Source organism: Mya arenaria, chromosome 17, assembly GCF_026914265.1.
Source record: "Mya arenaria isolate MELC-2E11 chromosome 17, ASM2691426v1".
Lineage (NCBI taxonomy): Eukaryota > Metazoa > Mollusca > Bivalvia > Myida > Myidae > Mya > Mya arenaria.
This window is the reverse complement of record NC_069138.1, coordinates 2,788,486-2,860,574: the sequence shown is the minus strand read 5'-3', so window position 1 is coordinate 2,860,574 and position 72,089 is coordinate 2,788,486. Positions and strand designations below refer to the sequence as shown.

At 34.9% G+C, this 72,089-nt stretch overlaps 3 protein-coding genes across 5 annotated transcripts in view; 1 reads left to right on the top strand and 2 right to left on the bottom strand.

The window, feature by feature from the left end:
- Positions 1-31,794: 31,794 nt before the first annotated feature.
- LOC128224162 (uncharacterized) lies at positions 31,795-63,851 on the bottom strand. 3 transcript variants are annotated; one of them, XM_052933886.1, is made up of 12 exons: positions 63,696-63,851; positions 61,095-61,137; positions 55,773-55,869; positions 55,304-55,346; positions 44,778-44,935; positions 41,764-42,404; positions 40,754-40,807; positions 39,941-40,426; positions 39,557-39,613; positions 37,458-37,931; positions 36,799-36,829; positions 31,795-33,306 (listed from the first exon to the last, which is right to left on the bottom strand). In XM_052933886.1, the coding sequence occupies exons 6-12, from the start codon at positions 42,371-42,373 to the stop codon at positions 32,478-32,480; spliced, it is 2,541 nt and encodes an 846-aa protein (XP_052789846.1). In that variant the 5' UTR covers positions 42,374-42,404; positions 44,778-44,935; positions 55,304-55,346; positions 55,773-55,869; positions 61,095-61,137; positions 63,696-63,851; the 3' UTR covers positions 31,795-32,477. The 3 variants fall into 3 exon arrangements, with proteins under 3 accessions (XP_052789846.1, XP_052789847.1, XP_052789848.1); XM_052933887.1 differs by having other exon boundaries at positions 33,120-33,306; positions 36,806-36,829; positions 63,696-63,849; XM_052933888.1 differs by lacking the exon at positions 31,795-33,306 and adding an exon at positions 36,393-36,684 and having other exon boundaries at positions 36,806-36,829; positions 63,696-63,850.
- A 682-nt stretch (positions 63,852-64,533) lies between these two features.
- On the top strand, positions 64,534-65,136 carry LOC128224334 (sex-determining region Y protein-like). Its single transcript, XM_052934150.1, has one exon. It carries the CDS (start codon positions 64,534-64,536, stop codon positions 65,134-65,136), a length of 603 nt encoding a protein of 200 aa, XP_052790110.1.
- A 5,923-nt stretch (positions 65,137-71,059) lies between these two features.
- LOC128224166 (uncharacterized) overlaps positions 71,060-72,089 on the bottom strand; it is a 1,455-nt gene continuing 425 nt past the window's right edge. The window contains exon 2 of the mRNA XM_052933903.1: positions 71,060-72,000. Coding sequence (XP_052789863.1) covers positions 71,420-72,000 — 581 coding nt within the window. The 3' untranslated portion in view covers positions 71,060-71,419. The remainder of the gene's footprint in view (positions 72,001-72,089) is intronic.

Here is a 72,089-nt window from a genome sequence, read left to right as displayed (position 1 = left end):
TCAATTCATAAAACATAAATGTAAGTAGTTCCATTATTTAATTATTTTGGCATCAATTTATTCAAAAACGTGATCACAAAATCTTATTGCACAAACTGCATTGTTTTCTTTACCGATGTTTTTCAAAACCTTAAACAACTGAACTGCCTTCTTCTCAAATGATTTACTTATTTTATATATGAGTAAGATCAATATTGAATTATTGGGAAAACACCCGTCCCGTCCACATATGTCGAATAAATCCACACTATATTTTTAAGAATCTTGCTAGGAGTGAACATATCTACAACCCGTGTAGCCCTTTATTGAGAACAAAGCTTAACACCATCATCTATAGGATGGGTAAGAACGAATTATTGTCATGTTTTCATAGAAGACATTAAGTATTTCCCACAATTCTGAAGAGAGCAACTCGGAGAGGCAAAACTTTATATGTGTTGTTTCGATTTCAAGTGTTACAGATTAAAGAAACTTGTAATGTACATCACTTGACAAATTGAGATATGTGAACGTGCCCATGATATTTGATTAATGAGCTTGTGATAATTGGGAAACGTGAACTAGGCCGTGGTTATTGATATACATAAACGAGATTGTGATAATTGATAAATGTAATACATAAACAAGCCCGTGATTATTGAGATACATCAGCGAGATCGTAATAATTGAGATACATTAAAGAGCCCGTGATAATTGAGATACGTTTATGAGCCCGTGATAATTGCGATTCGTTTAAGAGCTCATAATTATTGAGGAAGGTTACCGAGCCCATGAAAAATGAGATACGTTAACGATTTAAGTCAACGAGCCCGTTAAAATTGAGATAAGTCAACGAGCCCGTGATAATCGAGATACGTGAACGAGCCCATGATAAATGAGATACGTCAACGAGCCCGTTATAACTGAGATAAGTGAACGACCCCGTGATGATTGAGAAACGTCAACGAGGCCGTGATGATTAAGATACGTCAACAAGCGTGTGATGATTCAGATACGTCAATAAGCCCGTGATGATTGAGATACGTCAAAAAGCTCGTGATAATTGAGATACGTGAACGTGCCCATGATAATTGAGATACGTCAACGAGCCCGTTATAACTGAGATACGTGAAGGAGCCCGTGAATATTGAGATACATCAACGAGCACGTGCTTATTGAGATACGTCAACGAGCCCGGGATGATCGGGATACGTCAACGAGCCCGTGATAAATAAGATACGTCAACGATCCCGTGATGATTGAGATACGTCAATGAGCCTAAGATGATTGAGATACGTCTACGAGCTCGTGATAATTGAGTTACGTCAATGAGCTCGTGATGATTGAGAAACGTCAATAAGCTCGTGATGATTGAGATATGTAAATGAGCCCGTGATGATTAAGATACTTTAACAAGCCCTTGATGAGTGTGATACGTCAACGAGCCCGTGATGAATAAGATACGTCAACAAGCTCGTGATAATTGAGATACGTCAATAAGCCGGTGATGATTGAGTCACGTCAACGAACCCGTGATGATTGAGATACGTCAACAAGCCGGTGATGATTGAGTCACATCAACGAACCTGTGATGATTGAGATTCGTTACGGAGCCGATGATAATTCAGATACGTCAACGAGTTCGTGATGATTAAAATACGTCAACGAGCCCAAAGGTTCGTTAACGACTCTCAATCATCACAGGTTCGTTGACGTGACTCAATCATCACGATTGATTCACGTCAACGAACCTGTGTTGATTGAGAGTCGTTAACGAACCTTTGGTGATTGACATACGTTGATTAGCTCCTGGTGATTGAGATACGTCTACGAGCTCGTGATAAATGAAATACGTCTACGAGCTCGTAATAAATGAGATATGCCTACGAGCTTGTGATAATTGAGTTACGTCAACGTTCTCGTGATGATTATGATATGTCAAAGAGCCCGTGATGATTGAAATACCTCAATGAGCCCGTTATGATTGAGATACGTCAACAAGCTTGTGATAATTAAGTTACGTTAACAAGCCCGTGATGATTGAGATATGCCAAAGAGCACGTTTTAATTTAAATACGGCAACGAGCTCGTGATGATTAAGATACGTCAACGAGCCCGTGATCAGTTGTGATACGTCAACGGGCCCGTGATAAAAAAGATACGTCAACATGCTCGTGATAGTTGAGATACGTTAACAAGCCGTTGATGATTGAGATACGTCAACGAGCCTGTGATGATTGAGATATGTCAATAAACTCGTGGTGATTTAGATATGTTATTGAGCTCGTGATGCTTGATATTCGTCAATAAGCCTGTGATGTTTGAAAAACGTCAAAAGCCCGTGATAGTTGAGATACGTCAACGAGCTCGTGATAATTGAGGTACGTCTGAAAGCCCGTGATAATCGAGATAATGTCTACGAGCTTTTGATAATTAAGGTGCGTCAATATGCTCGTGATGATTGATATATGTTAACAAGCCGGTGATAATTAAGATACGTCGATGAGCCCGTGATGATTGCGATACGTCAACCAGCTCGTGATGATTGAGATATGTCAACGAGCCCGTGATGATTGAGATACATCAACTAGCCCTTGATGATTGCGATACGTCAACCAGCCGATAATAATTCAGATATATCAACGAGCTCGTGTTGATAGAGATACGTCAACGAGCCCTTGATGATTGAAAAACGTCAACGAGCCTGTGATAATTGAGATTCGTTAACGAACCTGTGATGATTGATATACGTCAACGAGCCGGTGATGATTGAAATACGTCAACGTTTCCTTGAAAATTAAGATACGTCAACGAGCTCGTGATGATTGAGATTCGTCAACGGGTCCGTGATGATTGATATACGTCAACGAGCTCGTGATAATTGAGATACGTCAATAAACCCGTGATAATTAAGATAAGTCATCGATCTAATAATAATTGAGATAGACGAGCCTATGTTCATCGGGATAAATCAACGCACACCTGATGATTGAGATACGTCAACGAGCCCGTAATGATTGAGATACGTGAACCAGCCCGTGAATATTGAGATACGACAAGGAGCCCGTGACGATTAAAAGATACACCAACAAGCTCGTGATGATTGAGATAAGTCTAAGAGCCCGTGATGTTTGAGTTAAGTCAACAAGCCCGTGATAATTAAGATATGACAAGGAGCCCGTGATGATTAAGATACGTCAACGAGCCCTAGATGATCGAGATACGACAAGGAGCCCGTGATGATTGAGATACGTTAATGATCCCGTGATGATTGAGATACGTCAATGAGCCTGTGATGTTTGAGATACGTTAATGAGCCCGTGTTGATTTAGGTATGTCAACGAGCCCGTGATTATTGAGATACATCAAGGAGCCCGTGAAGATTGAGATACGTCAACGAGCCAATCATGATTAATTTACGTCAACGAGCTCGTGATGATTGAGATAAGTCTAAGAGCACGTGATGATTGAGATACTTCAACGAGCCCGTGATGATCGAGATATGTCAATGAGCCTGTGATGATTAAAATACGTCAACGAGCCCGTGATTAATGTGATACTTCAACCGGCCCGTGATACTCGAGATACGTCAACGATCCCGTGATACTTGAGATACGTCTAAGAGCCCGTGATGATTGAGATACGTCAACGAGCCCATGATTAATGTGATACTTGAACCGGCCGGTGATTATTGAGATACGTCAACGATCCAGTGATAATTGAGATACGACAAGAAGCCCGTGATGATTGAGATACGTCAGCGAGCCCGTGATAATTGAGGTACGTCAATGAGCCCGTGATGATTGAGGTACGTCAATGAGCCCGTGATAATTAAGATACGTCAATGAACCCGTGATAAGTGAGATACTTCAATGAGCCTGTGATGATTGAGATACGTCAACAAGCCGGTGATATTTGAGATATGTCAACGAGCCCGTGATAATAGAAATATGTCCTTAAATCCCTAATATCTCATAAAGACCTTACGCCAAAACGTCGTATTAAAGTGTAAATTTTAAATATTTATCTAAAGCATGAGAAATAACATCTGACCCTTGATTTTAGAAATATGGTGACTAGCCCGTGATATTTAAGGTATGTCATCGAGCTCACGATAATTGATATACAATTAAAAACCCTTGACAATTGAAATACTCTTAGCAAATGATAAACCACATGGACGTCTTTGAGTTTTGATAGATACAATATCAAAATGAGCAGATTGATAATTTTATCAATACGGAAATATGTTACATATACACAATAGGCGTGTTTAATTCTTACAATACCATTTAACAGGTATTACCAATACTACGCTGATCTTAAGACAGGTACAAATTAATACATGTTTATGACGGGCATAACTTTTTATATGACCATGATCTTAGGATTGACGTCACTTTGTATATGACCTTGGTCTTAGGACGGGCGTCACTTGGTATATGACCATGATCCTCTGACGGGCGTCACTTGGTATATGACCATGATCTTACGATGGGCGTCACTTGCTATATAACCATGATCTTAGGACGGGCATCACTTTGTATATGACCATGATCTTCGAACGGGCGTCACTTTGTATATGACTATGATCTTAGGACGGGCGTCACTTTGTATATGACCATGATCTTACGACGTGCGTCTCTTGGTATATGACCATGATCTTAGGACGGGCATCACTTTGTATATGACCATGATCTTCGAACGGGCGTCACTTTGTATATGACCATGATCTTAGGACGGGTGTCACTTTAAATATGACCATGATCTTAGGACTGGCGACACTTTGTATATGACCTTACTCTTAGGACGAGCGTCACTTTGTATATGACCATACTCTTAGGACGGGCGTCACTTTGTATAGTACCATAATCTAAGGAATGGCGTCACTTGATAAATGACCTTGCTTTTAGGAAGGGTGTCACTTGGTACATGACATCGATCTTCGGAGTGGCGTAACTTGGTTTACAACAATGTTCTTAGAATGAGCGTATCTTGGTTTATAAATGTAAGGACCGGCGTCAGTTGGTATTTAATCTTTACCTCTAACGGGTTCTTTTAGCGTTGGTCATACAATCGATATCGCCGAAGATACCTCTTATTACGTAAGTAGTAACATGTTACGTCATGTTAGGTCCGTTTCACGGTACGTCTATCATTTAGGACTATCATCACTTGGTATATGACCCTGCTTTGAGGATTGGTGTCATGCGTAGGTTTCAGGTTTATTCGGCTTGAATCGCGATATCGCAAAATTCAAAATTAGATTACATAGTATGGTATACTGTTAGTTAAGTGCTGATATTTCAAATAGAAGGAATATGTTATTAAAACTGCATATAATCAAATGAAACGAATTTCATTTCTTACGAAGTCCAATATGTTTTCTATGTACACTATTTCTTTTATTCATTTTTTTTATAATATATAGTTATATCATTGCATAAGATCTCTGTGAATAAGTTTTTTATAATTAAAATGTGGAATGTCTGTTCATTTATAGTATACCATGTATATAAAGTTGAGTCCTTAATACGAAACATACTGCTTATAGATGTGGGTTATATTTTAAACTATTGGTAAAAAGATGCTTCTGAATTTTCTAAACACTGAGTAGCACACATGCATTTAGAAGCTCAAATGGTATTTATATTATTTTGCCTTCTTTTAAATGGTTTGCGATGAATAGCATACACAAAAACTAGACATTAACTGCGTCATGTTTTATGCAGCTTCTACAATTAATAATGTTTAATATATACACACTTTTAAAGAGATACTTGACATAAATACACCTATTTTAAAACTGTTACAAAGCTATGAACAATGAAAAATCTCTTGATCATTATTTAGATATTTTTTGCATTTTCATTCATTGACAATAAATCACGCTGTTTTCCGGAATAATGAACTGCAATATAAAAATAAATGTATCAACCATAATACTTGTTTTGTTGAAAGTGTTGTTCTACATAATATTATGTCAACAACATAAATTATTCGTTGTGTCTATTTTTTCACTAATCGTTGTAGCAATGTTCCTTTCATTCCATAGTATAAACCTAATATTTGAATGAAGGCGTCATCTTTAAGGACATCGTGAGCCAAAAGTCATGGATTTTTGACAAAAACAAATTTGATGTTTTATGAATTTGTGGAATTAAAAATAATCGTATATAGCAAAAATGATCCAGAAGTGAGAGGCGTGTATTATACAGTATAAGTTTTGACAAAAATAGTTGGTAATACACAACGCTGTTTGATAGTGCGTGGGCTATCTTAGAGGTTGATTTATTAAGCTCGTCTGTTTTTCAAAGATGAAAGGTCGAGGTAGTGTTGTAGCCTTGCTGTTGTATTCGTTGTTTGCGTTTGTTACCTCGTCTTATTTAAAATCGTTGTTAAATCTTATGAATTTAGATATCCATGAGAGCACGGTGTCTTTCTTTAAGTAGCTAGATGGTTGACAGGAATATGGCCCTTAAATTCAAAATAATTTCCTATATGGAACTTCTTTGTACATGGAGTTGTGTATTATTAAAGTTATTATTTCTATTTGCTTAAGATGCTCCCTTGCAAAACTAGTTTTTAAGGAAACAACTTCGTACAAAGGTTTATTTACATATGGTTTACTGAGTTTTATGCATGGCGCGGACCGTCCAGCCAAGTTGTTGTAGTATACTACGGTTGTTAAAATTATGACTCTGGGGCAAATGTTTTTTTCAATACTTATATAACTAATTATTTATAATTCTCATTGATATTTTGTATGTAGAATCACAGAGTGGTCCTCTCGCTTAGCTGTTTTGAGATATAAAGGAAAAAATCAAACATCTTGGATTTTTTTTGTCTCTATCCGAAATGCATAGAGCTAAGATAGTCGGTATGTCATATTGTGTAGTGGTAACCAAGGTTTAAATCTTTCACACAGGTGAGCGATTTAGGGCCATAATGACCCTCTTGTTATAGAATCTTTATAAACAATATACAGATGTCCGATATTCATAAGAGCTTCTTTACGATTGCTTATGACAACAAGCAAGAGACACCATTGTATGACTGTAGAATAGTTATTCAAATTGTGTAGACTTATTTTAGTATACTTAGGGAGACAACCTTTCAAGATTTCGTCTTGTTATCTTATTCTTTGTATCAATACTCAACATTTCAGGTTAAAACACAAACTGTTCACCTCTCCTATAAACTACCCGCACAATAGTATTGTATATAAAGTCTTTATAGGATTGCCAATTGCACATGAGTGCTACAAGCTTCGGAGTATTAAGGTATCAAGAGCAAAATTCACGAAGGTATACATTTGTTCAGAAATATGCTGTCATACTTATATCATCAGATTTGTTTGACTTACTGTTCAATTAATCATGCAATGTCTTGGTGAAATCTATTATAATGAAGAAGTAAGTTGATAAACTCGTCATTTAAAGTCACACTCTTTTTCAAAATCAATACATACACTTGTAAAACAAACATAATGTTTGAGTCAAACATCCTCAAATACTTATTAAATAATGCACGTATGGAAAATATTAATTACTATTAACAATATTATAACCGTGTATTTAATAGCTGAAAACGCAAACATATTAGATGATTGGTGAATGCTAAAATATTACTTTGGTCTCATAAGGTAGCAATACCGTCTTTTCTGCACATTTATTTCAAATAAAACTCCATACCCTCCATAAGATTTATTGTTTTTGACATTTGCTCATCTTTTTTGCATATTAAAACAGTTGTATTAAATGTGTTAAATCTTTGAGCAATAATGCATCTTTAAAGTACCTAACTGATAATAGCAACAAACATAAACATATTTCCTACAAACAAAGAAATCTCTGCAAAACCACAACAGATTGAATTGTAAATATAATTTTGAAACAGATTTGCAATTGAAGGCAAACTTGCCATCAGAGTAAAATAACATCTTCAATATACGCTTTGGATGAGGATTTGTCCTGTAAAAAAGTCACGTTTAGTTAATAGTATTCGATACTTAGCTGATCGTAGAGTAAGCTGCTAACGTTTTATAAACGATTGAAGTGATTCGAAATTACGCAATCAGTTGCCCAAATGGAATATTGCTTGTTTACTTCAAATCGTACCTTTTTGGCATTTTTTAGGTTTTGTTTTAAGTCAATGATCGCACTGTCCCTTTTTATTATAAATACAATCTGTAGCGTGAGTGCGCCGACATGATCTTCGTGAGAGCGAAAATAAACAATGACATAACCTCACTTGTTATCTTATCAGCTGAACTATAAATATCAATACTGGGAGCCCAGATCATAAAGGTTTAGATAAGTAGAAGCAAGCATGATCGTCAACTTTAGACTGAATGCAAGTACTTTTAAAGATATTTCCGTTAAATAAATATTTGGTCATATTTGCTCATCTTTCAACACAACAACACATGGCAACAAAACGGGACATCGTTTGAACTGTACTGTTATATGTATTACGTATGATAAATATTGAACAGTACACGACCAAGACGCTTTGACTTGTTGTGGTTTTGTGAGCCCTAATGATATTTTACAATCGCTAATTTGCAAACGGCTTATGCCAAACATTGCAAAAAGCATATATTCATAGGACTGGCCCAACTGAAATTCAGTATCTAAAGGATCCAAAATTTTAATAGCCAAAAGGATTCGGAAATGACACATATTTGTAAATCTCTTCAATCCGAGATATTACTTGTAATAATACTTTAGAGATTTAATTGCCCATGATGTGACAGTAACCGAAACATTTATTTATCTATGTTTATGAATGTTTGTCTGTTGAATATGCGCAAAAGGTCTTCATAATCAACATCTTTGACTACATTTTGTCAAATAGATAAGCGTTCTACATGATATGTAAACTCGGAAAAAACATTAAGCTTTCTACTAAAAACGCATTGGTTTCACTATGTTAAAATAATTGTTTTATTTGTTTGTTTTTCAATTTTGCTTTACCCTATACTCAAATTAGTAACACTTAACTTACTACAACTTGTGTAATGCAAAACTCATTGTTCATTTTTGCTTGCATTATAATAGTTAAAAAATTATTCCATAGTGGAATTTTCGTTTATCTAGGTTACTTTTGATCATAACTGAAATGTTCTTGGTAATATATTGTCTTCAACAACAAAATTTTTATCCTAAAACGACTATTAAAATATAAATGAATCACATCGAAAACACTTCATTAAGGGATATATATTTATTTGGAAAAATAATAACGAGTAAGCACCTCAGGAAAATATGTATTTCCTCTTCCAGCCTTAACTTCTTAACAATCTTAAATAAACTTCACTCTCCGAATGTTACAAGATGATATAAGATCTATTTATATCAAATTGCAAATCCCAGCCAGCTATACGGAAATCCCAAAGACTCTAAATATAGGTTGCGGAGATCCAGCAAGTTTTCATTGCACTCTCGAGATAAAGCGTGATATCGGAACCGTTGGTTATACTTCTTTATCTAATTAAAACAATGCAAACATAAGTTCAAGGCTTTGAGAATCTAGACTTATGGCCATATTTCGGCACACTTTGTAAGGAACTGAGTGTATTTATTTGAAGATTTACTGGTTTCAAAGCCATTGGCAATAAGCTCAATCCATTGATAAAGTATAAGGGCCACAACTCTCTGTATACGTGATGGTTTAAACACATTGTTCTCATTCCTTGAAGCAATAGCGATATTTGCATTTAACAATCTTTGCTTTGATTTATAGTTCGTGCAACTTAAAGGCATAACAGTTGTATGCTTACTTGGTTTTTAAAACGCGCAGATACAGCGAACATATACAATACAATATTATTATTAAATGAACATTGCATTATTTATAATTGAACACTCTTTCGTGCATCATTGCTTGACTAGATTTGTAATAAACAATTAGTGTCCATTAATGTGGATTAAAACAAATACGTTTATACAACACTAATGAGTGTTTATAATGTTTTGATAACGTTTAGTTACAAAAAACAATCTACATAGATGTTTTCGTCTTGGACATGACATGACATATGTTTTATAGTTATTAATAATTTATTGATATCCTTATTTTGAGTTAATAATTAAACAAAGACTTCTGTTTTCATCAAGATGTTATAAACATTCTCATTCCTTGAAGCAATAGCGATATTTGCATTTAACAATCTTTGCTTTGATTTATAGTTCGTGCAACTTAAAGGCATAACAGTTGTATGCTTACTTGGTTTTTAAAAAGCGCAGATACAGCGAACATATACAATACAATATTATTATTAAATGAACATTGCATTATTTATAATTGAACACTCTTTCGTGCATCATTGCTTGACTAGATTTGTTATAAACAATTTGTGTCCATTAATGTGGATTAAAACAAATACGTTTATACAACACAAATGAGTGTTTATAATGTTTTGATAACATTTAGTTACAAAAAAAACAATGTACATAGATGTTATCGTCTTGGACATGACATGACATATGTTTTATAGTTATTAATAATTTATTGATATCCTTATTTTGAGTAAATAATTAAACAAAGACTTCTGTTTTCATCAATATGTTATAAAGATAGACCTGATCAATACCATGATGCCAACCCGCTCGAATGAATGAATGAAATGAATGGGATCCCGGGTTGTTTTATCTCTGTTATCACTGTGAAATTTATTACAAATGTGTTCGTGAATATGATCTTTTATTATCACTGGAATGGTATAATAATCGAAGATAGTATACGGGCAATTGTTTTAATCTGTCTGGACTGAATATTTTTCAGACAACTTATTTGCATAGGTCTCTAGAATATTTAATAAATTACTCGTACATGAATCATGAGAGTATTATTTTATGTATGTGTATATCCTTGCTTCCAAAAAGGGTCAATTTTGAGTAAGTTTATGCCATTTTAAATGTTTGCACATATCTACACTTGTCTTTTGCGCTTTACTAAATGCATTTATAAATTTATACGCTAACCCGAAAAAGAAGCTCTTGTTAAACTCGTGTCAAAAGTATAAGATAGCATAAAGTTGGCATTTGTGTTAATAATTTTACGTAAGAGTTCAATTTGACGATCGCAACCAAGGTACGCCTGTTTTAATTCTGTGAACCGCCAAAATTGAACAATAACACATGCATAGAAGGTAAAAAGTCACTTAAAGCAGAAATAAGCCAAGTTTATTGGGCTGAACACATATCTTTTTGTGACGAATATGTGACAGATATTCAAGGATATGTTGCATTTCAAAAATCTGATGAAAGAGTTTAGTGTTGTGCTCGCTATTGTTTTCAATGTAAATTGTTTATTTTTTTTAAACTTTCAACCTGCATTGGCTACATTTATCCTCGGTCGAAGTTGAATACATTGAATAGTAATATTAGTGTATTGTTGAAATTCAAAATCGTATAATATTTGAATGTTTGTTTAGTCAGCTAGGCTGTATACTTTACAACGTGCCAAAACCATAATAGTGATTAATAAATGGTCATAATGGCTAGAGTGTTTACAAATCGTGATAATGCAAGTGAAGTTAATATCTAAATTATTGTCACACGAATGATTTCACATCAAGTGTTAAAACTGTTTTATGGTTTTATCTAAAAGACATTGTTGTAAGCTTGTAACGTGATTTCTTTTTTTATGATATTTAAATATAAACAAAGTCAGCTGAAAAAAAGTGTCATATCTGGTTAGAAATTCTTCCGGATCATTAAAAAATAATACTAATATATATATATATATATATATATATATATATATATATATATATATATATATATATATATATATATATATATATATATATATATATATATATATATATAAACTATTTACATCTATGCGTGATGTGAGCATCAAAACCAAAACCCGTCAAAATGGAACGCAGTAAAGTCTCTGCTAAAATGGCATGCGATAAAAACATTTCATTTTCAGCTCTTAAGAAAGCTTACAAAATTAGAGTCTAACACAGGACATTGTTTTTCTCTCAGCCAAGCTGTGCCATTACAATTCATAATAAGGTGTCTGGCCAATTCAGAGACACGAGCTTTACATATTTTGCACGTATAGGGTTTGAAGTACCGTGGGATTAAAACATGCACCGAACTGTTATTTCATCTCTAACGCCAAAGATTTGAAGGTGCAATGCTAGTATGAATAGCAAAAATCGCGAAATATCTTCATCCATTTGTGTTCTACCTTGTCATGCATTGGTGTACAACTTTTTAAGGTTTACCGAACGATTTTCTCTAAGCTACGTTTACTAGGGAATGTCGAGGTTCGGATATAAACCAGTAAATAGTTGAACATATCACACTGAATAAGCAAACGCACAACGCTTGTTATGAATCCCCGTTGATGCTTAAGGCATACAGATTAAGTCTGTAATTAAATATTGTTCGCATTTAATGTTCAGTAGGAAGGGTGCATAACATTTTGTAGAAACGTTAGTTTGCGCTTATCTACATCCAGCTCTAACGGGAAGCATCTTAGCAGTCTCAATGCAATATCAGTGTTAAGTCGCCTGCAAATGTAGGATTACCGCAAAGCATAATGTTGTTAAAGGTAAGATTGTTAAAGGTAGTTTCTAGTTTGTTTAAGAGAACGTCCATTAAGAGGAGATAACTCCATGTGGAAAATACCCCCCCCCCCGCCGGATACCTTACTTTACATCGAAGTGGTTCGAAGCTATCCCATATACCAACACATTTCCTTTTAAGGCACTGTACATGTGAGCAATTCAGCTTAAAACGTTCCTTTTATCCCATTTTTTTCATTTATATAATTATTGCAATGGTTGGTACATTTTCAAAAGGTCCGGCGGTACATTAATTTTTGATGATTGTACTGCTTTCATTAGATTAGGGTCATGGCTTCGATCTCCATATGCTATGAACACTACCTTATAAGGTATCAAGAAACTCATTGTTACAATATGGTTTCCTCTTTGGAGAAAATGTATTTCCAAAGTACCTTCCAAACTCACGCGCTATATCGTGAGGTTTGCGTTCAGTTCTTGTTTCCGATTGTATTTTATTGATTAGATATGAGCGACTGCCTTTATGCTTGCGAGGTAGTTTCCAAAATAGTTTCATGTCACAGTTGGCAGCGGAGTTTAAGTCATCAAAAAGTATTTCGTTGATAAAAGCTCGTTTTGCTGTTTTGTACTGCTTGAAGTAAACATTTCCATTGCCCCTTTGTTTGCCCTCCGATATTCACTTCAAAATGTAGGTAGGCTGTTCCTTATGCGGTTGTTTGCCTTCTTCGTTCCAATATGGTTAATAATGCTTATTGTATTGACTCGAAGAAAATTTTCAGCAGCGCTTATAATGATATTCGCTAAATGGTCATATAATTTATCTATGCTGCGTTTATCATGACATATAATATTAAGATCTATAGCAAAATGGAGAGTTTTTAGATTTCCCCTATATATGCCACACTGGTTATCTAAGCATTTCTTCCATGCGATAAATGGCTTTTCAGGTAATTCATATACAAACAATGGTATAATACAATGAGAAACAATAGACAAGCGATCAGTTACACGTGATCAATCATCAACTATATATAGCAATACATAAAGTACTAAATTTGTTTGCGATTTGCTTACAATGACACAGTCAAGAGTGTTTTTGTGGGTTTAAAGGTATACGGTAATCTAGTGATTTTTCAGTTGGTTAAGCGGTTTTTACTAACTAACGTCAAGGAAACAATGCGTTATTTTGTCATTTTTTTGTCTATTTCCCTTAAGTTTCACGTTAATAACACCATAAATCATTATGAACCCTTTAGACATTAAATGTCATATAAGCCTTGAAGTTTATCGACACACTCTTCGTCAGCGTCATAATCATAATTCACCGACGGTAAGTATACACAAATATGAAAATACATGCAATTATATTATTAACACTTGACAAGTTGATACCTGTTATGCGGGTGGATTTTATATTAATCAATAGTTTAATGATATAGGATATTTGTTTATTTCAGTGTAAGATCGTATTTTATTTCACGATTGTCATAGAAAAACATATTTGAAATAAACAAATTTTCTGTTTCTTTTATGCTTATTTTCGGTGTTTTATTTGTTTTTTATTTATTTCTGAATTACCCCCTTTTTTGAAAAGGGTGGGCTTTAGGCCGCTACCCGTGGGGCGCCCCTCATGCATAGTTATAGCTGTCAACTTTTCTACTTTCGGTTTGCTGAGAAATAGTTCTCTGCTATTCATTCTTATAGCTTAATATCCGCTCGTTTTTTTATTGCAAAGCTTTATGAACAGTAAACAATGAAGTTTTATTAGTGCACATATGTTCCAAAAAATGATGAAAACACTTTTTATTTTAAGATGGGCATGAATACAAAACCAAATTACTACGCCGCTATTTAAAGAATGAAAATTTGGAAGGTCAAATGTGTTAGCAAAACAAATGTAGATACTCATTGGATTTTAACCATTCTTCTCAGTTTAAGACTGCCGTGTGCGTCAAAAGTCAAGTAAAGCGACAGTAGATACGAAATAGAGTTGCATTTATGAATATGAAGGTGCATTTCCTTATATAGGCATCACCTTCTTAAAGAGACTCGCTCATGTGTTTGGACCAAACATTAGTTTTCCTGGTAGTGCCTCTGATAACATTGTGCCATTATTAATTTCCTCTCTTATATCGAAATTGCAGCAAAAAATATAGTTTAAGTATAAAATGTAGAGTATTTTGGTTTAAGTTGGGTGCAAAGCTACGCCAGTAGAATCAATAAATATTACAAACACGACGCCTAAACCATAGCGGCAACAGAACGTAAAGAAAGCGATTGATGTTTTGACTTTTATCAGTAAACATCATGTATTAATGTCATTTAACTAAATCACGCAACGACAAAGCAGTTATTAACACTAATGAAAATTGTTCTCTTCATGTACGATATTTAAGCCAATATCAATATTTTCTTAAAAGGCCCAATTTTTTATTTGTTAGTTTTAACAATTCTAATTATTTGTAACACATGCTTGCGTCATACAAAAATAAACGCATTTTACCAAAACTTGAGCGATTCCTTTAAATAAAAAGGTTAAGTTATATGAAATAAATAGATGTGTACGTGTGTATTTAGAATTGCACGTCTCTTGTATGTTATACCATTAAAGGGGCTCCTCTTAATATAAAAGTGCCCCTCTGAATTAGAAAAAAATGCACATATGAATTTAGAGGTTCATTTATGTATTAAGGAAAACAGCAAGAAGAAAACGACTTTTGACCCATATGATTCGTAGACTGTAAACATAAGTATTATGTAATGACTATATAACGTGAACAGCTTTAGTAATATAAAGGCCTGTATTAGCTAGCCTAATGTCTGAACTTATACAGGTGTAAGTTTTGTTTGTGCTCATTAAGCACAGAAAAGGGGAAATCCTCTGGACACGAAGGCTACTGTCGAAACACGCGACCACATTCGCTTAACACTGTTGCAACGTGATTGTCTTAGCATTATTTGATATCACTTCCGTCACAAACGGTGTAGAATTAACTGAACGAGTTGTAACTTTCTTTACTTCTGTACAAGTCATCGAGACAGTATGCACGCGTTCTATCGTATACACGCATTTTACAGTATATACGCGTTCTACAGTATATACGCGTTCTACAATATCCACGCGTACTACAGTATATACGCGTACTACAGTATTATATATACGCGTTTTACAGTATACACGCGTTCTACAGTATACACGCGTTCTACAGTATGCACGCGTCCTACAGTATTCATGCGTTCTAGAGTATTCATGCGTTCTATAGTATACACGCGTTCGACAGTATTCATGCGTTCTATAGTATACACGCGTTCTACAGTATTCATGCGTTCTACAGTATACACGCGTTCTACAGTATGCATGCGTTCTACAGTATACACGCGTTCTACAGTATTCATGCGTTCTATAGTATACACGCTTTCTACATAATACTCGCGTTATACAGTATACATGCGTTCTACGGTAGACACGCGTTCTACAGTATATACACGTGTTACAGTATACACGCGTTCTACAGTATACACGCGTTTTACGATATACAATCGTTCTACATGTGTTCGGCGAAAGCTTTATCATCGTCTACCTTTTACATATTTGTAGCGAATGTGGAACAGTATGTATGCGTTCAGGGAAAGCTTGAAACTTGTCTGTTTTTACGTAGTTGGTGCAAATATGGAACAGTATAAACACGTACGGCGAAAGCATGATAATCGTTTACGTTTTACATAGTTGTTGCAAATGTGGAACAGTCTATACGTGTTCGGTGAAAGCTTGATAATCGTCTTCTTTTTACATATTTGATTCAAATAAGAACAGTATTCACGCGTTTGGCAAAAGCTTGATACTCGTTTACTTTTTACAAAGTTGTTGCAAATGAGGAACAGTGTACACGCGTTCGGTGAAAGCTTGATAACCCTCTGAGTTGTGTATTGTTGGTTAAAATTCCGAACAGTATTCACGCGATCGGTGAAAGCTTGATAATCGTCTGCCTTTTACATAGCTGGTGCAAATGTTGAACAGTATATACTCGATCGATGAAAGCTTGATTATCGTCTGCTTTTTCAATAGTTGGTTAAGATGTCGTACAGTATGTTCGCGATTTGTTAAAACTCAAAATCAACGAGGTTACGCAACCTGGATCCATCTCCATGTACTCCTAAGGGCAGCACTTTTCAATGATTTCAATCCTATCTAAATCAGCCCAAACTTGGTATTCGTGCTTCTTGTGGTTGATTGTTCCGCACAAATGGGAGCCCTTCAATACCTGCGATGTATTTGAAAATCGTTTCTTGTAATTATAAAATAACAATTAGAATGTAAACTAAGGAAATGATTTGAAAAAAAAAATGTTATAGACTTGTACTACCGCTTTAGTGTGACAACAGAATGGTCATTATCGTGTTCATCGGTGTGTGTACTTGTGTGTGCGTGCGTGAGTGCGTGCATGTGTGTGCGTGCGTGCGTGCGTGCGTGCGTGCGTGCGTGCGTGCGTGCGTGTGTGTGTGTACGTGAGAGAAAAGGGAAAAGCGAGGAGGAGAGCGAAGGAGAGAGAGAGAGATTGGGAAAGAATAAACACATTTTAACATCGAACCACGTTTCTTCGTTTCCTTCTATAGACCGATGATAATAATTAAATGCTTTTACTAACCGGTCATGCAAAACCAATTGTACCTGCAGACATCCGTTTTCTTTCTTGCACGGATCAACAGCTATGAAAACTGTCATCATGTTTGTGAACAGGAATCCGAAGTTATACCAATATCTGGATAATAATAGAAGAACTATGATCAAGGTTTAAGTGGTCAGAGGCAAGCAGTGTATTGTTTCAGAGTTACTATGAAGGAATTAAACAAAGTGGTGTCATGGTCACTTGTTACTTCAACAGAACTGCGGTCAACATGTTGAAAGGCGTTATTAATGTCATGGTTACTTGTTACTTCAATAGAACAGTGACCCACATGCTGTAAGGCGTTATTAGTGTCATGGTTACTTGTTACTTCAATAGAACAGCGGTCCACATGTTGTAAGGCGTTATTAATGAAATGGTTACTTGTTAATTCAATAGAACTGCGTTCCACATGTTTTAAGGCGTTATTAATGTCATAGTTACTTGTTACTTCAATAGAACTGCGGTCCACATGTTGTAAGGCGTTATTAATGTCATGGTTTTTTGTTGCTTCAATAAAACTGCGGTCCGCATGTTGTAAGGCGCTATTAATGTCTTGGTTACTTGTTATCTCAATAGAATAGGTTCCCTAAAGGAGTAATGCGTTATTAATGTCATGGGCATTTGTCTCTTTCATAGAACTGCGACCCGCATGTTGTAATGCGTTAATAATGTCATGAGAACTTGTTAATTTCATAGAACTGCGGCCCGCATGTTGTAAGGACGTTATTAATGTCATGGGTACTTGTTATCTCAATAGAACAGCTTCGCTAAAGGTGTAATGCGTTATTTATGTCATGGGCACTTGTTACGTTCATAGAACTGCGGCCCGCATGTTGTAATGCGTGATTAATGTCATGAGCACTTGTTAATTTCATAGAACTGCGGCCCGCATGTTGTAAGGACGTTATCAATGTCATGGGTACTTGTTATCTCAATAGAACAGCTTCGCTAAAGGTGTAATGCGTTATTTATGTCATGGGCACTTGTTACGTTCATAGAACTGCGGCCCGCATGTAGTAATGCGTTATTAATGTCATGGGCACTTGTTACTTTCATAAAACTGCGGTCCGCATGTTGTAATGCGTTATTAATGTTATGGGCACTTGTTATCTCAATAGAACAGCTTCGCTAAAGGTGTAATGCGTTATTTATGTCATGGGCACTTGTTACGTTCATAGAACTGCGGCCCGCATGTAGTAATGCGTTATTAATGTCATGGGCACTTGTTACTTTCATAAAACTGCGGTCCGCATGTTGTAATGCGTTATTAATGTCATGGGTACTTGTTATCTCAATAGAACAGCGTCGCTAAAGGTGTAATGCGTTATTTATGTCATGGGCACTTGTTACGTTCATAAAACTGCGGTCCGCATGTTGTAATGCGTTATTAATGTTATGGGCACTTGTTACTTCCATAGAATTGCGTCCCACATGTTGTAGTGCCACGGGCACTTGTTTCCTGTGGAACTGCGGTTCCCATGTTGTAATGCGGTATTTATGTCATGGACACTTGTTACTTTCCAAGAACTGTTGCCCACATGATGTCATGCGTCATTAATGTCACGGGCACTTGTTATTTCCATAGAAATGCAGTCCACGTGTTGTAACGCGTTATTAATCTCATGGGGAATTGTTATCTCAATAGAACAGCGGTCCACATAAATGCATTATTAATGTCACGGGCACTTGTTACTTCCATAGAACTGCTGTAAACATGTTGTAACGCGTTATGAATATCATGGACACTTGTTCTCTCAATATAACTGCGACCCACATGTTTTAAAATGTTATTAATGTATTGGACACTTGTTCTCGCAATATAATTGCGACCCACATGTTTTAAAACGTTATTAATGTATTGGACACTTGTTCTCGCAATATAATTGCGACCCACATGTTTTAAAACGTTATTAATGTATTGGACACTTGTTCTCTCAATATAACTGCGACCCACATGTTTTAAAAGGTTATTAATGTATTGGACACTTGTTCTCGCAATATAATTGCGACCCACATGTTTTAAAATGTTATTAATGTATTGGACACTTGTTCTCTCAATATAATTGCGACCCACATGTTTTAAAATGTTATTAATGTATTGGACACTTGTTCTCTCAATATAATTGCGACCCACATGTTATAAAACGTTATTAATGTATTGGACACTTGTTCTCGCAATAGAACTGCGGCCCACATGTTATAAAATGTTATTAATGTATTGGACACTTGTTCTCTCAATATAATTGCGACCCACATGTTTTAAAACGTTATTAATGTATTGGACACTTGTTCTCGCAATAGAACTGCGGCCCACATGTTATAAAACGTTATTAATGTATTGGACACTTGTTCTCTCAATATAATTGCGGCCCACATGTTATAAAACGTTATTAATGTATTGGACACTTGTTCTCGCAATAGAATTGCGGCCCACATGTTATAAAACGTTATTAATGTATTGGACACTTGTTCTCTCAATATAATTGCGGCCCACATGTTATAAAACGTTATTAATGTATTGGACACTTGTTCTCGCAATAGAACTGCGGCCCACATGTTGTAAAACGTTATAAATGTCATGGGTACTTGAAACTTCCATAGAACGGCGGCCCACATTGTGTTATGGGTGTTTAAGGTAATGGGTACTTATTACCGCAATATAACTGCGGCCTACATGTTGTAAATCGTGTTTAAGGTTATGGGTACTTGTTACCGCAAATAAACTTCGGTTTATATGTTGTTATGAGTGTTTAAGGTCATTGGTACGTGTTGCCGCAATAGAACACCGGCCCACATGTTGTAATTCGTGTTTAATGTCATGGGTACTTTAAATGTAGTATATATACTAAAATCAGATACCTAATGCAAGAATGCACATGAAAAGCAGCAACCGGCCAAAGATCGAGCACGTACTATGATACGGTTCAATGGCACAACGTACCAATTTTATTTGGTATATCGTTTAGTTTACTTCGATTAAAAATGCTTGTAGAATGGGATACCGTAGTTCCCAGTGACAAACCAACTTATCCAACTTTGTGACCACAAACAAAACTCACGTTCATCAGAAATCACCTGGGGCTGTATTCAATAAGCATCTTAGTGAATATTTTCAACTTAGTGAGAACTTCGTAATTTTTGACAACGATTATTTTAAATACCCGCTACTTTTCATCAGATTTATTCACATGCATATATTGTTTAGACCATTTTGTTGCTTATTTTCATATATTTGATGTACAAACATTGTTCGTTTTCTTAAAAATCTAATTAGAAAAATTGCAATTTTTCACTTAGTTGAAAATTATTACTAAGATGCTTATTGAATACCGCCCCATGACCTTTGATATATGCTTTGACATATTGACACTTAACTCGATAAAGAGTATATTCTGCTCATTACCAATGTGCTTACCAAGTTTAAGATAAACACCGTGTTATTCAAAAGAAGTTGATCGGAAACAAAAGCGGAAGTATTTCCTTAGTAAGGCTCATCATGACCTTGACATTTGAGCGTTTTCCTTTGACACCTGTACTTTTGAGGCCGTCTACTGACCATGAATAATGTGTTTTCTTTTCAATACATAATTAATTTAGATGAAAGGTATTCAGTATTTAAAAGATTTTAACAATACAATATGACAATTAGGTACTCTCATTTCTCAATATTTTAAAACTTCAATAACTGTAATCCAACTATTTACGTCGGAAGATATATACATTCTTAGTTTTAAGACTAACGTACATTCTTTCATTTAGTTTATTAGCATGGTTCATGTTTATTTTTTTATATCGGCCATACGTAATTTTCAATAAACGAATGGTAATACTATCATTTATTTGTATCCATGATTTTAGACAACAGTTTAAACCTAATAAGTCCGGTCATAATGGTTACCATGCATTGTATTCAGTTAAATGTTTTTTTTTCAAAGGTTATTTTGACCAATAGTAAAGTGTAATTTTGAATATAAATACATGTCAATTTTCGTTCGCCCATGAAAAACGACATGAAAACTTAATAGATTAGAACACATCCTCTTACATCTTCGGAGCTTTTCCAAGAGACGTTGAGACTCTAGCACATACAATTACGGTTAATGACCTGCGAATTTTCATATTTCATAATAAGAGGCTGGTTTGCTCTAGGAATATCGCCATTTCGGCATGAAAAGTAATAGAAATAAGATTTATACAACAAGACGCGTATACATTGTTTCATTGGCAAATCAGATGTCCCGCTTCATACTAAAGAAAACATTGTCATTTTAGGGAAGGAAAAACCTGAATGTCACTCTTGTGTACAACTAACCTGATTAAGCCTGAAGCCTAAGCGTACGTTCCGCTACGCATAAACTTTAAACGTAGACAAACACTACTAGGAAATATTTGCTTAATACATTCTGTTAAGGTAACCATTCAGAACAACACATTGTATCTCAAAAATCAAAACCTAAATAGGCTTCCTTCTCGTTGTAAACAAAACATGCCTAACACTGCTTTAATAGCTATGAGTTTAACTCCTTGTATGTCTGACCAAAAACCCGACGAGTATTATGACTCATTCCTTGGCGCTGTTGCTGGGTTGTTTATTGAAGGTAAGTTTTACTGATAGAATAATGATTAAATTTATGCAATCTCTTACTCCATATCCATGGGATGCGATGTTTCCATCTATAATCGCCTTTTCTATATGCGTTATTTCTTCTTTGTTGAACATCTGACTGGAAAATTTACATTCATTTACACATTAAACGTTGACCGTCCACGGCAATAAATCACTCAATTGTATTCACCTAAAGGTAGACTACATCCCCTATGAAAAATAAGGCATATCTTCTGAATGGGGAGGACCATTACAAATGTTGTTTTTAACTTGTGGCCTAGCCCATAAACCAAACTGTTATAAACAATAAATAATAACGTGTTTGTTTATTTATTCATTAAATCGAATTCATCATTATTTTGATTTCATTTGATTTAGTTTGCACTGTAATTATTGAATAAACCGCTTTAAGATGAAATTACGTTACAACTTATTTAATATATTTAGATTACACTGTAATTCGTAATTATTTTGATATCATTTAATGTATTTAGTTTGCACTGTAATTATTGAATAAACCGCTTTAAGATAAAATTACGTTACAACTTATTAATAATATTTAGATTACACGGTACTCATTAAATTAACAGCTTTAAGATCCACTTACGTTACTTTCACATATCCGTTTTTCTTGTAGTCATCAAGCATCTGCTCAGAAACTGTAAAATGTTCATACACTTCATCATTAATTACAGCTAATGTGGATCAATGGATTGATACATTTTTCAGTATTACATGTACTAGGAATCTTGAAAAGGATGATGATGATGATGATGATGATGATGATGATGATGATGATGATGATGATGATTATAAATAACGTATGAATATGATGTACTTTAATTGCAATTACAATAATAAAATTCACTGTAACCTTCCAGATAATATTATTTTCAAGTTGTTTTGTTATCGTAGTTAAAGGCTAATTTCAAATACCAAGGTTAAGCGATACGTGAACTGACTACGAACCATACTATGTCATATCGCCTTTATTTTGACAAGAATTGATAGGATGACAAGATAATCAGATAATGTGAATGACTGTGCAAATATAGGACACTTAGCAGAACATAATAGCTTACTGTGCGTCAAATATACTACGACAAAGTGCAAAACAGTACAAATAGAGAAATGAGCTTTGATATGTCTCTGTGGCCGAATAATGTAAATTATTGAGATCATGCTATCGGGGCTTATGAAACTAGATATTAGCGCTTAAAACGCTATATTTTATCAATAGAAATGGAAAAAACTTCTTGTAAGTATACCAATGAGTTGAACAGCGATATACCGCCCCTTTAAACCGCATCAAGCCAATGTCTTTATATGTAGGTATTTTGAATATAACTTTGTTAAACGTTAAGTTTATTTTAGCACACGTTTTTGTCGTTTGATTTTAAAACTTGATAGTATTTCCCTGAAAGAATATTTAATACATTTTATTTAAAGGGACTCGCACATTTTTTGGACAAAATATGTTTTCCCGGGCCATTTTCTGAAAACGTCTATTTCATCATTGTTTTGCTCCACGTCATCGAAATTGCAGAAACAATACAATTACAGTATTAATAAGGGTTTTTCCCTCTCTGAGTGCAAGTAGAGAACTGAGTTTTAAAAATTACAACTACTCAGACTTAAACAAAATATAAATTTGATGAAGAATTTTTAATTTCAAATATAGAGAGGGCACCAGGGGTGTATTCAATAATTATGCAACCCAAGTTAATTTTATGGTCATATATCATTGATTTCATTCACTGCATATGTTGGTTATTTATACCACGCAATCCGATACGCTACATCAATCTTACATCCAATTAAGACCAATAATGAATAACAGTGGCAATAACAATAACAATGGGATTACGACCAGCCAGTTTAGTCAATATCCAAACCCTCAAACTCCACAGGCACAGTACTGCAGCCCGGGATCTGGCTTCATGTACCCGCAGAGCTTAAACATGGCGGCAAGCCCGTACCCGGCCTGGGGATCGCTACCACCCGGGGTGCCACAGAGTGGACAAACAACATCAAATTCACCAGGTACAATAAATAATGACCTAGTTTCAATGCTTATAAACAGATTAGACAGCATGGACAGTAAACTCGCTCGGCTGGATTCCATTCAAACTAGTGTAAACAATATAAATACACGGATCCAGAGCATGGAGACAAAGATCAATGATCTCGAGAGTAATGTGCGTGACATTGAGAGGAGCCGCGAGTTTGATAGCCAAACATTGTCGGAAATAAACAAACAGCACAAAGACTTAGATAGTTACATCCAAAAAGTAAAAAAGTTTGAAAGTGAGCGCAATGCCAGTGAAACAGCTCTAAAAGCAGAAATCCAGGACCTCAGATGCCGCAGTATGCGTGACAATTTACTGTTTCATAAATTATCAGAGGAAAAGGACGAAAACTGTGAGGAAAAATATTACAATTCATACAAGAAAAACTAAAAATAGAAAATGCTTCTCAACAAATACGTTTGCAGCGGGCGCACCGGATAGGTCCCTACAATTCCGAAAACACTCGACCGATTGTGGCCAAGTTCGCCGACTTCCCCGATCGCGAGAAGGTACGCCGTGCGGCGAAAGAGCTGAAAGGCACAATCTACGGTATTTCTGAACAATTTCCAAGAGAGGTAGTCGAGCAACGCCGGAAACTTATACCCATCATGCTCCAGGCCCGGAAGGATGGAAAGGAAGCCTATATTAAGGTCGATAAATTGTTTATTAACCACCAGCTTTACCGTGGACCCTGTTAGGACGCTAGTGAGAGTGTGCTAAAGTGTATATCATGGAATGTAGAAGGGCTTACACTTCAGAAAAAATCTTCCAATAGTTTTGTAAATTTCATTAGTGAATATGATATTATATGTTTAAGCGAGTCATGGACTAATAAGAACTCTATTATAGATATAAAAGGATATTCTAAACCTATTCATTCATATCGTAAATATCAAAATCGACGGGCCAAACGATCCAGTGGTGGAATTATAGTATATATTAAAGATGACATTCGAAATGGTGTGCATTTAATAAAAAATACAATTGATTGTATTATTTGGATAAGACTAGATAAAAACGTCTTTCATATTGATGGTGATTTATATATTTGCTTTACATACATTGCCCCGGAGTCATCTCCGGTTCATAACATGTATTATGTTGACATTTTTACCCAGTTAGAACAAGATATTTTATTGTTTAGCCAACGTGGGAAAATATTTTTGTCAGGCGATTTAAATAGTAGGACTGGTAGTAAAGCGGATTTCATTCAATGCGATCGTAGTATAAATGTAAATGACGTTATCGCCATAGATACACCTACGCCACGCGTCTCGCGAGATTTAACTTCCAATCGCTTTGGTGAATACTTACTTGACCTGTGCAAGGCAACCAATCAGCGTATAGTTAACGGTCGATGGCCAGGAGACCGTGGGAATTTTACCTGTATGACCTATAACGGGGCCAGTGTAGTTGATTATTTGTTGACACACCATGATAATTTTGATCTGCTTGCAAATTTTACAGTCGGGGATTTTAATACGTTCTCTAACCATGCACCTGTGTCATTCTCATTTAAAATAAAGACAATCCATCGGGATCCAAGCGATGGAAATAATGAATTCACATTTTATAAATTTGATACAAAATACACGGCTTCTTTTGTGAGAGATATAACACAAAATATTGATAGCCTGATACATGATCTAAATACTGAGATCAGCGGGGAGGGGAATGTTGATAGACTGACATCGATTTTTACAATCTTTTTATGTGATCACGGAAATAAGTATTTTCGTAAAACAGCTAAAAAAAGAAATGTCGGACTTCATGATGGGAATAGGAAACAGGAATGGTTTGACGATTTGTGTAAACATAAATATGAAATATATAAAAATGCAGTGCGTCAATTTAATCTTAACCATTCTGATGTTGATAGAGCATCTTTGTATAACGCGAAGAATAACTACAAGTATCAGTGTCGGAAGTCTAAAAATATATTCAACTATGCACGTTGTCGTAAAATGAATGATCTCAGACGAAAGACCCCAAGAGAATTTTGGAAAATATTTAAACCATCGAAGATGGTAAATGGGTCCGATAATATCACTAACGAGGAATTTCGAACTTTTTTTTAGTAACCTCATGTCAGGTGTTGAATCTCGTGATAATGATGACTATGATGATTTTGTTGGCCAGTTCGATGCGGAGGTAGAACAAAATGTTACATTTGATTCGTTGGATGCACCTATCACAAATGATGAAATTGAAAAAGCAATTGGGAAACTAGGCTCAAATAAGGCTGCTTCTATTGACAATGTGTTATACGAGTATTTTAAGGTATCAGTTCCACTAATCATTGGGCCATTGAATTCTTTTTTTAATCATATATTGGACATGAAGTCATTTCCAAGGGCTTGGGCATCTGGAGTTATTATCCCAATCCATAAAAAGGGTGATCAATCAGATCCAAATAATTATAGGGGGATAACTCTTACTAGCTGTTTTTTTTCAAAATTATTCACTGTTATATTGAATGAAAGATTAAAGGCGTGGGCGGAGGAAAATAGTATATTAACAGATGCGCAATTTGGGATTAAAAATAAGTACAGTACTGTGGATCCTGTTTTTATTTTGCATTCATTGATTCAAAAGCAGTTTGAAAGAAAAAAAAGCTTTACTGTTGTTTTATTGATTATAAAAAAGCTTACGATTGCATTGATAGAAACAGACTCTGGTATAAATTTATGAAGTTGGGAATTGATGGCAAAGTTTTGTCCCTAGTAAGATCAATGTATAATGAAGTGAAACTATGTGTAAAACACTTGGGAACATTATCAGATTTTTTTAATAGTGACATTGGCCTGTTTCAAGGAGAGATAACCTCGCCGATATTTTTTTCTCTCTTTCTTAATGATATTGAAATGCATTTACAAGAAAACCTTGACGTCGGAATTAACATTGACCATATTTCAATTTATTTGCTGCTTTTTGCCGACGATGCGGTTATTGTATCAGAGACTAAGGCAGGATTGCAGAATTCTCTAAATAGTTTACATTCATACTGTCGCAAATGGAACCTCACTGTTAATATAGATAAGACTAAGGTAATGGTGTTCAGAAAGGGTGGAAGACTAGGTATTAATGATAAATGGTTTTATGACAATAAGGAAGTGGAAATTGTTAGCTCGTTTAATTATTTAGGAATTGTATTTAGTAGTGGCGGTGCATTTATGCAAGCTACAAAAACGTTAGCTGGAAAGGGGTTGAGATCACTTCACTCTTTGATGGCGCTAGTCCGTAATATTAAAGTGCCAATATATATAATGTTTAATCTGTTTGATGCATACGTATTATCAGTCCTTAACTATGGTTCTGAAGTCTGGGGTTATATAAATTCGGACGTGGTAGAAAGAGTCCACAAAAAGTTTTGTAAATGGGTATTAAATGTGAAACAGTCAACCAATACGTTGGCTTTGTACGGAGAGTTGGGTAGGTTCCCATTATATATCGAAAGACATGTAAGAATGGTTAAATATTTCTTAAAACTTCATATAGTCAAGCGAGATAATTGCATTTTAAATGTTATATTACAGGATCAAATGTATAGTGTTGAAAATCATTCGTCTACGAACTGGGCACCAAAGGTTAAGGAAATTCTCCAATCATCCGGTCTTTATGAAATATGGTTATACCCTGAGTCGGTAAAAATGGACGTATTTGTTCCCGTACTAAAAAGTAGACTCAGAGATATTTATATCAGCAATTGGAGGTCTGGGTTAGACTTGTCTCCGTCTCTAGATGTGTTTAAAGAAATTAAGACAAATTTTGAAAAATCTTCATATCTCAGGCTTGTTGAAAATACAAAGTATAGAAGTATTTTATCTAAATTACGCCTTTCATCCCATAAACTAATTATAGAAATAGGTCGACACAATAAGGTTCCTAGGAATGAAAGAAAATGTTCACTCTGTAATTTAAATGATATTGAGGACGATTTTCATTTCGTCCTCAAATGTCCAGTATATGCGGACCTTAGACGTCAATATATTCCGAAGTATTTTTATACTCATACGAGTTTGATGAAATATATTGTTTTAATGCAAAGTAGCAACCAAACCACCCTAAGGAAGTTAGCGCTTTACTGTGATAAGTCCTTCAAATTACGTGATTCCTTAATATAGTATAAATTTTTGCTATGTTTCTTTGGTATTTTGATTGTATCATAAGCGGTAGTGTTTAAACATAAATCTGTAGATCCTTAGGACATACGAGATGTACATATTATTTTTCCTTTTGTGTGCGTGTTTTTCCTTTTGTTGTTATTGTTGTTGTTGTTTTAGTTGTCTTTTTTTGTAATATTCATATCCTTAATCAGTAGCCACAAAGTTGTATGTATCACGCAGCTTGAACCTTGCGGCTGTATTAATCAACGTTGAGAAGTATTTATATATAGAGAGAAATTCATATAGAATTTTATAACACCGAAATCATTACCTTTTCATATTATACCTTAATATCGATGACATTCTTGTTATTGTTATACACACTCTCACAATATCTATATCAAACTTATGATTGATTTATTAATATAACTTATGTTATATTTGTCACATGCCATGCATTGTTTCTATACATATTGTTGTGACGATGAGCTTTTTATGCTTCAGTCGAATAAAATTTCTGTTCTGTTCTGTTCTGATGATTGAGATTCGTCAACAAGCTCGTGGTGATTGAGACACATCAACGAGCCCCTGATAATCGAGATATGTCAATGAGCCCGTGATGGTTGAGACACGTCAAAAAGCCCATGCTGTTTGAGATTCGTCAACGAGCTCGTGGTGATTGAGACACATCAACGAGCCCCTGATAATCGAGATATGTCAATGAGCCCGTGATGGTTGAGACACGTCAAAAAGCCCATGCTGTTTAAGATTCGTCAACGAGCTCGTGGTGATTGAGACACATCAACGAGCCCCTGATAATCGAGATATGTCAACGAACCCGTAATGATTAAAAAAGTCAACGAGCCCGTGATAATTGGGATACGTCTAAGAGCTTGTGATAATTGAGATATGTCAACGAGCCCGTTGTGATTGAGATATGTTAACAAGCCCGTGATGATTCTTGTGACGACATAAAGTGTTAAAGTGTTATGGATTAGAGAAACTTGTAATGTTCTTTAATGTATCACTAGTATTTCTTCATTTGAATCATTGAATTCTGTTCTCTTAAATTCGTATCCAAATGACTGGTAAATGCCATACCGACAAGGCTATTGACAAAATATAACGTTCCAGGAAATAATAATAATAGTGATACAAATTTGGCATACATATGTTTATAACAACCCTTGAAAAATTTAGATATGTAACCGTGCCCGTGATATATGAGATACATAAACAAGCTCCTGATAGTTGAGATACGTTTACGAGCTTGTGATAATAGGGCTAAGTTACCGAACCCATGATTCATTTATTTTAAAGAGCCCGTGATAATTGATTTTTGCCAACGAGCCCATGATGATGGAGATAGGTAAACGAGCCCATGATGATTGAGGTACGTCAACGAGCTTGTGATGATTGAGATACGTGAACAAGCCCATGATGATTGAGAAACTTTAAAGAGCTCGTGATGATTGAGATACGTCCATGCGCTCGTGATGATTGAGATACGTCAACGAGCCTGTGGTGATTGAGATACGTCCATGCGCTCGTGATGATTGAGATACGTCAACGAGCCTGTGGTGATTGAGATACGTCCATGCGCTCGTGATGATTGAGATACGTCAATGCGCTCGTGATGATTGAGATACGTCCAAGCGCTCGTGATGATTGAGATACGTCGATGCGCTCGTAATGATTGAGATACGTCAACGAGCCCGTGGTGATTGAGATACGTCCATGCGCTCGTGATGATTGAGATACGTCAACGATCCCGTGGTGATTGAGATACGTCCCAGCGCTCGTGATGATTTAGATACGTGAACGAGCCCGTGTTGATTGAGATACGTCCATGCGCTCGTGATGATTGAGATACGTTCATGCACTCGTGATGATTGAGATACGACCATGCGCTCGTGATGATTGAGATACGTCCATGTGCTCGTGATGATTGAGATACGTCAACGAGACCGTGGTGATTGAGATACGTCCAAGCGCTCGTGATGATTGAGATACGTCCATGCGCTCGTGATGAGTGAGATACGTCAACGAACCCGTGGTGATTGAGATACGTCCATGCGCTCGTGATGATTGAGATACGTCAACGAGCCCGTGGTGATTGAGATACGTCCATGCGCTCGTGATGATTGAGATACGTCCATGCGCTCGTGATGATTGAGATACATCAACGAGCCCTTGGTGATTGAGATACGTCAATGCGCTCGTGATGATTGAGATACGTCCATGCGCTCGTGATGATTGAGATACGTCGACGAGCCCGCGGTGATTGAGATACGTCAATGAGCCTGTGATGATTGAGATACGTCCATGCGCTCGTGATGATTGAGATACGTCCATGCGCTTGTGATGATTGAGATACGTCAACGAACCCGTGGTGATTGAGATACGTCAACGATCCCGTGGTGATTGAGATACGTCAACGATCCCGTGGTGATTGAGATACGTGAACGAGCCCTTGATGATTGAGATACGTGAACGAGCTTGTGATGTTTGAGATACGTGAACGAGCCCCTGGAGATTGATAAACATAAACGAGCCCGTGATGATTGAGATACGTCAACGAGCCCGTGATGATTGAGATACGCCAACGAGCCCGTGGTGATTGAGATACGTCAAAGAGCTCGTGATGATTGAGATACGTCAACGAGCCGTGATGATTGAGATACGTCAACGAGCCGTGATGATAAAGATACGTCCTCGAGCCCTTGATAAAACAGATACGTCAACGAGCTCGAAATAAATCAGATACGTGTTGCGTGAGGTCAGTTCCGTTTTACGGCATGTCGGTCAAATATTGATTAGACGTATAGTGAGTTCCCGACATTACCCTTGAACATTTCTAGAAGTTATTGTTCTCAAAGACAGATGCCCATGTTAAACAATAATATGCATTCCATTTAAAGCTGCACTCTTACAGATTGAACGCTTTGACTACTTTTTTTATTTTTTGTCTTGGAACGAGCCAATTTTTTTGCGAAAATCCATGGAATCAAGTTGTATAAGACTGCTGACATAAAATTAAATCGCAGATTTTTATATATAAGTTTAAAAATTGATGCTTTATGCAATTTTCTTCAACCATTAGTAACGGTTTAAGCCATAAAACATTAATTTTCGAACGGAAATATGACAATCTACGATCTGATTTTTTAACAGCAATCTTATATCATTGGTTTGCAGATATTTACGCAAAAAATGCTCTTTCCAAGACAAAAAATAAGAAAGTTGTAAAACTGGTATATCTGTGAGAGTGCAGCTTTAAGGCACGATTTGTACACATTTCTTCAGAAAATTTGCTTAAATGTTAATACGCGAATTCGTTGTCTTTTCTGCCTGTTTTCTCATGATAGTTTATCGTGAGTTCATGCAATTCATTTTAATATCTACATCTTGATTAAAAAAAGAGGAACAGAAGGTTTTGAAGTAATTTTCACCCTATTATTTTAATATCCTACCATATTTAGCGTTCTTTTGATATCCTAGTATTTGCACTCGTCTATCCCTTTACTGGTTGTACTCAATCCTGCGCACTGTGGTCATAAATTGACTCATGGTGAGCATTTTTGATAAGCTTATAGAGAGCTGAATTTTCTACCTTCTGTACCCTGTGCGTAGGTGTTAAGCGTTGGCTTTCACTATTCTATGAGGAAAATGGGCTTTGCAGATTGTTAGATTGCTAAGGATTGCATGAACGTGTTGATACACATTTAACGGCCTGAAATAGACGACAAAATTGGTAAATGATAAAATTTATTCTGTCTATTATGTAAATATAATACAATTAATATTAAGCTGGAAATATAAACAGTCAATTCACAATTAAATAAGGCAAAACACATTCACAAAGATCTCTGTTATAACTACTCAAGTGATAAATTTATAAATAAATACTTTAGTTTTAATCTTGATATAATATGACGTTTGGGCGTAAATGTCTTTAATCCTTGTTAATATTTGATACAATATATAAGGTAAAGGAATGTTTATATATAATCGGCTGTATGATAATAGGACACATGTGTTGATAAAGATCTTCAGGCCAATACGTCGTATTAAGAATGAAACTAAAATATCTAAACTTAAACATACACACAAAACTGGTGAAAAGCTGCTAACATTTGAACAAATCACTTACTAGTTAAAACTTTCTGTAACATATATGCGTATGTAATGACATTCTTTTATTAAATCTAACATAATATATATAATAGGGTTTAATGTATATATGTAAACATCTAGAGAGAGAGAGAGAGAGAGAGAGAGAGAGAGAGAGAGAGATTTTTTCTATGATATCACTCTAAAGAAAGTCGTAGTTCAGTACGTATATTACTTTGTGATCTTAAACACTTAATCACATATTCATCTTTCGTATAATCACAACACGCTACGTAAAGTTTATCCTCCGTATTGCAGTAGGCCAAACCCTCTTTTTTAACATTTTTATTATATCACTCTAAACAAAGTCGTAGTTCAGTACGTATATTACTTTGAGATCTTGAACACTTTAATCACAGAAGCTGGAAATTTATAACATACTACGTAAACTTTATCCTCCGTACTGCAGTAGGCCAAACCCCGTACATCACGGATCCCGTGACTCTCGTCCAGCAGCGTTGTCTCGCTGCCGCTCTCTAACGACACCTGATACACGGTGTTTCCAAAACCTTTATAAATAAACAGATAGCCTGACCCGTCTGATATAAGACTGTAAATATTGTTATTTTTTTCCTTTATATGATATGACTGCAGCTCCGTTCCATCTTTCGAATATCGTGTTACCACATCGCTATGGTATACTAAAACGTCATGACTACCATAAGTGCAAAGTGCAATATCTTTTTCAAATGTTGGATAGTGATAATTTCCTTGTATGCTTTTCAGTACATTTCCATCAAGATCTATCACTTTGATATTTTGGTTTCTTTTGAGTACGAAACTAACGAACAGCCTGTCCCCGACACAGACAACATCCGTATAAACCCCACCAACATTTATCTCACCGTCCCAGGACATCTGGTCAGTGACAGACACCAAGATGAACTTAATAGTGTGTGCATCATGACAAATGGCCGCTCTTGTATCAGAGACACGTGTTGCGCGACAATAATAATCCTGGAAGGACAACGAGGAAGTTAAAGACTGCGTTTGAAGATTCAGTAACATGATATCTTTTCCTGTCATAAGAAGCCTGTTGAAGGACAGCAATGTGATATAAGTCAAAATACGGTAGTCGCTTTTCCATGGTAAGATGATGTCAGTTAGATGACTGGCAGTACAGGGAACGTCTGAATCATCTTGCTCTCCGGGGAAACTGGTAATTGAAATAATAATAATCATCATCATCATCATCATCATCATCATCATCACCATCACCATCATCATCATCATCATCATCATCATCATCATCATCATCACAATATTAATATCAATAACAATAATAATAATAATAATAATAATAATAATAATAATAATAATAATAATAATAATAATGATAATAATAATAATAATGATAAAAATATTAATAAAATAATTATAATAATTATAATATTTATGCAAAAAGCTAAAGAAACAAGCTCGGTAGCAAAAAGTTTAAACATGAATCCGGTAGTAATAATAATAATAATAATAATAATAATAATAATAATAATAATAATAATAATAATAATAATAATTATAATAATATTAATTATGATACAATTGTAGTGATACTCTATAATAGAATATCTTATAACGACAAATACGTTTCATTTACCTTTTATGAATAGGTACTACTGTGATACATTGAATGCCGTATGAATAAATTATCATTGATATGGTTAACCGAGCTGATGAAATTCGTTTTCAATTTAAGGTAGTACAGCGTTCTAACAAAATACATTTGGAGTACGTTTAAATAGATAAACATCTGTAAAAAAAATACAAGCGAGTTTTAGTGCAGTTGTTATGGTAACTGTTGTTTGAGTCCTGATGTATTTTAGGAATCCAATCGAATGTTGTTTGATTTAAAGTTAAGGAATATGCTTATTAACCTAAAAGAGATATGAGTGTAATATGATTTTTATCAATAAAAATATATATTGCAGATGAAAAATGCAATTAGAAACGATAAAGAATACAATTGTTATTAATTGTAGTAACCTAGTATGGTGTTTGTACAGTTAGTTGAATGCAATAAACAAAAATACCATGATGGCCCTCAGATATGTGAAGAAAAACACTACTTGCGGTGTATTTGATATTTGCAAAGATATAGCCTAATTTAGGGACCAATTCATCAATTGATGAATACTGTTGATGGTTTCCTAGTGCATGATACAATGTGATAAAACATGTCCGTGACCCTAACATAATAAAACATGTGTTTCGAACAAACATAAGCAACAGGTTAAAAGGAACCAAAAGTCATCAAATGACAACATTGATATTTTTTCAACATTGTACACATGGTATTCTATTGTCGTCACTTGATTGTCGTCGTCGTCTCTGTCGTCGTTGGTAAAATTCTGCATGGATACTATCAAAGCTATCACTTTGGAATTTGGGAAACTTGTTTATCTTAATTCCTAAAGGTGCTTCGTCTCACCTTTTTGGGGGGAAGTGGGGGTGGGGAGGGGGTGGGGGGGTGTAAAACATCATTTTAATGGATTTTGGTAAATTTTGAGAATTGGACAATGCCTTCAATATATCGAACGGGTTTTTGAGTCGCATAATTGAAAGTGTAGGGAGATGTTTGCGGATATTTTAGTTTTGTTTTGACTTCATTTTAGTAAGTCTGATTTTTTTTTAATTTTGTGCTTTGGTCACTTACAAGCAAACTATTAAAGCTATCACTTTCAAAGTTTAGAATACATTTTCACTATCAAATGTACAATATGAAATAAATAAACCATAAAATGATAAAATTAGACAAGCGCTCAGCACCCGCAGACGGAGCTCTTGTTTTTTTTTCCTGTTGCTTCAAAACTAAAAACGTCGGTCAAAAGGTGTGTAGCCAAATTTGATTCTAGGAGCATTATTTGAACACACTTTGAAGAGGGCCTTATATTAAGCCAGATCGAAAGATTGAGTTTGTGGTTTGAGACAAGGAGATTTCCATATAGACTATGAGAAAAATGTTTTTGCTACCCCCTCCAGGGGACATTTTGAAGACCCTGCTTTTATGAATGTGTATCATCTTACAAACATTTCAAGACATGTTTACGCCATGGCCGTTGGGGCGTTTGGAAGCTTTAGCATTTCAAAGTTCGATACCGAATAATTTTCAACTTTTGAACATAGCTTTCACTTGTAAAATACTACCCTTTTATTAAAGAAAAAGTAAAAATAACATTTTTTTTCAATAATAAATGACGTAATTAAACACACCAACAGTTTTTCAGCAAAAAAAGTGGTGTCATGGCTCACTTTACTGTAATTTACGTTACTCCAAAACTTTCATTATTTTATGACGAAAAACAAGCATCAAAATAATCTGCATCTTTTTGTTGACAAAGCTTTAATTAAACATTAAACTTCAGACAGTACTGGTAAACAAGATATAATGCCTTAGTTTAACTTTCGCATTTATTAGTTCGTACAGCATCAGAAAATTATTTTGCCAGTTTATATATTTAAAAAGAGAATGCCTACAGTGAGCATTTGTCGTCATTTTAAAATTTGCTTTTTACATTCGCCATTATTAGCTAATCGTATATTTTGTCTAGCTGGAAACTGTGATCCCCGGGGCGAGGCGAGCTTTGACTACAGCGGCACTAATTGTAAAAATAATGATAGAGGACTGTTAAAGTTTAAGCGGCAAACTAAATTTCAGCGGTCTGGGCCTAGTGGTTTAAGACAAGAATAATTTCAAAATAGTTTCCCATTGTATGTCTATACAAAACTTGTGACCCTCGGGGCGTGGCCAACTTTTAGCCTAGGAGTATAACTTGAGCAAACTTTGTAGGGAACAGTTATTTACTGGTTATATAATATTAAGGGCCTGGGCCCAGTTGTTTCAGACTAAACTATTTTCAAATATTTACACCTCAACTTCCATTACTTAAATGAACTGCCTTTAGGCAATTGCGTTTATCAATCGATCGGATCGTCCTATTTACATAACGGGTGAGAAAGGATTACTGAAAGGTAATCCGAAAAGAAATGAAGTATTTTTTTAACGTTTCTTGATTAAAATAATGAACTTTTGGTGTAAATATAAGGAATGAATTGCGGGGTTGATGTCATTATCGGGGATATGAACGCAATTTGGCTGGTCCTTCGGACTCCACACACTTAGACCAGCCCAATTGCGTTCATACCCCGATAATGACACCAACCCCGCAATTCATTCCTTAAAGAGATCCCTTTATAAGTATTTAGGAAACTAAGGGGCATAATGTTCTGTATTGTATGTATTTCTTTGAACAATTTCGAAAGGGCACAACCAATGGAACATCGTTATGCGGTTTCATCAAAATTGTCCAAGCGGTTTATGAGATTTTGCTTCCCGATCTATATCATTTGTATGCATTTTTGTCAAAATCGTTTGGAACGAACATTAACTGGGAGATTATGATTTTTTTGCTGCCTACCACTATGCAATAATCACCCAAAGATGCTCATAATCCCCAAAGAGCTGGATGCAGGGTGAAACCATGGGCTCAATGGCGATTGTGAAAACATTGCCAGTTGCACCGACCAGGATCGCATACTGCCGCAAAAAGTATCATAATAATCTAAAGATAAGTAACTGTTGTTTCTATATATTGTTACAGCAATAAATCACATACTTATAAAGCAAGTTATCGTTTAAGACGTCAATTACCTCGTACCTGGTGGTGGAAGTTCGTCCTCAGCTAAAATAAAGTGATATAAAATGTTAAATGACATGAAAACAATCATAACAATAAACAATGTTAAAGGTATGCTTGAACATAACAATAAACAATATTAAAGGTATGCTTTAGCTAAAAAAGATATAAAAGTTTAAAGTATTAAATAATTTTAAGGTCCATGGATTCTAAAGTCGACGTTGTTGTACATAAGCAAAATCTTTAGCCATGTCTATAACTCGAAAACCGCGCAAGATATTAAAATTAAAACTTGAACTCATATTGCAAAGAACAATATGGACATGCACAACTTAAACAATGAGCGAGTTATGACCGACTTTCGAATTAAAAAAAACAAACAACAAATTCAGAGCAAGCCTTTCAAGCACTCTATCCCGCTTTTGTTATCTTGGTAAAACATGTCTTTGTTTTCAAAGAAAATTGTGTTTCCATGTTTCTTGTTATCTAATTTTGTCAGTTTAATAAAATAAAATTGTTTGAGGTTGACGAATATGCTTGCAGTTTGTTGCCTTTTGCATATAGATTGACTGATCAGACTTTCAAAATATTTTTATTTGATATACTTCCTCTTAAAAGAAAAAAAAAATGAAAAAAAATTAATCCACTATCAGTTTAACGCGTCTTTTGATACCTGTTGCCTCCCTTTTTACTTGAATTTCTTCAACGTCTCTGAATGCAATTGTCACTTTGTGCTTCAGCAGTTCATGGTCATTGATTTTGGTGATGCAGCGCGTAAGGGCTGACTGTTCAAACGTCAGTACAACGCGCAGTTTGTTTGATTTCACAAGAGCATGAATGAAATCAAAGTACTCGAACCATCGACGACTTTTGCTCATATCAAATGTAAACTGTCCCGTGATATTGAGAAATACTGCCATTGCCGCTCCCGTATCTAGGTGTTTGATGTCATCTGGATTACTCATTACCAAACAGTTGTTCGGTGCAAACTGTTCAGCTAATTGTTTTATGCAGGAACGGATGAGACGCTCATTTCTACCCACAAGAACAACGACTCTTTCTTTCTTCAACGTAGATTTCGCCTCTTCGAAGACTGATTTCTTCAGTGGCAATTCTTCTGTTTGTGCAAGATAGCAGGAACTCATTACTGAATGCAAATAAAGGTTGAAATTTTACATTAACATTTGTCCGTCTTAGGTTTCGAGCCTTCCTTACATTGTGATAAAATAATGTACACCATAACTGTTACCAATTTTGTAACCATCTCTATTTAACATCTAAATGGTAGTTTTATATTACAAGTTGTGGGCGCGGCATTGTGTGCCTTGCACCCGAAACACGACATTGGGTATGTCTGCCACGTTACTCCGAGAGAAGGAACGTGCAACGCAATTTTGTTTTCACTTTTTACTTAAATGAAGAACAATATTTTGAACAATTTAACTTACAAAATAATATTCTTCTAATTATAGTGTTTAATCTAATTTAGTCACTTAGAATTTTCACACAGCTTAAGATCAACAAAAGTAAAACACAAAGTTTTTACAGACAGAAAGAGCGTATACTATCGTACAAAGCTACACACAGTTGTAACGATTTTGATTACTAAATCTTCACTATTTAAATGCAAATATGTGTGAGTTTATATACTCCTTAAATGTGATACATAGTTTGATAAAATATGAATAGTGATGTATGTGCTTATCAGAACAATACAAAATAAACTATTTGTCTTCACGCAAAATACTGACACAATGTCAATCCTTGAAAGATCATTTAATGATTATGTAGTTTCTGTCTTAACCCCAGATGTGAGAAGTGATTAATTGTTACTTATGAGACCTAAATAAATGTCTCAATATATGAGGAAATGTCATTTATATCTTATTACGATCTCCTTGAAATAATTACAATTATGTTTTTATTTGTTAAAAATCAAACATTTAGTTGGGTGAAAATGCACGGCATAATCGTAGTTCTTATCCGCATGTACCGTTCTAATGGACTAACTGGATTGACTGGGGCTGGGGAAAATTACCCCACATGGGAAGGTTGTGGTTGTGGTTATGTGATATCTACAGATAAAATTATAAAATTTGGCAGAGCTAGTTTAAAATTCGAAGTAAAGCATATTGTTTTAATATTTTATTTTTCAATTAATAACTATTAACATTTTTGAATATACAATTGACATAAAACTGTATTGAACTTTATCTGCAGTTCTTAATTACTGCTTGATTAACAAGTGTTTATTTATTCGTAAAACTCCGTCATTTTATTTGATTTTTGAAAAATAGACAATAATTTTTCTTTCAATGCTTAAAAGAAACATTGATCATTTAAGATGAAAAATACGTCTTCATATGTTTCTCTTTATCTTGAATTCAAAAAGTACAGTATTTGAAGTTCAAATATGTTCATCTAACATATTTGACCTAAATATAGAAATATTAATATTATATCCCTTTATTGCATGATTCTATATAAATTTACTTCACTACTTTACTTTTAATAATAATATTTCAAGCATTGTTTTTAAATAGACGGGTCATCAAAATGTTTCACACTATATACGTATGACTACTGCTCGAAATTCCTGCTTATTTCTCAAACGTATTTTTTCATGCAAATCTATATGCGTGCCTGCTCGTCTTGAAAGTTTTTTTGTAAGTTATGCAAGTCTACCAAAATATTCGTACAATGTCTAGAATAAAGGTATTACATATCTAGCAACATTTTTTTTATCTTGACCTTGACTAAGTACAGTTTTACCTTGTAGAGCACTATGTGGCATCCTCTGACAATTTGGGCAACAAGACGTCGTGGGTCCTAAAAGTATACATATAGCAATTGAAAGTTTTTAATAGTGTGTGATGACTGAACGAGTTGACGGGCATGTGTTTTTATCAACAAACATACTACAATTAAAATCAGACTATATACTGAGAATATACCAAGAAAATTCATAGTGATATATATAATGATAAATATTCTTAAAAAAGTAAAAAGATGTATCTCATTATACCCCTGTATACAGAATATTTTTTACTCTCATGATTTATGCTGATTTTGCATAAACTATTTTATTTTTTTCCTTAAAACTACAATAAACGAGATATATATGTGATTCTACTTTTTTATCTGGATCATGCTTACTAGATACAATCATTTCAGGATTGTTCATTGTTGTTTCAGCATATAATTCAACAATGTTTTGTAACACGTCATGGTCCTTCCCGAAAACGTCTTGAGCTTGGACGAGAACGTCTTTCTTTGTCACGATTGCAAGTGTCAACTCCCCGGCATAAGCTGAATTAATTATCGGACAAAGGACATCAACCATCGCTCGCGCCTTTTGTGCGTCAAATAAGTCATCACCGAACGGGTTTTTGCTGAGGATAAATTTGATTTCCGACGGATCAATATGGCGCCAATCTGACGGGAGAGATATTTCAGCACTTACATTAGGTTCAGTATTTATTTCTTTAATTGCAGCCAATGCAACCTGTAGATACGATCGACCAACGGTCCCGGTGACAATAACATGTCGCTTTTGTCGGAGATAGTCACGAATTTGTGCAATACAATCGGGTGGCTTAAAATCATCCGGGAGCTCTCTAGACATCGTTGAGTCAAAGCATTCTGAATTACAACAGTAACATTTCTAATTTACAAAGTTCTATGATAACTCATATTTTACTTTCTACTTAAGGTTTTACATGTTTGACTTAGCTATAAGAAATCTGCTTTGATATGAATTGTATGACATCTATCTTTGTGCTTTATCGTGCTCATTCGAGTGAGTGCTTTCTACAGTGTGCACAACTTTTGATAATATACGCCCACCAATGGATCTAAATATTAAGCACCGATTATTATTTTTAACGCTTGTGGTTTAAGTTACATTGCGCATTTTTCTCAAGTCATATTTGGTGTTATATATTTGTTGTATTATATTTTCAAATGTACCTTTCATACGCCTTAAAATGTCATCAACTGCTTTAAATCGCTTGACAACTATGCCTGAAAAGTCCATTTGAAAGAAAAGGATAAGTAAACAAAGGAAAAATATAATATATATAATATCGCAAATACAGAACTTAGTAATATAAATTGCTCGTTATTATGGGTCGGTCACAATGCAAACGTCGTTTGAAGGACCAAAAAAAAAACATTTTTTATTTAGTTTTGAGGTTCAATATTTAGCAAGCATAATTCATATATCCGCTGCTACATGTAAAGATGTAATAAGGAGTTGAGCAGTTTTAACGAAACAGGATGTGATCCGATTTCAAATCAAAAAGCATTTACGTTTTCCGGAACTGGTTTAGTACAAAATATATGAGTCATATATATATATATATATATATATATATATATATATATATATATATATATATATATATATATATATATATATATATATATATATATATCATCAGAACTACTCAATTAACATTGTCTTGAGGATTTGTGGTGATTGCAGCTATTTCAAAAAATGTATTTGCATTTTTGTAACCAGGAAATGCATAAAATTCCCTTATATCCTTTAAAAAAATTGAATTGCTTTTTTATTTGAAAACATATCATTAAGAACTTTATAGCCATTGTTGATAAAGTAGTCGGGAGCATTTTCACACAAAAACAAAGTAATAATGTTGACAAACTTTCCCGAATGAAAATGAATGTTTTTATCCAAAATCTGATAAAGTCTTCTTTGGTAAAATTTGTTCAACTACTTATTACCCAAAACATGTTACAAAAAAAGTATGTTTTACTTCCAAAAAGATCGTTCCTCAAAAGTAAATAATCCATGAATTTTTGTTTTACTTTTTGACCTTCCTCACCAACATTTGCACTGTGGCCGGCCCTAAAAGAGCCAGCAGCTCAATGGGAATTATGAGAAATCTTGTTCTAAATCTCTATTCTTTTTCTAGGGTGTATATACGTGTATTTAAGTAAACACTAAACAAACTTACCCCGGCTGTCCACTCGTTTCTCTGTGACATTTTCTACAATCCGTCGTGTTACGTGTGTATTCTCTTTTACTTCTTCGAGATCACCGGCCAAACTTAGACACCAAGTTGTAAACGTATTGCACATATTTGGAAAGTTACCTATTCTTGCATTATTTATGTTTTCTGCAGTTTGTTGTTGACATCCGGGAGACAAGTTTGAAACGAGTTGGCGAATACTTTGTTCTATTGACCCCCATGTACTTTCATACTCTTGCTCCGATAAGCTTTGTAGCTGTTTAATATGCTGAAGCTTGTTTCTTTCAGTTCTTATCTGTTCAACATTGGATTTAATGTGTATTGGCAAAGTAAAAATGCCAAGAAGCAAACACGTTATGCAAGTAATATCCCATTTACTTTCGTCAATAGGTCCTGAGTTGTAAATCTTCTCATAAATATGCTTCGGGAGACCTCTTAACTGACGAACATTTGGTTCCTTTGCTGACATGTACTGTTGGATGTTTATAAACTGCGTGGAAGTATCTGCCTTTGCATAGAACAGCAAAAGCTCTCTAAGGACAGGCGTGCAAACATCGACGACCAATGTGATGAGACGGTAGTAGCGATCGGCCATCGTAACGTCAATCTCTCCTTCTCCTTGGATCCTAATCAACATAACACGTACAAACTATTTGAGAAGTAGAGTAGCCAATATATCAAAAACTTTGAAAAGTGGCAAAAATCGATGGCCTAATATATACTCAATATATTCCACAAATAAAACCAAAGGGAAAATAATGAAATATTTCGTAAAAGAAATTAAAAAAAAAAAACCTGATAAACTGAGTAGTTTAAGTTGTCAACGGTGGGATAGAGACGTCGCATGCGAACAGAAGAATCAAGCTCAAGGAAAAGCGCAAACTCCGCAAAAGTATGTAAAACAGTCATTATTGTTCATGCTTAACAAATGTGTGCACAACTATTGTGTCAACATGTCGGTAAATAGCTCATTGAGCTAATGTTTCTTGTTAACAAATACCCGAATTTAAATTAAGATTCTTGTATCTTGGATCTTGTCAATATAAATGACGCAAAGCATATTATATTGAAAATTGACTAACAAACTGGACATCAGAATAATGAATAATAATAGTGCCACTCGGGTATTTTAGTGACAAGTACAGAAATAACTTATTTCAGAGTTTAGTTGTACACAATCAGAATATGCTTGTGTGGTGAGTGTGGTTATAAATATGTTTAATAATATGTTTCAATATTGTATTGAACTATAACATTCAAACCCACAAAAAAGACACTATGCGGAGTTCCGAATGATTCTGCTACATGTATTTTCAGCCCATCTTAATAAGTCAACTACTTTACATACAGCATCAGCTCACCATGAAATCTTTCCGAACCCTACATATATCTTAAGCTCACTTTCATAATTGAATAACCGTTTACAAAGTATACCTCACTCGCAGAACTGACTTACCTTACATACTGCATTAAATGACCTTTATTACTGCTCTAGCCTTGATAAATGCCCTTTTTCTGACAGTGTCGTAAAAAAGTCATCTTCATAACTCCCTTCCTCATATATAGCATCAGCTTTACATAAAAACTGCCGTAGCCAACACAACATAAGCTAACATTGACTTCCTTTCATACAACAGTAGCTTACCTTGATAACAACCTTGCTAAGCATATATCCTCAGTTCACATTGATAACTGATCTACATTATATACACAAAAAGCTCTCGTGGATATCAGCCCAACCTTAAATACAACTCAAGTTCACCTTGATAACGGCCTTAAACATACATACAGCACTAAATGACAATGAAAACTGGACTACTTTACACACAGCATTTCCTGAAGTTGATAACTGCACTCCATTTCAAATAACATTATCCCACCATAATAACTGCACTTCCTGAAATACAATATGACATCACTTTCATAACTACCATACATTGCATAGTGCATGAGATTACCCTGATAACTGAACTACGTTTCATACATCATCAGCGCGCATTGATAACTGCCTTACCCATACATACTAGTCAGCTTACCATTAAATCTGCCGTACCTTACATACAGAATATGCTCACTTTGATAACTGCACTTCACAGCACACAGTATCAGCTCACCTTGATAAGTGAACTACACAACATAAAGCATCAGCTCACCTTGATATAATAATAATAACGTGACCTCCCGGAATGCAGCATCAGAACAGCTTATAAACTGGACTTTCCGACATACAGCATCAGCTCACATTGATAACTAGACTTCCCTATAAACAGCATCAGCCACCTTGATAACTGGACTTCCCTAAATACAGCATCAGCTCAACTTGATAACTACACAAACATATATACAGCATCAGCTTACCTTAATCACTGGTATTTCAGATATTCAGCATCAGCTCTCCTTCATAATTGCCCTACCTTATATAAAGCAGCAACTTCCATTGATGAATGAACTACCTTTTATACAGCATCATCACACCTTGATAACTACACTACCCTTTAAACAGCATCAGCTCACCATGATGACTGAACTACCCTTTATACAGCATCATCACACCTTGATAACTACACTACCCTATAAACAGCATCAGCTCACCTTGATGATTGGACTAACATTTATACAGCATTAGCACACCTTGATATAGGGACTTCCCGATATTAAGCATCAACTTATTTTCATAAAGGGACTTCCCGAAAAACAGCAATAGCTCACCTTGATCATAGCCCCACCTCACATACAACATCGGGTCACCTTGATTACTGTACTTTTCTGCTAACAAACACACTTAAGATTCTATACCATTGGACAAAAGGCAAAGCAATCTGATTAACTGCTGTTCGGCCATTTTAAGTGAATGATACGACAGTATCACCTACGCCAATCTCCTAATTAAAGTGCTTTAGTGTTGTTATGAATAATATAGCCATATATATTTCTGCAATGATAAGCTAACTATATTCTGATCATTGAGTGCTTTATATATTAGCGTCACAAATACTTACCTGCAGCTTGCAGTTTGTGTTTGTGTGTGTTATTCAAAACCCAGACAAAAATCATCGGAATTTTCCTCTCGCATTGGCAATCAATAAGTCCGGTCAGCAGCGAATCTCGACTAAGTAGAGTTTTGTCGATGAAATGCCAACACTGTTGAACCCGCCCGCTGAAAACAATGATGAAATAGTTCTGTAGAAGATTCTTCATTTAAAACATTAACGTGTTTTATAAATATACAACTGGTAGTGTTGTATTGGCATTGTTCTTCAATTGCAAATGAAAGAAAGGCGGAAACTTGATTGCTACACACAACAGGGATTTAAAAAAAAAGCGACATAGAAGACTTTCCGATCGATTTTGTCGTTATTTGTCTTTGTGATATCGTAACTGCAGAAAAATAGAATTAAAGTATTTAAAAGTATTCTGGTTTTAGTGGGATGCGAGCCCACGCCGGTTAAGAAAACAAATAAAACAACCGACGTCTTAACAACTAGGTCACCGGGACAAACGTGATGCAAAGTTTGACCTTTTGACAATACAATGATAACAGCATGTGATAATGTTAATAACCTAATCACGCAATAACAAATCCGCTATCAATAGTGATGAATATTAAGTTCTTCAGAGATAATATTTGAGCAAATATCAACATTTGCTGAAGGTTTCCAGCTTTTGTTGCCTTATTTTTATCACCCATAATGATTTGCCACACTTTATTTCGACAAACAAAAAATTGCATTTTACAAAAACTCGAGCAAATCCCTTTATAGAGGGAATGAACCATGTACTTATTATTTTATATCATGATTATTTCTTTAGCTAGATAGGTATATGTATAGCTTAGCATGAAACTGTAGTAAGGCAATCTATTTCTATATTGAATTACAACTGTTTTGCACTAAGCCCGCGCGTCTACTGTACTGCATAGGCTACCCGCACATGATTAACTTAAAAGGTAAGAATAGCATATTTTGGCTTGTCCGTTAATCTTTTCATTTTGATCATCTAAAAAACAAAATAATATACATCATATTTGTTTCTTTTTGGTGATGCTTTGTTCCTAATATAGATCACAATAACCCATGTCTAGATAAATACTGAAAAACAATACTTTACAATGAATAAGCTTTTGCTCTTCCGCGATTGCCTACACTCAATCTTGAATTGGGATTTTCTTCAATTGACAGTTACATCAATCTTGCACTAAACATTTACCCGTTTGCACAAAGGAGCTGATAATGTATCTGTGCCTTAAGATTTATGATTTTTGGCAGATATATTATTTCAGTATGATTTTATACAACATCAAGATTTGGGATAGAAAATGAAAAGTTGGATTTCAAAAGCTGATGCGTAATAGACAAACGAAACCAAAAATGCAATTAAATATTAGTTATTTCACTCAGTAGGCGCTATGTGATCCGGTTTGTGTTACTTGATATACTGTTTAGTTTTTTTAATGTCAGATGTTTACTAAAGAAGGTATGCTATATGATATTTTCCTTAACAATTGCAATTCTATTGAGCCAACAGACCTTTAGGTTTTATGTCTGGCTCCCCAGCTTTCGAGACATTATTAAATACCTTAACGCTTTGTGAGCATTGCTTTTAAACATTAAGATATGATTTTGAATTTGCAATTTTTGGGCTTAACAAACATTTCAATATTTTTGTTTTGTACTTTATAGTTTTTAAAATTCTTCCGGGTTGTATTTGTACACATTGAAAATAATACATATTTATACAACTAAATAGCAACTTTAATAAAATGAAAACTTCAAGGACAAGCCCAGTATTTAATATCTCGAAAATACACCTGTTAAAATGTTCAACGTACGAGCCCAAACACCCAAGACGGTAGAAGAGCAGACGGAAGACGTCGGAAATCAGCATGGCCCGGCTGGTTTTCAATCTGCTATAAATGTTTAGGTTTTTATGGCCGATGATCTGAACTGTTTAATAAGGCGGTACTCCTTTATATTTATGCCTTTGGACAAGCCTTTTCTGAGCATTAAATTTAAAAAAGAAAAATGAATTGTTGAACTGATGAGGATAAACCGTTAAAGAAATTAGTCAAATTCAAAATGCTTGTGCTTGCATGTACGCGGCTAGAGTCTGTAGGTAGAAAGATCTATCAACGCTATTTCATGCACATGTAGCCAAGAACATATTCAACCGATACCTTCCAAGCGGGTTGATTGTAAAAGAATGTTCCGTGAAATAGTTGATAAGTTCATTTTTTTATAAAAGTTATAATCAATAGAAAAACGTTTGTTGCAGTAAAACTATTGCATAATCTGATATTGACAATTCTATATGATTAAGCAAATTTGTCTATTACTGCGCTACAGACGACAACAAACATGTACTCTACTTGTTACATACATGTACATTTTTAAGTCAAGGGAAGCAAATCTTATTAAAGATGGAACAAGTAGTCCCCGAGTTGTATGCATAGTGAAATGATCAAATGTTATCATTTCACTAGAGCCAGAATGAAATGATCAAGTCATCATTCACCAATATTTTTCATTCTTTCAGCGATGTGCATGAAATAAAGAAAGAGTAAGATAGGATCACTTGGTAAGAGGATCAATGGAAACATAAAATTGAAACAATGTCAAGCAATTGATACCGATCAGTGTAATACTATTATTGTCTCTTATATGGTAAACATCGGCTTCTTTCTTCATTGTGCTCGCTTCTAGTTACTTGTTAACGCTTACTGGATAGAAAGCGGAAAATATCATTTTAAGAACAGACTCAAAGTATTAATTGACCTTGTATTGTTAATGGTTAAACAAAATATTTCCAACTTAATACTATTGATAATGTAAATACACGCAAGAGATGTAGTATTAATCTTTCTTTAAGCAATAAAGGTATCGACATTCTCAAATAATATGGTTTATTCAAGAATACAAAAATGTAGAAACATGCATTCAGCAATACCCTATTCAGAAAAGAATAAAGAAGTACCAACAATACGTTATAGGTATAGGTATAGGCTTATTTTAAAACTATCTACAAAAGAATAGTGGTAGAATGTGACAAATAAACCTTCTTCGTGAGAATAAATTGACTCTCTGTACCTTTGAGACGCTGTTGGACATATTGTTACCAGAGATTTTGAGTATATTAAATACAATATTCGCAGAAAAGTGTTAAATAAAGATCCTTAATACGGATAGCATCTGAAATTAGTTTCCATACAGGTAAATTAAAATTAACAGAAACCTCATCTAAATATTGAACAAGCTGTTTTAAAAGAGAAATGCCTTTATGTCGTTATTGAATAATACATTTCCTTAAAATATGAGAAAATATAGTTTTTGTTAAGAATATTCCATTAACACTCCAGCTTTATCTAATATGAGAATCTTAATTTCTATACTCAGCATGTTGACCATGACCTTCTACGTTGTCTTGTTATTTTAAACCTTATTTCTTTATCAGGATCTTCAGCAATATTTTGTCTTTTTAAACTTATTATTATATCTGCTATGCTCAGCATGTTGACCATGGCTTCCTACATGATTTTGTTATTTGAAACGTAATCTTTACAGCATGTTTACCACGACCTCCGACATTATTTCGCTGTTTTCATATTTTTCTTGTAAATCGTATTAATGACATGATTACCTTCTGTATGCTTTAAAATATATTTTTGGCATACTTATACCTCGCAGTTTTATCGTGTTTCCGAAAACATTCTTAGTAAGTGGGCGTGTACTCTGTAGTGTCAATTAATACTTTGAAATACGGATGCTGAATACTTAAATTTGTGACTACCGGTACGAAATACGGAAACTGGAATCCAACATTACACATAAAACATTGTGATTCTTTTCACTCATGGCTGTTTCAAATAAGATTTGCAAGAAGTAAAATAAAAGTTCAAAAACAAAGTTAAAAAAGTTAAGATACCTTGAGAACACAGGGAGATCTATTTTCAAACAGAAAAAAAGTCAGCGTATACTTTGAATAATAATTGAATCAACTATTATAATTGATTAATAATAAGATGTATAAATGAATGCTACGTAAAACATCCTCACCGAAAACAATTACTTAAAATACGATTCAATGTGATCGAATCAACACAATTGTGCTTTGTATAATAATTCTAAAACTTGTCTCATCTTCAAACATCTTTTCAAACTCAAGTGAAACCATTTTATTGAATTAATTACGTTTGAAAGATGATTTACTAGGTCGTAGGTCGCAGTTTATAAATATTTAGTATTTAAATATACCTTTGAAGAATAATGAAAAGAAATCGATTTGAACTCCTTTGTATAAGATCCGTCGTCTACTTCTTACCATTGATTTTGCTTACGTCATCAAATTATCGCTGATACATCGCCGAGGGATATTTACGCTGAGTACCTAAAATGTGTTCGAATGGTTTTCTTTTTGCGTGTTTTTATATGAATTGATTCGAATTTAAACCTTTTTCTAAACGATGAACTATACGTATTGTACAGATTGAGATTCATTAAAAAATAATCTGAATGAACTTGGAGTCTTTATCAGTGCAACAAGACTGTATTTACTTATTGTATAATGCGATCAGGTACACTGTCACATAATGAAGTGATTGTATAGACAGACATTAAGTAGGCGTACATGTGAGATATTTTATTTACTCTTATAATGCATTCGGCTTTAATTGTTGGTGATCGATATTCTCTCATTATAACTTCTTTATCAACTGCTGTAATTTTGGCTTTTAAAATGGCATTTATAACCATTCAAAATCTTAAATTTGGATGTATAACTCGTCGTACTGTGTTTTGCTTTCTGAAATATTAAGGGTTTTCCCAAAGGTAGATAATAAATGATTATCATTTAGTTCATTTGGCCTTTGCAACGATTATAATTTAGCAAATTTAACGATTTTAGCATATTTTACAATAAGACCAACAACAGAATACATATTATTTTAAGCATTGGCAATCAAGATTTTTGTAAGATTAATTAATGTCGAGTGAAGTCCCTTGATTGACTGATATCACAAGTTGAGCATTGATATTCGCTTACATTGCTCTCTGTGAAGTGTTGATATATGTGCAGTCCATTATACGAAATAAATAGAAGTTCTGTTAACTTGCAGGGTTTTTCATCTCTTTGATTCTGTTGTCATTTTCACCTGGTATGTACAACTGAAGGATCGTGTAAATGCCGATGTAACTTGTTCAATAGTCCAACGAAAGTATATATGCACAGATAAAAATTCTAGTCGTTATCGGTTATCTTTGAAACAAAAAGGGCTATGAGTAAAAATGGAAACCATACCATAGACACTCGGACAGTCATATCTCTTATTAAAAATATGTGTGTACACGACTAAACATGTTATGGATTAGAGATACTTAAATGGTATATGTATGCATCAGTATTGTTTGGTCTTGTACGAATCGACTGGAGTCGTTGATGTAAATGGGTAATCATAGAGTGCCCTTAGTCCTGATGATCCCCTAGATCGATACCAAATCCTTGTAAGTACCATAACGGTCCAAATGTGACGTTTAAGTGATAACCATATATAAAATTGTTACATATATACTTTAAAGACCACATTACAAATTAGATTCATTAACAAGCCGGTGAAAATTGAGATACGTCAATAAATCCGTGATAATTTAGATATGTCAGTGAGACCGTGGTATTCAGATACGTAAACGATAACGCGGTAGTTGAAAAACGTCAACGCGCCCGGGATAATTAAGATATGTCAACGAGCACGATATAGTTGATAAATGGGAATGAGCCAGAGATCAATGATATATCTCAACGAGCCCGTGATAATGGAAATACATCTACGAACCCTTGGTAATTGAGGTACGTTAACGAGCCAGTGATAATTAAGATATGTCAACGACCTCATGATTACTAAGATACGTTTACAAGCCCGTTGTAATAATATTCCTCTAACGAGCCTGTGATTATTGAGATATGTCAAAGAGCTCGTTATTTCAACAAGGTCATGCCAAATGAGAAAGCCGTTGTACCCGTTAATAATGAGATGCGTCAACGATCACCTGATAACTTAAAGTATGTTAACAAACACACCGGGCATCAAAATGTCATAAACGTCGGATACCTTAAGAACTAAGCTACAGGCAGTAAGATATAACCATAAGCAGTTAGGAGTATACATTAAATATAACAAGGTATATGCAACAAATAGTTTGTAACATTATTCAAAATAAGGGATGGAAACGAATGGCAAAATTGATATTCGAAAATTGGGTTATTCTTTTGATTGACACCAAAATGATTCTTTGGAAGTTGTAGTTAACTATTATTATTCGCTATAATTATAGCCGGAACCTTTGTGTCCTTCTTTAACAAAGCCGTTACACGTGACGGATCCTGATTCTTCCCTAAATTAGCCTCTGAACTTCCTATTCCCAACGAGGGAAAATAAATTGAACAAGCTAAACACAAAAGCGAATAATTCCACTGCATTCATTTTTGTAAGCAATACAAAATCAGGACGGCGGTGTCCATGCATTCCCAGCTTAATTATGATATTAGATAACTGAGGGATTTTCTGTTAGAATAACAGCTTCGTTCAAGGATTGACCTTTACAAAAGATAACTATGGAAAAACCAAACCAACTCGAGAATTAGTAATATAATAAAACGAACACAAACATGGATCTTGACTTATTTATTGTACAAAAACAGGAAATATATCCTCAAATGATATGCCATACAGTTACATTTCAAGCATGAACGATAAATCAAAACACAGTTTGTGGCACGTACACGTAAGTAGCACATCGCATTCATATCGTCACGGCGATTTTGAATATATCGCACAACTTAATTGGAAGCCAAGACAACACGTCGGTGTACAGGCCGATCCCCCGTGTTTTTAATTGGGCTGGAAATTGAAATTTCCACGAACATATTTGTTAGTGAGCCCATGTTATTCAGATACGTAAACGATAACGCGGTAATTGAAAAACGTCAACTCGCCAAGGATAATTAAGATATGTCAACGAGCACGATATAGTTGATAAATGGGAATGAGCCAGGGATCATTGTTATATGTCAACGAGCCCGTGATAATGGAAATACATCTACGAACCCTTGGTAATTGAGGTACGTTAACGAGCCAGTGATAATGAAGATATGTCAACGTGCCAGTGATAATAAAGATATGTCAACGACCTCATGACTACTAATATACGTTAACAAGCCCGGTCAACGTGCCAGTTATAATAAAGATATGTAAACGAACTCATGATTACTAAGATACGTCTACAAGCCCGTTGTAATAATATTCCTCTAACGAGCCTGTGATAATTGAGATATGTCAAAGGGCTCTTTATTTTGGGGAGATTTCAACAAGGTCATGCCAAATGAGAAACCCGTTGAACCCGTTAATAATGAGATGCGTCAACAAGCCCCTGATAACTTAAGTATGTTAACGAACACACCGGGCATTAAAATGTCATATACGTCAAATACCTTAAGAACTAAGCTACAGGCAGTAAGGCATGAGCGTATGCAGATAGAAGTATACATTAAATATAACAAGGTATATGCAACAAATAGTTTATAACATTATTCAAAATTAGGGATGGAAACGAATGGCAAAATTGATATTCGAAAATTGGGTAATTCTTTTTATCGATACCAAAATGAATCTTTTGAAGTTGTAGTTAAAGATGCACTATTACTCCCAAATAAGATTTATCATATTTAATACAATAGTTTTAATATACCAAACAGGATGTACACATGTCGAAAACAATGATGATTATGAAGGATAGCCAGTTTAATTGAAAAGAAATGTGCAGAAAACACGGTATTGCTACCTAATGAGACGATAGTAGATCACAGTATTTTTTTTAGCATTCACCAATCATTTAATAGTTTTGCGTTTTCAGCTGTTAAATACACGGTCATGATATTGTTAATGGTAATAAATATTTTTCATAAATGCATTATTTAGTAAGTAGTTGAGGGTGTATTATTCAGAACTTGTGATTGTTTTACATGTGTATGTATTAATTTTGAATAAGAGTGTCACTTTAACTATTATTATTCGCTACAGTTGTAGCCGGGGCCTTTGTGCCCTTCTTTGACAAAGCCGTTACATGTGACGGATCCTGATTATTCCCTAAATTAGCCTCTGAAATTCCTATTCCCAACGAGGCAAAATAAATTGAACAAGCTAAACACAAAAGCGAATAATTCCACTGCATTTATTTTTGTAAGCAATACAAAATCAGAACGGCGGTGTCCATACATTCCCAGTTAAAGGATGTTATTAGATAACGGAGGGATTTTCTGTTAGACAAACAGCCTCGTTCTAGGATTGACCTTAACTTAACATAACTATGGAAAAAACAGACCAACTCGAGGACAAGTAATATAATAAAACAAAACAAACGTGGATATTGGCCAATTTATTGTACAACAAACAGGAAATATATCCCCAAATGATATACCATACAGTTACATTTTAAAGCATAAACGATAAAATAAAACACAGAAAACAGTTTGTGACACGTACATGTAAGAAGCACATCGCATTAATATCGTCGCAGCGATTTTAAATACATCGCACAACTTAACTGGAAGCGTCGGTGTACAGGCCGATTTCCTATGTCTTTAATTGGGCTGGAAATTCAAATTTCCACGAACATATTTGGAACTTGTTTGATGTCACTTTCTTATAGCCAATTTTTTAAAAAAATTCTGGGACTGTTTATAGTACACAACCATATGCCCCAATCGACTTATAACGCGTGTATAGTGTATTGTCATCACATACTTGTAAAAAAACAAGTCAAACGAATTCTAAACACAATGCAACAACAGATGTAGACAAACGGTTTATTATTTTATTCATTCAACACACAAACATCGAAACATATTCGAATACCGACTTTGACATTCGAATACCAAACGTTTGATCGAATATTTGAATATTCGAATATCCGTTTGCATCCCTATTTTCAATCGATAGTTCTAAATAAACTAGGCTTGTCTGTGCAGTATTCATTGCGTTAATATATGTTCAAGTTTGCATTATTATTGAATATTAGGTCAAATGTGAGGTTGAGTACTTATAAATCAGTTATATCCCCAGTGAACATCCGTTTCACTGACCGTTTCACATTTGGTAATACATATGTATCCATGCATGTGAGGTATACATGTATCTGTATTGTTTTGTATGCTGTGTGTTTATCATTTAGTGTATGTTGTGTCTTGCCTTTAAACAGAGTCACTGATAAATATTGGCCATTGGATTTGTCCCTGTAAATTGCATGTTATTGCCATAAACATTATAGCAAATAAGCAATAAGGTATGAATCGTTCATTTGGCATTATTTAAAATATATTGGTATTTCGTTGTCCCATTTCATTTACTGATAAGTGTTAGGGAATTAAGAACAATCTATTGAATCTCCGCCTGCAATCATAAGTAAAACAGTATTAGGAGAATTGTATTGATTGATGATCTAACTTCGCCTGCGCATCGACTTTCACCTTACAGTAACCTTACGATCGACCTTACATGATGATTCATTGACCTTAATATGACTACATACTTTTATCTGACGATCTACCTTCACCTGACGATCGACCTTTACATGACGATCGATCGACCTTCACCTGACGATCGACCTTCACTTGACGATCGATCGACCTTCACTTGACGATCGATCGACCTTTACCTGACGATCGACCTTCACTTGACGATCGATCGACCTTCACCTGACGATCGACCTTCACTTGACGATCGATCGACCTTCACTTGACGATCGATCGACCATTACCTGACGATCGACCTTCACTTGACCATCGATCATCCCTTACCTGGCTATCGACTTTAACATGACGATCAACCTTTACCTGGCGATCAAACTTTATATGACGATAGATCGACATCATCTGATGTTCGACATTCACCGTAAGTATCACCTGACGATCGCAATATACGAAAATATTGCGACCAAAGTCACTGTCATCTCGTACGAATTATGATATCTTATTTTTGTGAAAAAAGCTTAACAGTATACATCGATAGGAAACATTTATTACACTAATCTACTATGTCCTCGATGGCTGTCCATTTCGGTGTTAAGCTACCAAGTTATACATTTTTTGGTTCTATGAGTATATGTTGTCCAACACTATTTTTCCTTTTTAAAATAAATCCTTGAATTATTACGAACATCATGTTGACCGTGACCTCTGAGGTGGTTTTGCCTGTAAAACTTAATCTTGTATTTCTTAGAATTAGCATATTTATCACGACCTCATACACTTTCTTTTGGCAGCTTTATTTGTTTTGTTTTTTTTGTGTTTTTTTCGATGTTACTAACGAAACCTCGCTTCAATATTTTCTATTTAATCATTTGTCATGACTGCTGGTACAGAATACAGAAAGTTGGAAAAGCTTTGACATGATATACAAACTGGCATATCACATATTAAAATAATGTATTTTTTGTAAGTTACTGTATTTTAAATTAGATTTAGAACTAATATATAAGCTTACCTTACCAGTTACATTCAGCACGACAACGTCATGTTAGCACAAACTGAATCCATCCCAAAGAGAAAAATCGTTTACAATGTTATTGCATTCGACATCTGCTTTGTAAATTAATCAATGAAATGGTTGTTTTAAAGGTCTATGAAGGAATGCCACGTTTTCAAGCAAAGCAATCCCTTAAACTAAACACGACTGAATGCAATTGACGTACTTACACTTTTGCTTTGTCAAACAGATATTTAAAGTTATTTCCATAAACAGAGGAATGCTTCGAACCCAATACAATTGATCATTGAAACTAAAAACAAATCACAAACCAATTACATTAAATATATTCTTTGCAAAAGCATGAAAAAGAATCGATTGAGGGCTCCATTGAATAAGATCCGTCACTGTCTTCTATGTAATGTCACGTGTGTCAATATTAAAACATTTTCACATAAATGTTATTTTACAGCAAGCTACCACTTACAATTGTCCGCTATCTTTTTTCTTTTGTGTTTCCACCTGTGTGTATTGGGATGTTTGTGTTTGGCCAGTCATGTATCGATACTGATATTTCTAAAAAGCTGAAGACCAAACTGAAAATTATATTGCTCACGCCAACAAAATTATTATCTAGATACACGTCTAAAATGATAACGTTGAATAGCTAATAGTCGTTAGAACGATACTTATGTTTTCTATTTCGTTTTATTTATGCCATACATAACATGTTTATTACTTTTACCTTGAGTTAAATAAACAAATTAACACAGTATAGGTGTTCAAAAAAGCAGGGTATTGTATTTATGCCACAGACGGGATACTTTAAAAAGGCTTGTTATTAACAGCAAATATGTATTGCATATATTATCAAAGCACAATAAGTTAATACTGCACGTTAACAGCAATAATGAAAGTGGTTAGTATAAAAACTATTTGATTTCATATGCTTCACTACATTGTGGAGGTCTCTCAATACTGCTTTACGATTATGAATACCACGGCTTACACGTTTCAATGGAGAAGGGTACATATATTTAATCTTTTCTTTTAAACCGATACAACAGAAATTAAAAAAGAGAGCTTACATTCCTCTTCAAACCCACCTAAGCTCGTCGACAAAACTGGCCTACGATTACATATATTAATTGTGGTGGCACATTTGCAAACAGCAGCCTCACCTTCATACTGAACTATTGCGACAAAAACAAATTGCCTCCCGATAACCCATAATGAATGAGACCACCATATTGGACAGACTTATTACCTCTTGATTTTCATAATTGCATTGTAACGCCGCATAACAGCATCGCCGCATAAACGTTTATGCGGCGACGCTCAACGTTTAAAGCAGAAGTTGCTTGTATGGGGCGCAACTGTGCCTTTTTGCCACATAAAGAGGATTAACTTAACCATGTTAACCATGATGATGATGATGATGATGATGATGATGATGATGATGATGATGATGATGATGATGATGATGATGATGGTTGTGGGGATGATGATGGTGGTAGTAGTGGTTTTGATTGTGGTGATGATGATGGTGGCTGTGATGATGTTGTTGATTATGGTGATGATTAAGATTAGAGCGTTGCATATTGCTGTCATTTTAAAGAAAATATGGGAAAAGTTTGCAATTATAAACATTTTTTAAAAGTCGATTGAGCACCTCAGCGGCCTAGCGGCGTGAATTAGCGGCCTGGCGGCCTAGCGGCCTCAAATGCTTTCCTATTTCAAAGTATGTATACAAGCTTTTTCTTCCAAAACGATGATAAATCTTTGGTTTAACACTTTTGCTAAATACAAAAAATGAAAATGCACATATTCGCTATAATGGATTTTTTAGGCAGCTTGGTCGGGTTTTGGGCAAAATGCAGACATTCGCTAAAGGATGGTGAAGTGTGAATAGAAACCATAAGTTTGTCATTTTTTTTAAAGAAGAAAAGGCATGCATAAATGTTTTTTAATAGAAACCAATTTTAGGCCGCTAGGCCGCTATGCCGTCAGGCCGCTAATTTCAAGCCGCTAGGCCGCAAGGCCGCTGAACTGCTTGATCGACTATTTTGAAAAAAAGTAGATAGTTGCTTAAGAGTGATAATTTGTGCATGAAACAGTAAAAATATCATTGTTTTAGAAGAACAGGCATGTTCAATGCTTTGAAATAGCTGACTGCTTTATCTACGTTTTTGAAAAAAAAAGTTGATAATAGCTTCAATGTGTTAATTTGTGCATAAAAAACAGTTATTATGTCATTGTTTTAGGAAGAAAATGCATGTATACATGCTTTGAAATAGGATTCAATTTTAGGCTGCTAGGCCGCCAACTTCACGCCGCTAGGCCGTCAGACCGCTAGGCCGTCAGGCCGCTAGGCCGCTAACTTCAAGCCGCTTGGCCGCTTAGCCGCTTACTTAACGCCGCTAGGCTGCTAGGCCGCTAACTTCACTTACATGTTGAAAGTGCGCATCAAGGGTACATGCCCGTCAGTCTGACAATAAGGCGAGAATATATGCTACGACATACGACGATTCAATTTTCTGATTTTCCCAAATGACGGTGCTTTGACGTAACATTTATTCCAGCCTTTAGTCGGTTAAACGTTTTCGCAGAAAGATCAATTGGTTTGGTTCACATTTAAACCGATCTTACTAAATCTTTGTCAGAATTTACCTCTCTAAAAGTCTAGTTCAAAGCTTGGTTAAGTGGACACAAAAAAACTAAGACCGATCTTGATGAAACTTTATCAACCGCTATTGTGCTTGTATGTGTTTTAATTGCTTTTAATGCGGCGAAAGTGTGCCTTTTTGCCACATAAAAAAAACCTTTTTATGCGTTTAAAATCACCGCATAAACGAAAAGAAACACGTTTATGCGGCGATGCTGTTGTGCGGCGTTACAGTGCATAATACGTAATTATCAGTTAGGCTAGGCAACCTCCTGATTACGAGCTACCCCCTCACCATCCCGATTACCTGAAGTGCATTATGGGCACTATCGGCTAGACAAGCTACCTTCTGATTACCCGATGTGAATTATGTGATACTCTCGGCTAGGCAAGCTACCCCCTGATTACCCGAAGTTCAAAATACGGCACTTTTGACTATGCTAGGTACACCCCCCCCCACTCCAGATTACATGAAGTGCATTTAAGGGCACTATCGACTAGACAAGCTACCTCCTGATTCCATGAAGAGCATAATACGGTACATTCGGCTAGACAGGCTACCTCCTGTTTACATGAAGAGCATAATACGGCACAATCGGCTAGACAGGCTACCTCCGGTTTACATGAAGAGCATAATACGGCACATTCGGCTAGACAGGCTATCTCCGGTTTACATGAAGAGCATAATACGGCACATTCGGCTAGATAGGCTACCTCCGGTTTACATGAAGAGCATAATACGGCACATTCGGCTAGACAAGCTACCTCCGGATTACCCAATATGCATAATATGATACTATCGGCTAGGCTAACTTCTTTCTGATTATTCGAAGTGAATTATACGTAAGTTCGACTAGGCTAGGTAGCTCCTGTTTAGTATGTTAATGTACCTTCGCTTAATATATAAAACATTAAAATTTCTAATTAATTTACATAATTCATAATCATATTTCAATCATTAAAGTGTTTTGCACAATGGCCAATAATTTCCAAGCACTTGTTACTTTCTTTCACTATTGAAAACCAATTAGTTCGTCCTGAAGTCAAACCAAGGTAAAAACAATCGTGGAAAAGGTCTTCCATGCAAGTTTCTACATTAGCTTTTGTTGATTTGTCACTGCATACGCATCACAAAGTATCATTGATATACACTCACCGTTTTGAATGCCAAATCATTGTACTTAAACATTTAATCGATTTAAACCTATTAAGTTCCGCCATTTGAATTAACTATTTTGATTGAATATCTTAGCAGCGACACGCAATTCCTGGCCTTATTACGTAAATTGTAATTTCATCTTATTATATTTTTCAATTCAATTATTTTTCAGAAAGAACTATTTCATAATAATGGCTTTCAATAAATAAAATTATTGAAATGACACGCAATATTAACGTATCACTATTCTAAATAGCTTTTAATTTAGTTTTAATCCTGACACAGAATCCTCATAGAACAGTTTTATTAGCATTGTTTAACAGACAGGAGGTTTGAGACAGACATTCCGAATGTAGTCGAATTATGCTAGTGTAATGACTAATCCCTTGAAGCAAGGCATTTGGAAAGAAAAACATTAGAAATTCACCATTTTAGGCATTTTTATTAATTGTTTTATGTTTGTAACATTCTCTCTGATGTACCAAAGTCTTGCGATGCTGCTCAGTTTCGATAAGGTGTCAATTTCATAACTCTACTTCGAATTGACTTTTCCTTTATACGTACAAATCTAACATCTACAAAAAACTTAAGTTAATACCCTTAAACCGTATAGTAGCATACGCGAGCCTTATCGATTGCATGACAGGTATTATAATATGAGCTAGTTTGTAATTTTGCCAAAATCAATATCATCTTATACCATTCAAATGCAATTGGTTTCTCTTTTGAAATTTTTTCGAGTTAAGTGATAATAATTGTATTATTGGCAAATTACATCTTTTCGTTACTTTGCATGGTTATGCAATAGATACAGTACGAGTTTTTCTTCAAAGGTGTACTTTTACAGACGTAAGAAGCCGTTTCACTAGGACGAACATTTTGTCCGAAGCAAACGGTTTCTGACGTTTGTAAGAGGACAATTTTAAAGAAAAAAAAGTAACTATATCTGACTAACACGACGATAAGTGTATTGCATAGTCTTGTGCGCATATGAATGCATTAATAAATAACATGTATCGGCTATTGTGATGACTCGAAATTCTCGTGCACTGTCCGCTTACAACCGAAAGAAGACATGACTTCAATAGCTCTGTTGGGATATAGTCGTATAAATATATGGATGCACAGTGCAAAAATGCATCCTCTCCAGTGATAAAGTGTTTAATATAAACTTATATTAAGGTATCCTATGTTCAAGCTCGATCTTTAACTCTTTTCATATGTTACCAGATTATAATGGGGTCATCGGGCATCACTTTACTACATTCCATTGACTGTAGCACCAAACAACAGGCAAGTAACATAGGTGGTAAATTTTACATTGGATACCTCAAGTACTGAGCAACTTGTGCTAAGGCAAACGGGTAAGGCAAGCAGCTTGTAATAAACAGTACATGAGATAACTTAATCATTAAGCAATAGGCAGTAAGTCAAACGTGTAAGCAGTTGGTAATAAACATTACATAAGATAGCTTACTCATTAAGCATCTGGCAGTAAGTCAAACGTGTAAGCAACTATTAATAAACATTACATAAGATAGCTTAATCATTCAGCAACTGGCAGTAAGTCATACGTGTAAGCAGTTAGTAATAAACATTACATAAGATAGCTAAATCATTAAGCAACTGGCAGTAAGTCAAACGTGCAGGCAGTTGGTAATAAACATTACATAAGATAACTTAATCATTTAGCAATAGGCAGTAAGTCATACGTGTAAGCAACTGGTAATTTGAAAGGGAAATGTCCTATTGTTATAACTTTCATTTATGCTATAATACAGTGCACAAGCAATTCTGCTGCAGATGGCATTATATTAAAAGGGTACACAAAGAAAGATAAACAAAGTATTTTAATTTACTATATAAGGAACAACATGTTATAAGGTATAACAATTTCAGGAATAGGTATCAAGTTGCCAGGTACACTCGTGATTTACTGAACGTTACAATATGGTAATATATCATTTATCAGCACCTACAGGTACCTGTAATGTCTCGCAACTATTGGACTTTCTATCTTGTTGTTATCTGCAACATTATGAAATATATGTCTGAATGTTAGTCTCCTCACATTATGATATAGCAACCATAAACAAAAACAATAAAGACACAAAAGTTTTTGTTTTTTTTTCTGAATATAAAACATATTGACAATTATATAAAGTTAAAAACGAGTTTGATGATATGGTTCCCACAAAGAAAGAAGAAGCTCAATATAAAAGTGGAAACTAGATAAGAAAATAGAGAAAAATGTTATATTACAGATTTAAATGGGAAAAGGGTACTTGAAACTGTCAGATTGCGTATGATTTATCATACTGTCATACTTCTTGTTTGCTGCAACTCTTAAGATAAGTTAAGGTTTTTTTTCGGGTATTTAGCGGGGTTGTGTAATATGATTTTTATTTCAAAATTATATAATCTGGCCACTTCAAAGTATTTGTGACGTACATTAATAGTTTCGAAGCGATCCTTATTTCATAACCGTATAAACAAACATGTTGGTATTGTTCGATTGTTTGCTTCGTATATCTATAAGCGTAAATTTATGTTATTTTAAAAATCATAGAATTATATTGTTCAACTAGTGAATAACATCCGGTAAATGGCTTGAATTTACAATTGAGAATTTCCATTGTCTGAAAATATGCCGCTTCTGTTGCTTTTTTCTCTATTTTGTCCGACCGTCCGCCCCTTTTAAATCGTTCGGACCATTTCTCAACCGTCATAAATTATAAATCGATAGATGGATTTCTAAACTTATATAAAATTTGCTTATCAGTTTGTTTTTTCCTTTGACAGGTCTTCTTTTAATTTCAAACAAACCAGTGCACTTAAATATCACAATAACTTTCAGTGCTATCTCTTATCGAACTAGGCTTTGGTTTCAAGTATTAAAGTATAAAAATAACGTATCCAACCTAGCACGTGCAAGCTTGAATTCAACAAATTGAATATGTCGCCTGATTTATGCGCTCAATTTGTGGAATGATAAATAAACAAACTGTGATTTACTATGTGAACGACTGGGACAGTTTCTTTATTGAACTTCAAATCAATGAGTTTATCTGACTATTGATTGAACTTGTATAAACTGTTTACCCCACACCGTGGTGTCAATTTTCTATTAAACTGAAAACCAAGATATTTAAACATTTGCAAATTTTGCAACTGATACAAGAAAGAGACATCAATGCTGCTTTAGTTCTTTAAAAGAGCCTTGAAAATAAATACCTGACACAACAACAAAAAGTACAATTAAACTCATTGCATCATATCCGGAATTCAGGTGCCTCTTCAAAACAAAATAAGCATGACACGTCATTTACGGATAATGTTTTGCAAATAATTAATTAATGACGCCGTGTTGCTGTAATGCTGAACGATGTATGGTTGATTGATTGTGAGTATATATAGATGATAAAGCAAATTTAGTATTGAGCCTAAAAATGGACGGGATGGTTAAGGAATGAATTGCGGGATTGATGCAATGCATTTCTGATATTTACACCAAAGACTCATCGTTCAAATTTTGTAAAACAAAATCCTTCAAGTTATTTACGAAATCTTTACAGTTAATCTTTTTCACCCATTCTGTTAAAAGTACAATCCAATCGTAATTGGAAACAGTTTATCAAATGACTTCATAATGACTTGGGAAATCAATCACGTCAAATTTATTTTAAACGTGAAATTGAAACATTAATGACAACGATACATTCTATATATCATAAATTTATTCTTTAAAACATGTTGATTAAAGTGTTTTGGGGGCCTGCTTACACAATACAAAGAATAGCAAGATAAAATAATCAATTCACATGTATATTCTTATTTGATAATTCACGATCCGAACATATCCGAATACTTTGCTTTCATCGGAAAATATTATCAATTGCTGAAAAGTAGCTCATTTAAGGAATTGAAGTTGAGATGAAATATTATGACATAGCATATCTTTTAATCGCCACAAAAACCAACATTACAGAATGCTTAATACTAAATACTAAAATACAGTCATTTTAAAATATGATATGGAATTCTTACAATTACAAAACATTCAATAAATTTGTGGTCTTAAAACTTTGACACTTAAGTAAGATAAACGATTCTAGTTTTCAATAACATCGGATGAGTTTTTTAACACTTAAGGTTAATTTTATTGTTTAAACTATGTCAACACATGCTAGAAATGTGAAATATAAAGATGTACACTAGCTATCTTACAAAGTAATTTCGTAAACTCGAATATATTCTTTCCTCGTTTAATTTGGAAATACTTATAGAATATCCTCCTCGTAAAACGGTCGGAATATTCGGTACTACTCAAATGCGGAATAAACCCCTTTCCATAGAAAGGTCACTCTGTTTCGTTCTCATACGCAGTGGTGATCATGTGTTTCATAAACAATAAAGCTTCTGCCATTTTGTTTCACTTTTTGCCTACTTTTTTATGTTTTACTTTATCTAATACCCGTATTAGTATGTTACGCTCCAACAAGAGATTATTGTTGGCTATTGTAACGTGTTTCATTTCGACCATCGAACATTATTTTTCATGATAAGAAACAGGTTAAATTACATACCTCAGTCTGAATAAGCAAACGCACACAAACGCCCTCCGCCGCAATATGACACTTAACACTTCCTAAATAAAATCTTATATGCGCATTGATTTGATTCACAACGACCTAAATAGATAATGTTAAACTCGTTATTACTTAAGGAAAACGAGAAAATTTAAAACTGCTATCTTTAAATAAATGGGTGACAGCAAAAAGGATGTTAGTGACATCAGATTAAACTTAAGATTGAAAACATGCCATATCTTTCTCAAAGTTAAACATGAACTTATTCTGAATTAGATAAAATCTTAACGTAAATTCAGGAAGTAAGCGGGCTATAAATTTGCAAAAATCGTACACATGTTTGTTGTTACATTCTTTGGAGTCTATGTACCAAATTGGGACGATAAGGGATTGTACATATTATTACTGAACTAAACACTCCGTTTGGCCTTTTATAAGTTTTGCTAATATTACCAAACTTACTAACCGCTATTAATTATACGGATGACATTTCTCAGTGCTGTCTAGTGAAGACAGTTTTTATCATACCATGTAGTTTTCTTATCTTGACGGTTAACATATCTGAAATTCATTCAACGCGTTCGCCTCAGCCAGTCAGCAAATGTAAAGTTTACATAACACACGCAATGAACTGCTTATGTAAACACTTTATAAAATAAATAAAAGATAATATAGTTTTGGCGATCGCGTTGGTCCGACGCCTTTAAGCTCATTTAATATGGGCTAATGTCTCTTCAATTTTAAAGGTGGCATGATGTCATTCATGTTATCTTGTTATGTTTTTTCAAAACATCGTGGTCGGGAGCTCCCATGTCGACAGCACCATGAACGAGAGATGGCATTTGAGGAACACCGTGGTCGGGAGCCCCCGTATCGACAACACCATGAACGAGAGATGGCATTTGAGGGAAACCGTGGTTGGGATGCCCCATGTCGACAGCACCATGAACGAGAGTTGGCATTTGAGGGACACCGTGGTTGGGAGCCCCCATGTCGACAACACTATAAACGAGAGATGGCATTTGAGGAACACCGTGGTCGGGAGCCCCCATGTCGACAGTACCATGAACGAGAGATGGCATTTGAGGAACACCGTGATTGGGAGCCCCCATGTCGACAGCATCATGAACGAGAGATGGCATTTGAGGGACACCGTGGTCGGGAGCCCCCATGTCGACAGCACCATGAACGAGAGATGGCATTTGAGGAACACCGTGGTTGGGAGCCCCCATGTCGACAGCACCATGAACGAGAGATGGCATTTGAGGAACACCGTGGTCGGGAGGCCCATGTCGACAACACCATGAACGAGATATGGCATTTGAGGAACACCGTGGTCGGGAGCTCCCATGTCGACAGCACCATGAACGAGAGATGGCATTTGACGAACACCGTGGTTGGGAGCCCCCATGTTGACAGCACCATGAACGAGAGATGACATTTGAGGAACACCGTGGTCGGGAGCTCCCATGTCGACAGCACCATGAACGAGATATGGCATTTAAACATCAACGTGAGATGTCATTTGAACAGTACCGTCTACGAGGGCGTCATTTCACCAGCACCAAAAACAGATTAGGGCATTTGAACAACACCGTCAACGGGAGACGGCATTTCAACAGTACCGTTGACAATATATAGTTTTAACAGAACTGTGGACGGGAGTCGATGTTTGAAAAGCACCGTGAATTACATTTGTCATTTGAACAGCACCGTGGACGGGAGTCGGTGTTTGAAAAGCACCGTGAATTACATTTGTCATTTGAACAGCACCGTGAACGGGAGGTGGTGTTTGAAAAGCTAAGTGAACAACATATGTCGTTTGAACAGAACCGTGAACGGGAGGTGGTGTTTGAAAAGCTAAGTGAACAACATATGTCTTTGAACAGAGCCGTGAACGGGAGGCGGCGTTTGAAAAGCTCCGTGAACAATATATGTCGTTTGAACAGAACCGTGAATGTGAGGCGGCGTTTGAAAAGAACCGTGAACAGCAGATGTCATCTGAACACCACCATGAACGGGAGGCGGCGTTTAAAAAGAATCATGAACAACAGATGTTATTTGAAGAGCATCGTTCACGAGAGGCGACGTTTGAAATACATCGTGAATCTGGGGCGGCGTTTGAAAAACACCTTTAACAACATATGTCATTTGAACAGAACTGTGAATGGGAGGCGACATTTGAACATCACCATGAACAACATGTCATTTGAACAGCACCGTGAATGGTAGTTGCCATTTGAAGAGTATCGGGAATGGGAGGCGTCATTTGAACAGCATCGTGAATGGATGGTGTCAATTGAAGATTACCGTGGACTGATGGTGTCATTTGAACAGCATCGTGAATGAATGATGTCAATTGAAGTTTACCGTGGACTGGTGGCGTCATTTGAACAGCACCATGAATGCGAGGCGTCGTTTGAAGAGCACCGTGGACGGGAGGCGTCATTTGAACCACACTGAAAACGCGAGGCGTCATTTAAAGAGCAGCTTGAACGGTAGCCGTTATTTAAAGAGCATCGTGAACGGGAGGCGGCATTTCAATAGTATCGTGAACGGGAGATGTCATTTGTAGAATACTCCGAACGAAGGCGGCATTTAAAAAGCATCGTGAACAGGATGCGTCATTTGAGTACCGCCAGCGGGAGGCGTCAATTGAACAGCACCGTGAACGCAAAGCGTCATTTAAAGAACTTTGTAATCGCGAGGCGTTATTTGAATATCACATCGGACGCAATGCGTCTTTTACTCAGCACCGAGAAAGTGGCATTTGTATAGCACTATGAACGTAAAGCGTCGTTCGATCAGCACCGAGACCGGTAGGCGGCGTTTGAATATCATCGTTGACGGAATGCGCAAAGGTTAATCGTATTCGTTTTTTGAAAATTAACCTTTGTTTTTCGATGTAAACATATGCATCTTGTGTGCTATCTAATCAATATTGCAATTATACCTAAATTTACATACATTAAAGATATGTAAAGTGGTAAGAGGTATTTAAATATTTTTTAACTATGAGTGAATATGTTATTAATGTTTGTGTTCAAAACTACAAGTGTATGATATAGAGATATTTGCTTGGTACACGTACATGTCAAAAAAATATGATCAATAACAAATTAACCGAATGTCTTCGCTTGTAATAGGAGTTATAATAGAGTGTCATAATGTTGCCTTTTTAATCAGATTATTTGCGTTAAACGATTATATTATTAATCGAGATAATTGTTCTAGTAATAAATATTTAGGTTAAATTCTTACAAGGAGCATAGCAGTATTAACTGTGATACTATTACTTTGGTAACTTCGATAAATTGTAAGTACGATAAACAGTTGAAGTATAAGGATAAATATCAAGTGTTTTACCACATAATCACGATAGACGTGCTTGTCTTGATGTATGATCATTTGATATGTCTCCCCGACACTACACTGGGCCCCGTCTCAATAAAGATCGTAAGGTTAAATTCGTGAACTTTCAGGCGAAACCTCGTTTGAGCGTAAGCTGCGTTTCATTAAAACATATAGTAAGTCCATTGATAGAATATATTATCTCAGTGACCTGTTTGTGTGAATAAGATATCTTATTGAAACGGGGGCCAAATTGAAAGACGTGCCTTGATCACTCACGGGTCCTATCGTCCGTTTCTCGTAAAGGCGATATCACCGATATTACCTATATTGTATCAGGCTTTCGTTTATGTACATCACTTATGAAACAAGATGTATCGCGCGTCCCCGACATTAGACTTGAATATTGCAGGTTACTAGGTGTATAAAGGAAATATACACTTTAAAATGATTAAGTAAAATCTATTTATGGCTCCTTCTCGATGTATGCCCCTCTATGATTACTACATATACATATCAGTGACACAATTTGTATACATTTCTTATGTTAGATTTCTTGCAAATGTTAATATGCGAATTCTTTGCTCTTTCTGCCAAGGTTTTCAGAATTATATAGTATTTTTTATGTCCTCATTTACGCATCGTCCTTGTACTTATTTAGTATTTTCACTCGTTATTCCATTCATTTTTATCGGCTTTACACTAGTTTACATTTTTTGTACAGAGAAGGCATATCGTATCATATCGTATCGTATCTGCCTATTATCACCACACACGTCAACAAGAAATGTGTGTTTTATGACTGATGCCTCTTCATCGCCTTGTTAATGTGTAAAGTGTAACTGCTTAAGGTGACTTAATAAGGCCATGCCGAAGAAATTATATGCTTAGCGTTAGGCTTAAAATCCAACTGAACCGGCCAGGAAAAAGGGATATAAAATAAATCAACACCCTACAGTTCCTCTGAAAATCAGCGCTAAGCGGTCTTTACCATGCAAATTTAATGATGATTGCAAGTCTATAGGTCATTCAATGATAAGAACAATTTTTGTTAAATGTCGCGTTTTGAAATAGTGCATGTGTTTCGAAAGTTTAAAAGCCTACTGCCGTCCCTCGATGACGCTAACTATAAAATAAATAAGCATGGCCTTATGGTATTTCGCATCTAGTAGGGGTTGCAGGAACGAAAACGTTTTTCAAAATCAGACTGAAATAGACGACAAGGGTAATAAAAGAAAAAAAAGTTTATTCCGTTTAATGTTAACAAAAGCAATTGATATTAAGCTTTATACTTGCACATAAAGTTCAAGCAATAATGAAGCAAACATCATATACTTGGTATGTACATTGATAAATAAATTGAATGCCTAACATAATCGATTGGTTATTATTTGAATAACGACATAGAATAATATTGAACATTGTACATGTACATACGTTGCTTAAGATCTGCTCTTGTTTTTATTCCTAGATAAATCAATCACACAACAAAGATGACAATATTGACATCAACATTACTTAAATCGATGTTAATTCAAATGTTGGTTGAGCTTTGTAGAGTATTATGTTCAAGTATAAGTATGGATCAATTCTTACAAATGCTTACATGTACAATGTTTGCATAATATAAGGACCAGCCCAGTAGTCAAATATTCGAATATAAACCCTGTTCAGAGGCACAAAGTAAGGGACCAAACGATATTGAACGAGAGATACTAACGTTAAAACACTACAAACAGACAACACGACCAATAAAATAGCTTTGAATGATGACATTACCGCCATGGAACTTCCAGTAAAACACGAGGTCACATTAACACGAGTTCACTGGAAGTTTTTATTTGTGAATAACCACACTCATATCCAAATATTTATAGATAATTATAACATTTAAAACAAAAGCCTCATAGAAGCCAGCATCAAATGGAAAATAAATTGACGAAATAATGTAAAACTAACATGTAAACTGATAAAGTGATTTGAAATACTTATCGACACAAAATCATACAATACAAAATCACCTGCAATGAATCAAACTAAACCAGCAGTGTCTACTCCTAAAAAGTAGGATGAAGTCATTCAAAGAAAGCAATCTGACATACGTAGCCTTAACAAAGTTAAGGTTTAAAACAAGGTATTCATATAGTCTACTAATTAATGCATCATTTAACAAACATGCGAAATGTATGACATTATAAACTCTAGCAAAGTTATAATTATACCAAAAATATACAAAAACTAGAATGCCGTTTCTATTTCAAATGGTAGTGATACAACCATTTTCAAAAATGTTGCGTATCGAAGTATACGATTTATTAAAATGTCGGAAAAAAAACGTAATCATGGTAGTCAGTTCATAAAAACTTCGATTTATGAATTTATTCAAACATCTATCATAATGCTGTTGTTTTCAACTTTTTTCTATAATAGATGATTGAAAACAAAAGACTATAAGGATTTCACAAAATCTGGGATTGCTTATTATAAAACAAGTTGACGCGCTGAACAGTGCTTAATACTTTGATCCAATAATTTCCTTTTTGAAAATTTAAAAGCTTGAAATAAATACATAATCTCAGCTTGCTGTGCTTAGTTAGCAACTGTACTAAAGCGGTTTTAAAAAGCAGGTCTTATGGTGTAATTTTGCAACGGTTATGGTTAGACATCCAGTACGTTGCAGTCAAAATCGTATTTGAAAGTTAAGAAAAAAACAAACAATATAAATGTAAAGCTGGATAATAGTATCAATGCACAAATGAAAACAGCGTCAATTAACGTTATGGTGTTTTGTCATCTTACTCTACCTCAACAGTTGAAAACAATTGTATATCAAGCTAAGTAAATGAACCCAAGGAACATTTTACCCAGGTAGAGAAAATAGTCCGACGATTAAATATATATAAATGAAAACAGCGTCAATTAACGTTATGGTGTTTCGTCATCTTGCTCTACCTCAACAGTTGAAAAAAATGTATATCAAGCCAAGTAAACGTACCTAAAGAACATTTTACCCAGGTAGAGAAAATAGTCCGACGATTAAATATATATGAATGTACGTTTTAACTCTATTTCATGTAATATATAGTGTCTACCTCAAATACATGCTTTATGAACACTGTCAACGTATTTTTTCCTATTAACACGCTTTATGTAAGAATGCTTTAAATTGCAGGCATATGAAACTGTATCTGCTAGTAATTCGTGTAATTCAGATTTATAGAGGTATCGTTAAACAGTTGATTTTCCTTTGTCAGCAAAAATTTACTTTTTGATTGCAATTTAAAAAAAACACACAAAAACAGCAATATGGTTACAGGTGAAAACTTCACAGCATGCGAACATGATTGTTTCTTAATAAAACAATTTAAATTCAATTGTTGAGAGTTGTCACCCGTTATGCATCTAAAACGTTTCATCTGATAAAAAACAGCTATCACGATTTATTGAACATCATGTAAATAAACAATAATGTAGTATGGTATGAAAACATCCATCATATGTCACAGTTTCACTACCAATGTATTTATTAAAGAACATAACAATTCAATTAACGTTATGGTGTTTCGTCATCTTACTCTACCTCAACAGTTGAAAAAATTGTATATCAATCTAAGTAAATGAACCCAAGGAACATTTTACCCAGGTAGAGAAAAAAGTCCGACGATTAAGTATAAATAAATGTAAGTTTTACCTCTATTTCATGTAATATATAGTGTCTACCTCAAATACATGCTTTATGAACACTGTCTACGTATTTTCCTATTAACACGCTTTATGTAAGAATGCTTTAAAGTGCAGGCATATGAAACTGTACCTGCTAGTAATTCGTATAATTCAGATTTATACAGGTATCGTTAAACAGTTGATTTTCCGTTGTCAGCAAAAATTTACTTTTTGATTGCAATTTAAAAAATAACCACACAAAAACAGCAATATGGTTACAGGTGAAAACTTCACAGCATGCGAACATGATTGTTTCTTAATAAAACAATTTAAATTCAATTGTTAAGAGTTGTCACCCGTTATGCATCTAAAACGTTTCATCTGATAAAAAACAGCTATCACGATTTATTGAACATCATGTAAATAAACAATAATGTAGTATGGTATGAAAACATCCATCATAATTATGTCACAGTTTCACTACCAATGTATTTATTAAAGAACATAACAATTAGAATGTAATAGCTTACTGTTTTAATACAAACTTTAAAAATAATTCATGAAACATAGTGTTTATGTTCAAAGTCGATGAGTTTGTTCACGTCACTGACATGACACTTATTATGGAATTGCATATGTCGCCTTCATTTTTTGTTTTGACGAATAAGGTTAATAAAGATTAGGATAAATTACATTCTGTATCAGTGTCATATTTTTTCTTTTGAGATTTGCCTATTGATCTGGATTTGCATTGTTGTTTGTGGTTTTACCTTGTTGAATTTCTTCCAACTTGCGTAATATTTCACTAAAGTTTGTCGCCATTGTTGGTTATTTTTTGTAATTTGTTTTTGCAGTTCACTTATACTTGCGGCCATTTCTCCTTGTGTTGGGTAAAATGATTTCAGCTGAGTAACATTGCAGTGTTTGAGAATGGAGTTAATAGGCGAAACGAAGACGGGACCACCTCCTTCAAATCCACCTTCAATAACCCCAACACAAACAAGATCTTCTCTATCTAGAAACACTAACGCCCCGGAATCACCAGGGCATGCAAAAGGTATTTCATCAATTGATGTTACTTGATGTAAATTCATTTGCATGACTTGGAAATCACCTGCCATACACCTTAAATGAATTTCTTTTACACTTACAAATGGTGTCACAAATTCCATTTGTCCTCTTGTTTGTCCGCTTGTTTTCCCAAATTTCCAAAGCGTATGGTTACTTGTGTTAATGGAGCCTGTTGTCTTTCCGCTTGTGAATTTCAGGGTTGTAGCTTCTTTTTGTTCTATAAAAAAGAGAAAGTAATATGACGTCAATTAATAAATAAAGCAAGCATATATTTATCAAATGATGATTATGACATATACTGAAAAT

Bases quoted from the DNA above. Each gene is read 5' to 3' on its own strand.
- LOC128224334 (XM_052934150.1), top strand. From the start codon at position 64,534: ATGGCATTTGAGGAACACCGTGGTCGGGAGCCCCCGTATCGACAACAC.
- LOC128224162 (XM_052933886.1), bottom strand. From the start codon at position 42,373: ATGGCCGATCGCTACTACCGTCTCATCACATTGGTCGTCGATGTTTGC. The intron at 37,932-39,556 runs GTAAAACTGTAC...ATTTGCATTCAG, and splicing joins GCCACATAGTGCTCTACAAG to TAATGAGTTCCTGCTATCTT. The intron at 33,307-36,798 runs GTAATTGACGTC...TTCAATTACCAG, and splicing joins CTTCCACCACCAGGTACGAG to TTTCCCCGGAGAGCAAGATG.